Raw genomic sequence first — 72,089 nt, 5'->3', positions numbered from 1 at the left:
CCGAAATGGCCAACACCACTAAATCGAACACCAATCATGTACTGAATAAAACGTGATAAACATTCAATCAGTAAGAAAAATATTTCAGCATGCACAAAGACTCAACTGAATACATTAACAATCAAGTGAATCAAAATGAGCAACTCCACTTAACCGAGCAAAATGTTGGTATTGTTGGTGATGATTATAACGAAAGAAGAAGAAGAGTGCGTAAAGAAAAAGAAGCAGAAGAAGAACCTACGTGCGCGAATTTGAAAGAAGAAGGAGGAGGAGGAAGAAGAGGAGAAATACTATTCTTATTTATTGAAAGTTGATCACCATTTATTCACCACATGAACATTGTTCGATTCGGTGGCCTTTGTGATTTTGATTCACCAAATAAATGTTGTTCGGTTCGGTGGCCTCCTTTTACTTTGTTCAGGTTTTAAGATTATTGTGATAGCATGCAGTAATCATTTCCTAACTGTCTCAATGTAATAACCTCATTCAACTGATCTGAAGTTGAATCATTCATTGTTTCCATTCAGAAGTGTAGATCGAAGAAAATGAAGAAAAAGAAGAACGACGGAGCTTATTACATTGAATTTAATGCAAATCAATAATGAAGAATGCGAGCAGAGAAGAAAAATGCAAACAGAGGAGAACGACAAATTTTATTAGGTTGAAGAAGAAGAAGAAGAAGAAGAAGAAGAAGAAGAAGAAGAACGAAAATGCGAGAAGAGAACAAGGTTTACGTTATATGAGGCCCGTGTATAACAAACGCGTAAATGGGTTGGGGAGGCGCGTCTGATTGAAGTTACTTGGATAGTGTTACGGCCTAGCCCAAACAGATTGCGGGCCGACCCGACCCTTAGACCAACCCGACCCGAACGATCGGGTGCGAGCCACTCAACCACCGACCCGGACACGTGTCCTTGGCAGCTCATCACTACAACTGTATGAGGAAGCTTCGAGGAAGGTGGGTCTGCTCTTGTGGGACCCACCTCTGATACAGTATATATGGGGAGGGTCCTACCCCCTCCCCCAAGGTACAACACACATCACATTATCCCTTTTTCGCCCGCACACTCAACTGACTAGAGCGTCGGAGTGTCTTTGCAGGTGGCACCCCCTCCACACGAAAATCTCGGGACGTCGGCTACTCCTAATTCACCACTTGCGACTCGGAACTAGGCCACACCCCACCTATCAACCCGAGGATTCTTTCCGAACCGTCCGGTACCCGACATACCGAACATTGGCGCCGTCTGTGGGGACTTGGCTAAATAGACATCGTATAAGGTCCAGGGGATCATGGCCGCAGAGTGGACCCTGGGGGGCAGCCTCTGTCGCTTCTCCCCGGGAGCAGACGAGGTCCCCCCACGACGTACCGAGCCGGCTACACGATCCCAAGAGAGACACCCCTTCGGGGGCACAGGCAACAACAGCGCCAGGATGATACAGGAATTGCACCATAGGATGCAAAACCTAAAGCGCCAGCTGGCAGATCAAGAACGCCGTCAACGAACGCCTGAACCAATCGATTCCCACGGTGACACGGGGAAGAAATCCCCAGAGAAGTCATTTCCGACGTACACGTAGCCCACGATCTGAATCCGAGAGCGCCTGGGAGGAAGAGGAGCGCCCAAGAAGACGTCGGGACCCCGTGATATACACCCGACCTAAAAGGAGCGCTACAGAGCGAGACCGGGAAGACGGAAGAGAAAGGCCAAGGAGAACACGTCGGCCCGTAATAATGGGTGCAACCCCCTTTCATCGTTCCATCCTCAAAGTCCGGCTACCAAAGCACTTTGATAAGCCGACGGACATGAGGTACGACGGAACCCAAGACCCGCAGGAACACCTCACGGCCTTCGAGGCCAGGATGAACCTAGAAGGAGTTGGAGACGAGGTGAGGTGCCGCGCTTTCCCGGTCATCTTGGCGGGACCTGCGATACGGTGGTTCAACAGCCTCCCGCAGGGCTCGGTGGCCAGGTTTTTGGACATCAGCCGCGCTTTCCTGGCCCAATTTACAACCAGAATCGCAAAGGCAAAACACCCGATCAATTTGCTCAGGGTGACTCAGAGGTCTAGCGAGTCGACCAGAAAATATCTAGACTGGTTTAACGATGAGTGCTTAGAGATCGACGGGCTAACTGACTCGGTAGCTAGTCTGTGTTTGACGAACGGACTCCAGAACGAGGACTTCAGAAAGCACCTCACCACGAAGCCAGTGTGGACAATGCATGAGATCCAAACTGTAGCTAGGGAATACATTAATGATGAAGAAGTCAGTCAAGTCGTGGCTGCCAACAAGCGGCAGCCCTCCTACAATCAACCCCGACAGCACGGTAGCAGACAAAGGCAGAAGGAACATGCCAGAGACGGCGGTCCGAGCAAGACACCCAGGCCATTTCCTCGAGTCGAAAAGTTCACCAATTACACTCCCCTCACTGTCCCCATCATAGAAGTTTATAAACAGATAGCCGAGAAGGGAATCTTGTCGAAGCCCCGACCTCTAAAGGACCGAACCGGGGGGAACAAGAGCCTCTATTGTGATTATCATAAGGGCTATGGACATAAAACACAGGACTGCTTCGACCTAAAAGACGCGCTGGAACAAGCAATCCGGGACGGAAAACTAGACAAATTCTCCCACCTCATCAGGGAGCCGAGGAGACGAGATCATGACCGCGAGGGAGAGGACAAGACCCGCTCAGTAAAGCGACGTCAAGAGCCAGAGGACAATGACCACGACCTTACCATAGTAAACGTGGTAACAGCAAGGAATGCGGCTCCGAGGTCGAAGTCGGCACACAAGAAAGACACCAAAGTTCTGGCAGTTTCTTCGTCTTCCGTGCGAAGCTCCAAAAAGCTTCCATCCATTTCGTTCAGTCCGGAGGACCAATGGTTCGATGAGGTCGCGGAAAACCCTCCCATGGTCATCACGGCCAGAGTGGGAACCGGCCTCATCAAGCAGATCCTTGTAGATACTGGGGCGGACTCGAATATTATGTTCCGCAACGTGTTCGATGCCTTGGGTCTACGGGATGCCGACTTAAAGACTCACAGCACGGTGTTGTAAGACTAGGCGACTACTTCATCAAGCCAGACGGGATAATCTCCCTGCCGGTATCCATAGGACCAAGACAGGGGCGAAGATCGGTAATGGCCGAGTTCGTGGTTTTGCGAGACTCCACGGCCTAAAACGTCATCCTAGGGAGGAAAACCATTAACGATCTCGGGGCAGTGATCAGCACAAAGATGTTGGTAATGAAGTTCGTCGCTGATGACGGATCCGTGGGATCCATAAAAGGAGACTTGGAAATGGCAGTCGCTTGCGACAATGCCAGTCTCTCCCTAAGAAAGAAATCTAAAGAAGCATCAGGAGTGTTCCTCGCCGACCTGGACGCTAGAGTTACCGACAAGCCCAGACCCGAACCGGAGGGGAACCTGGAAAAGTTCAGGGTCGGCGACGCGGAGGAGAAGTTCACCTTCATGAACAGAAACCTCCCACATGAATTGAAAGAACCTCTAGTGGAAATGATCAGGGCCAATGGCGATTTGTTTGCTTGGACACCAGCCGACATGCTAGGGATAGACCCCCAACTCATGTCACATCATTTGGTCGTCAAGCCGGAAGCCAGACCGGTGGCTCAAAGGAGAAGGAAGATGTCACGAGAAAGAGCGGAGGAGGTGGCCAAGCAAACGGCCGGCCTCCTCGAAGCGGGGTTTATTTGAGAACTTGATTACTCGACCTGGTTGTCGAATGTAGTTCTAGTAAGAAAGCACAATGGAAAATGGAGGATGTGTGTGGACTACTCCGATCTCAACAAAGCATACCCCAAGGACTGCTACCCCTTACCCAACATTGATGCGCTCGTCGACGCGACGGCGGGATATCGGTATCTGAGCTTTATGGATGCTTATTCCGGCTACAATCAGATACTGATGCACCGGCCAGACGAAGAGAAAACAACATTTATAACGCCGGGAGGAATATATTGCTACAAGGTAATGCCGTTTGGCCTGAAGAACGATGGGGCCACATACCAAAGGTTAATGAACAAGATATTCAGCGACTTCATAGGTAAGACGGTGGAAGTGTACGTGGATGATATACTTGCGAAGACCACCCGGCCTGAGGACCTCCTAAGCGACCTAGGAAATGTATTCGCTTCCCTCTGACAACACGGTATGAGGCTCAACCCACTCAAGTGTGCCTTTGCCATGGAGGCTGGAAAGTTCCTAGGATTTATAATAACCCAAAGAGGGGTGAAGGCCAACCCTGAAAAGTGTCAAGCGGTACTCCAAATGAAGAGCCCGGGCCATGTCAAAGACGTTCAGAGGCTGGCAGGAAGGCTCACCGCACTATCCCGCTTCCTCGGGGCATCGGCAGCGAAGGCCCTGCCTTTCTTCAACTTGATGAGAAAGGGGATAGTGTTTGAATGGACCCCGGCGTGCGAAGAAGCATTCAATCATTTCAATGAGATCCTTGCGACACCACCTGTACTCGGGAAGCCCAAGGTCGGAGAACCGCTCTACCTGTACCTGGCCATAACGGAGGAAGCGCTGGCAGCGGTTTTGGTACGGGAAGAAAGGAAGGTTCAACAACCAATTTACTTTGTGAGTAGAGCGATGCAAGGAGCAGAACTGAGATACAACAAATTAGAGAAGCTAGCACTGGCACTCCTAACCTCTTCCCGCAGACTACGGCAATACTTCCAAGGTCACCAAGTGGTCGTGAGAACGGACCAGGAAATCCGCCAGGTGCTCCAAAAACCCGACTTAGCGGAAAGGAGATGACTTGGGCCATCGAACTATCTCAGTATGATTTGCGATATGAGCCCCGACATGCAATTAAGGCGCAAGCGATGGCAGACTTCTTGGTAGAAGTAACGGGGGACCCAACCAAAGAAACAGGCATACGGTGGAGGCTCCATGTGGACGGGGCCTCCAACCAAACGTCTGGAGGTGCTGGGATCATCTTGGAAAGCCCTGCAGGGGTCATATACGAACAATCCATCAAGTTTGAGTTCTCCATATCGAACAACCAAGTGGAGTACGAGGCCCTCTTGGGCGGCTTAATCCTAGCTCGGGAAGTCGGGGCTACGAGGCTGGAAGTGTGCAGTGACTCACAAGTCGTTACCTCGCAAGTGAATGGAAGCTACCAAGCCCGAGACTCGCTGTTGCAGAAGTACCTGGAGAAGGTCAAAGAGTTGAGCAAACAATTCGAGGAGGTCACGATCCAGCACGTTCCGAGGGAAAGGAACACACGGGCATACCTCCTATCCAAGCTAGCAAGCACGAAACCGGAAGTCGGCAACCGGTCTCTCATTCAGGGCATGATAAAAGAACCAGCAGTTGCCCTTCACCTGACAAAGATAGCCTCTCCTAGATGGACCCCATCACTGACTTCCTAGAAAACGGCAAACTCCCTGACGACGAGAAGGCAGCTAAAGCGTTGAGAAGGGAGGCGGCCAAATATGCAATCATACAAGGTCAACTGTTTAAAAAGGGACTCAGCCAGCCCTTATTGAAGTGCCTGCATCCCGACAAAACGGACTACGTGCTCAGAGAGGTCCACGAGGGGTGCTATGGTCACCACATCGGGGGCAAAGCCCTAGCATGAAAGCTCATCCGAGCTGGATATTACTGGCCATCGATGATGATGGACTCCAAAGAATTCGTGAGGAAATGCGTCAAGTGCCAAGAGAACGCCAACTTCCACAAAGCGCCGACAACTGAACTAAACCTATTGATGTCCTCCCGACCTTTCGCACAGTGGGGAGTCGACCTCTTGGGACCTTTCCCAGTTGGTCCGGGGCAAGTCAAATATCTCATAGTCACCATCGACTACTACACCAAATGGATAGAAGCTGAACCACTGGCCAGTATATCCTCATCTAATTGTCGAAAGTTTATGTGGAGGCAGGTGATAACTCGATTCAGCATACCAGAAGTCGTTATCAATGATAACGGGACGCAGTTCACTGATAAGAAGTTCGTGGAGTTCCTCACCGATCTGGGCATAAAGCAGAAGTTCTCCTCTGTAGAGCATCCCCAGATGAATGGCCAAGTTGAGGCCGCAAACAAGGTCGTCTTGCTGGGCCTCAAGAAGCGGCTAGATAATAAAAAAGGTGCATGGGTCGACGAACTCGCCTCAGTTCTCTGGTCTTACCGAACAACCAAGCAGTCGTCCACAGGAGAAACCCTCTTCCGCCTGATGTACGGGGTAGATGCAATGATACCCGTAGAGATCAGTGAGCCGAGCCCACGATTACTTCTGAAGGGGGTAGAGGAAGCTGTAGAAAAGGACCTAGTAGATGAGGCTAGGGAGGTGGACCATTTGTCGGAAGTAGCACTAAAGCAAAGAACGGCCCTGCGCTACAACACCAAAGTGCTCAGGAGAGAATTTGAGCAAAATGACCTCGTCCTGCGGCGCAACGACATCGGGCTCCTTACTCAAGGGGAGGTAAACTAGCGACAAACTGGGAAGACCCCTACAGGGTCAAAGAGGTAATTGGCAAGGGCGCCTACAAATTGGAGAAGCTCGATGGCAAAGAAGTTCCGAGAACCTGGAATGCAGGTAACTTGAGAAGATTTTATCCTTAGCTCAAACATGCCGATTAGGCAATCTGACGAGCTTAGTGATTTACTTTTGTTAAGTGTTTATCATGGAAATAGACTTGTTTAACTATCATTAATGTTTACTTGTCAAAATTACTTTCCCATTTACTTTTCTCCATTTAAATGGGACAACAATACGGTGCCTCGGGACTGATCACCTCGAGAGCCAACTAAGTTAACGCCATAACAAACGGCTACAATAATAGTAAAGCCACAACTTGGCTTTGCCAAACTACCAACACAACGGTAAACAAACACGAACGACAAGCCAATACCAACAAAACAGTAACAAAACAGAACAAAAACGTACTACCAGTTAAGCAGAGAAAGATGATAATCACAAGACAACCAAGCGGCTACTAAAGTATATCAAAAAGTTAGTTCCACATGTTCTACAATAAAATCATAAACTCCATACAAAGGTACAAGAGATCATTTCTTGGGGATATCGACAATCTTGCATTCCTTGATTGTCTTAAAGACCCCAATTGCCGATGTGTCGAAGTCAAGGGCCACGACCCTCACCTGGGCCTTAAGAGCCTCTTCAGTCATTATTATGGTGCTTTTTCTCTGCTTTACGGTCTCTCTGTACTTCTTCTTAAACTCCTCCACCTCGGCCTGAGCAGTCTTAGCAGACGACGCGGCCGCATCACGTTCTTTTTCCAAAGCAGCCACCCGACCTTGTGCCGCATTGAGCTGGCTCTCCAAAGCCATCTCCCGTTCGGTCAACCGGGAGACAATGGCATCAGAGGTCTTCAATTTTTCCTCGACAGACGTGGCCTTCTTCTCGGTAGCCTTAAGTTTCTCCTCAGTCTTGGACAGCTGCTCCCGAAGTGTTTCCACTTCAACCTTAAACTTATTATTGGCCTGAACGGAAGCCTCGAGCTTCCTCTGCACTGACTGCATCCCTGATAACTCAAACTCGGCCTTCCGAGCTATGGCGGCGCCGCGGAGGAGAGTACGGTGCATCCACCTCGCCTGTCCCGGAAGGTCGGAACCGTGGAAATACTCCTCCGTGCCGGGAAGCAACTGGGAGTCTATGAAGTTCCCGGCATCGAAGTTCCTCTCCATCACGGTGAGGGCTCCTTTAGGACTGGAGGATGACTTCTGCCTCTTGGGGTTGTGGATAACCTTCAAGTCATCATCCTTGACATGTGGATTGGAAGTCGAATCCCTAGTACCGGCCACCTCCTCACGGATAGGAGAGACATGCGCCCCATCAGCATCTTTTTCCGACATCTCAGTGTCATGGGGTGGAGGCACCGCCTGGTTCTTCTTATTCTCGGGAGGGGTCTCCGGCTTCCCGTCGGTCTTCTCCTCATCACTGTCACCAGCCAGAAAAGTATTGTACAAACTTTCAAGACCTGTCACCTCGGCAGACATTCCCACTACAACAAAAAAGTAAAACAGGTTAGTCCGGAAATCGGCATAACAGCATGACAAATCAAAGCAACAATAACGCGAGAAATGCAAGTCCAAGCTACTCACAAATATAGTTCCGGGCGACCTCCCGTTCGCCCATAAGGAGGTGAGAATTTACGTGGTTCCTCCCAAAGACGGCTAACAACACGTCGGCAATCTTTCTATCCACAGCGGACATCCCCTTGTAGGTCACCTTGATAAAGGTATTGGACCCCACTCCGAAACTCCAATACGTCGGGATGAGACGTTGCCCTTCTAACGACAACCAGAAGGGGTGGCGACCTTTGACTGGGCGCACTTTAAAGTACTTGTCCTTGAACCCGTGGTAAGAGTCCTCGAACAAGCCAAAAATCCTCCGACCTTGGGCAGATCAGAAGGACATGAACCCCTTCTTCGCTTTCCCTTCTTTTGATGGATTAGTGAGGTTGAAAAGATAAAGGAAAACATCGACGGACACCGGCAGCTCCAAGTACTCGCACACCATCTCGAAGCAGCGGATGGAAGCCTAACTATTCGGATGCAACTGCGACGGCGCCACGGAGATCCGGTTTAACAACACCATTTGAAAAGAAGAAAAAGGAATGCGAACGCCTACCTGGGTAAACATTGCCTTATAGAACCAGATCCAGTTGGCAATTCGGGGGGAGTGAAGGTTGATCTCGTACAACTGCTCGTTGGGAGCGGGAACGAAAACGTCGTAGTTAGCCTCCTCGTCAGTTCCGCCGCACAAGTACTCGGCTTGATGGAACTCGGTAAGTTCCTCCTCACCCATCTGGTTTGGAGAATCCTTCATGTCAGAGGTCACCCAAGCGTACCGGTCGTAACCCACGCCCGAGGTGGAAGCTCGTGAGACGATACGAGCCATACCTACAGTGGGGGCACCACTCAGTTAGTCTATGAGGTCGAGAACTCGGGAAAAGCTCAGAAGCTACGTTTAGCCTATTCAGTAACTGAAATTAAGTATGGCTGAAGCAAATCCAAAACAAAGCCTAAAACTAATGCCCTAGAATGGTAACCCCCCTAATACGCCTATTTAACACCATCATTCAACGCACAAATCCAACCAGAAGAGCAGCATGCACGCAAGAACAGGGGCAATGAAAATAAAATGAAGATAAAACAGAAAGCGAGGGATAAATGCTTACCAGGATTGATTGTGGTGATTCGAAAAGGAATGAAAAAGTATTCTTCACATGAACGCACACAGACGCAGGAATGGCAGTAGGAAATTTGGAGAGAAGAAGATAGAGATGAGAAGAACAAGGGAGTGAAGTGGGAGCAAAATGGAAAACTGATATGGGATTAAGAAACTAACTCAAAAGGCGCAAAAAGTAAAGGCAAAATAGTCTTTGCATGCAGGGTTTCAAAATAACCCATTATGAGCATTTAATGCTCAGCGCAAAGAACGAGGCGACGAACAGTTATCCCCAGCAACGAACAGACACACGCGCAAGAGGCAAGTTGATAAACCATTATTTTATGATTTATATTCTGTTTAATTGAGTGGTTTTATCAAGTCTTTACTCACTTATTCATATGATTAGCATGTATTTACAATTCCTTCCCAAAATTGTTCCATGGTTGAAAACTTGCTTCCTAGAGATCTTTTAATTATGTATTTTAATTCTCCATTATACCAATCGATACCGTGATCCATGTGTTAAGTGTTTCAGGCTTCATAGGGCAGGAATGGCTTAGAGAATGGAGAGGAAGCTTGCAAAAATGGAAGAAACACAAGAAACTAAGGAGATGACCAGCGAACACTGACACGAGCGCATGGCTCATGCGAGCGCGCGAAATGAAGAAATCACAGCGACGCGAACGCGTGCTTGACGCAAATGCGTGGATTGGAGTCTGCACGAATGACGCAAACGCGTGGACGACACGAACGCGTGACAAGGAAAATCACTGAATGACGCGAACGCGTGGACGACGCGTACGCGTGACCTGGGCGATCTACAGAAATTACAGAATACGCTGAAGACAATTTTGGGCCGCATTTTAACCCAGTTTTTTTCCCAGAAACACAGATTAAAGTTAGGGAACATGCAGAGACTCAACACGCATCCACACACATTGAGATACAGTCACATACATTGATATTAGGATTACTTTTAAGTTTTAGATCTGAATCTAGATTAGCCTTACATTCATAGTTTATGCTTTTGCTTTGGATTTTGGAGATTGAAGAGTCATTACCTCCGTTGAAGACACTACTTTAGTTTGTTTTCTTATTCCCTTACTCTTAATTAGTTTCTCATTGGCCCTGTTCAGATAATTATGTTGCATTTTGAATTTATCAATATATAGAGTTACTTTTACTTTTAATTAATTTTAATTCTCTGTATTATTTTATTTCATTTAATTATGTCATCTTATATTTTTATGAGCGTTATATTCATGTCAATGGAGTAGAAATTCCACTTGACATGGGGTTGATTAAGAGGAGACACTTGAGTTGGAATGCTCAAGTGCTTAGTTAAATTGGACGTTATTGGCTAATGTTGTACCTACTAACGCTAGACCTTCCCAAGGAAGAGGACTAGGATTTGCGGGTAAGAGTTAGCTCAATCACTTGACTTTCCTTTATTTAGTAAGAGTTAACTAAGTGAAAACAACAACCTCTTTACACTATATTTGAGAAGATTCCAACAAGGATAGGACTTCCAATTAATTATTCTCCTAGTCAAGACCTTTTAATATTAATAATAATTCTTAGTTAATTGCTTTAATTTATAATTATTTTAATTATTCATTATCCAACTCAAACTTTCTGGAAAATTTCTGATTAATAAATTAGCACTCTTTCCTACAACTCATTTGGAGACGACCTGAGACTCATACTCCCAGTATTTTTATTTCTAAAATTTGTGACACCCTTTTTAAATTGGTAAGGCGGATCTTAGCTGGTTAAGAGCTATACGTGCAACGCTATTCTCTTATTAAAAATCTCTTAATTGGCCTAACTTCTGCCCCGCATCAATTTTTGGCGCCGTTGCCGGGGAGTTGCAATAGTGTGCTAGATTATTAATTAGTGTATATATTTTTATTTTTATTTGCATATTTTATTTTTATTTCTATTACCATGAGCTACATGTCTTTCTCATTGAATGACACGTTCATTGACTGATCCGAGCTTAGTTGCTTTCGATCCTGAAATTGAGAGAACACTTTCACGTATTAGGCGAGCTCGACGTCGGTTAGCCTCTGAGGGTGGTGAAGTGATTGTTATCAATTCACCAGTCTCATCTGAGGGCAAATCTGAACCGCCATCTGAGAGCGAGACAAGCTCCTTTACTACTGATTCAGTTGATTCACGTGCAGGTAACATGGCAGCACCTAGGAGGATTCCTCTCCAGGAGGCAGGAGCCCCATATTTCACCCTGCAACCGTATCAAGTGCGTCATCCAAATCTGGCTGCAAATTTTGAACTGAAGACTGCACTAATCAACTTGATGCCCAAATTTCATGGCTTACCTGCTCAAGAGCCTATCAAGCACCTTAGGGATTTTCAGACAGCCTGTTCTACTGTTAGGCGTCATGGTGCAGATGAAACCTCTATTCTGTTAACCGCCTTCCCGTTTTCTCTTGAAGGAAAGGCGAGGGAATGGTACTACACTCAACCTGATTAGAAGAGAATTCTTGGAAAAATACTTTCCAGCTGAAGTTACTGATAGATTGAGGAAAGAGATTTCAATGATTATTCAAGGTGAATCTGAGACTCTCTACGAATATTAGGAACGCTTCAACAATCTCCTGGACGCATGCCCCCACCACATGATTGACAAGCTAGTGTTGATCAGCTACTTCACACAAGGCATGAAGCCTCAGGATAAGACTACACTGGATGGTGCGAGTAATGGTTCCCTGAAAAAGTACAAGACTACAGATGAAGCATGGCAACTGATCGCCGACCTGGATGAATCTGCTCGGAATCACAAGCATAGGAACAACCATCCCAAAGCTATTGCCGAAGTTTCTTCTAGAATTGAGACTACCGCTCTCACACAGAGTATATGTGAAATGACCAACCTACTGAAACAGATGCAGTTAAATCAACAACAAGCACAACAAGCTCAGCCTCTCCCACCACAACAAAGCCAACAGTTGGTTCCACAAAGAGTATGTGGGATTTGTGCTGATTATAGTCATTATACTGATGAATATCCACAGCTTCAACAGGAAGACAACACTATGGCAGCCACTCACAACTTCTATGACCGCCCAAATCAAGGATACAATCAACAAGGTGGCAACTATAACCATGAATGGCAGGACAACTCCAACCAAGGTTGGAGAGATAATTCTAACCATGACTGGAGGGATAACTATAACAGAGGAGACAGAGACAACAATGGAAACCAGAGGTGGAATAACAATAACAACAACAGACAGTAGAATCAGAACCAACCTTACAGAGCACCTCACCTAAGACAGTCCCAAGGATCCCAGCACAACCAACAACAGGTTCCTCGGATCACTTATTCTAATTCCTCATCAAATGACGAGATGCTTCGCTCTCTTACACAAGGGCAACAAGACATGCAGACGCAGCTGAACTCTACTTTAAATAGTTTGACTGCTACTTTACAAGCTCTCGTCTCCCGGTTAGATTCATCACCTAATTCCACTAATCGACCTTCAAGCTCCAATGAAATTCCTTCTCAACCCCTACCTAATCCCAAAGGTGGCATCAATGCCATCACTTTGAGGTCCGAAACCACATTGCAGGAGAGGAACCATGAGGAGCCATGCCCACCAGAACACGTCCCAGCTGAAGATCTGGTGGAAGTGGAAGATGCTGAAGAGGAAGAGGACGTACAAGACAAGGTAGAAGAAGAAGAGGTTCAACCTCAGAATGAAGCACCAAAGGATGCAGAAGCTACAAGTAACGTCCTTCCTATCCCATTTTCACAACTTGCAAGGAAGCCCAGAAAGCAGATGGAACTTGATCCCAAAATGGTAGAAATATTCAAAAAGGTTGAGGTAATTGTTCCCCTTTTTGATGTTATTCAACAGGTACCTAAATACGCAAAGTTTCTAAAGGATTTGTGCATACATAAAGATAAAATTAATGAATTAAAAACTATTCCTTTAGGTAGTTCTATATCTGTTTTAATGGGAGGTATACCTAAAAAATGTAGTGATCCAGGTCCATGTATGGTTAACTGTACCATTGGAGGTGTGATATTTTCTGACTGTATGTGTGATTTAGGAGCGTGTGTTAGTATAGTACCTTTGTCTATATATGATACTTTGAGGATCCCTCCCTTAAAAAGGTTGGCAGCTCGTTTTGTGTTAGCATATAAAAGCATTATCACAGTAGTTGGAATTGCTGAAGATGTATTAGTGAGCATTAAGGGGCTCACATTTCCCATTGACTTCTATATCCTGGAAATGCCCCCTAATGACTCAGGAAGACCATCATCAATCCTGCTTGGAAGACCATTCCTTAAGACTTCGAAGTTCAAGCTGGATGCATTCTCAGGAACTTACTCCTTTGAGATAGATGGCAGAGCAGTGAAATTCAGTTTGAATGAAGCTATGAAGCATCCTCTGGAAGATCATTCTATCTTCCAGTGCGACATTATTGATGAAACTGTAAATGAAGTTCACCAGGAAGAATTAGAAGAGAAGTACATGGAGCAAGGTCCAAGTGTGGGGACACTTTCTGAAAACAATGAGAACACTTTGCCATTATCACCAGCCCCGGATGATTCAGAGCCTAGCTATGAGCAGAAATTAGAATTAAAGCCCCTTCCTCCACACGTCAAGTATGCTTACCTTGAGGACAAGCAGAAGTTCCCAGTTATCATTGCAAAGGAACTCACTTCCCAACAAGAAGAACAACTTCTTAATGTGCTGAGAAAACATAAGAAAGCAATTGGAGGGAGCTTGGTGGATATAGTAGGCATCAGCCCTCAAGTTTGTGAGCACAGAATATTCTTAGAAGAGGGAGAAAAGCCTGTCCGTCAACCTCAAAGAATATTGAATCCCACCATCTTAGAAGTTGTCAAGAAAGAAGTGACCAGGCTACTTGAAGCAGATATCATTTACCCCATCTCGGATAGTGAATGGGTCAGTCTAGTACAAGTGATGCCCAAGAAGTCTGGAGGCATAACAGTAAGAAATGAGCATGGAGAGCTCCTGACAACTAGAGTGCAGAATTCATGGAGAGTTTGCATTGACTATAGGCGTCTCAACCAAGCCACTCGCAAGGATCATTACCCCTTGCCATTCATTGATCAGATGCTTGATCGCCTATCAGGTAAATCCCATTACTGTTTTTTAGATGGTTACACAGGCTAATTTCAAATTCATATAGCTCCTGAAGATCAGGAAAAGACTACTTTTACATGTCCTTTTGGGACTTATGCTTATAAGAGAATGCCCTTTGGCTTATGCAATGCACCAGCTACTTTCCAAAGGTGTATGATGAGTCTTTTCTCTGATCTCATTGAGAACTGTATGGAGATTTTTATGGATGATTTTAGCGTATATGGTGATTCATTTAGCCTTTGCTTGGATAGTTTATCTAGAGTACTAGACAGGTGTGTTAATACAAACCTTGTATTAAATTTTGAAAAATGTCACTTTATAGTAAAACAAGGAATTGTACTAGGACATGTTGTGTCTAATATTGGCATTTCTGTAGATCCAGCAAAGGTGGATGTTATTTCTAGTTTACCTTACCCCTCCTCCGTGAGGGAAGTCTGTTCATTCCTTGGCCACGCAGGTTTTTACAGGAGATTTATTAAGGACTTCAGTAAGGTAGCATTGCCTTTATCCAGATTGCTGCAGAAAGATATTGAGTTCGAGGTCAGTGAGGATTGTATGCAAGCGTTTGATAAGCTAAAGATCGCCCTGACTCAAGCTTCAATTGTGAGAGGACCAGACTGGAGCCAGCCATTTGAAATTATGTGTGATGCTTCCAACCATGCAGTAGGAGCGGCGCTGGCTCAGCGCAAAGGTAAGGATCCTTTTGTAATTACTTATGCATCTAAAACTTTAGATACTGCTCAATCTAATTATACTACTACTGGAAAAGAGCTTCTAGCTATTGTTTTTGCTCTGGATAAATTCTGAGCCTATTTACTTGGTACTAAGGTAGTAGTGTACTCAGACTATGCAGCTCTAAAATATTTGTTAGCTAAAAAGGAGTCCAAACCAAGGCTAATACGTTAGATACTGCTGCTGCAAGAATTTGATTTAGAAATTAAAGATAGGAGTGGTAACCAGAATTTAGTAACAGACCACTTGAGTCGCCTTGAGCACATTAAGGATGACTCCACTCCTATAAATGATAATTTCCCATTTGATAGCTTACAAGCAGTATCTGAAGTAGTTCCTTGGTATGCACCTGTAGATAATTATCTAGTTAGCCACACTTTTCCTCCAAATTTCACTAAGCATCAAAGAGACAAGCTAAAAAGCGAGTCCAAATATTATATATGGGATGATCCATATTTATAGAGGTATGGTGCTGACCAGGTAATTAGACGGTGTGTGCCTCAATCAGAATTTCAGTCCATTTTAGAGGCCTGCCACTCATCTGAGAATGGAGGACATTTTTGCCCTCAAAGAACAGCTAGAAAAATTCTAGACTGTGGATTCTGGTGGCCTACTCTTTTTAAAGACGCTGCTGAATTTTGTAAATCTTGTTCCCCATGCCAAAGGTTTGGTAATATATCCAAGAGGGATGAAATGCCTCAACAGATTATGCTTTTCTGTGAAATTTTTTATGTTTGGGGTATTGACTTCATGGGTCCATTTCCAAATTCTAATGGTTACCTTTATATATTGTTAGCTGTAGATTATGTTTCCAAATGGGTGGAAGCAATTCCTACCCATACTGATGACGCTAACACTGTTATTTTCTTTGTTAGAAACCATATTATTTGCCGCTTTGGATCACCACGAGCAATCGTGAGCGATCAAGGCACCCACTTTTGTAACAGGAGACTAACAGGATTACTGAGGAAGCATGGGATAATTCACAAAGTAGCAACAGCTTACCATCCCCAGACCAATGGGCAAGTAAAAGTCTCTAACAGAGAGATTAAACATATTCTAGAGAAGATAGTAAAGCCTCATAGGAAGGACTGGAGTGCCAGGCTACAAGATGCACTCTGAGCATATAGAACAGCGTACAAGACACCCTTTGGGATGAGCCCCTTCCGCCTAGTATACGGAAAGGCTTGCCACCTTCCAGTAGAGGTAGAACACAAGGCTTTCTGGGCTGTGAGGGAGTGCAACATGAATTTTGAAGAAGCTAGTGCTGAAAGAAAGCTGCAACTAGCAGAATTGGAGAATCTTCGCCTAGAAGCATATGAAAACTCAAGGCGATACAAAGAAAAGATGAAGGCTGTCCATGACAAGCATATAAAAAGGAGAGAATTCAAACCAGGGGAGTTAGTTCTTCTTTATAACTCCAGACTGAGGCTTATGCCAGGCAAACTGAGATCAAGATGGGAAGGTCCATACAGAGTAAAAAAAGCAGAGTCATACGGAGTTTTTCACCTGCGTCATCCTTCTAGCTCCAAATTTCTAAAGGTCAATGGACATCGCCTGAACCTTTATCATGGTAAGAAGATGAAGGATCACAAAGAACTAGAAGTCTTCCTCTTGGAAGACCCACCAACAGAAGCAGAATGAGCCTAAAGAGCGTCCAACTTAAGGACATAAAAGCAAAGTGCTAGGTGCGAGACACCCCACCATGGTATGATCGTTCCGTTTCAGTCTTAGATTTATTTTACTTTATTTTATTTTTATGGTGTTAATGACTCTTCTTATAATTTCTGCATATAGTCTGCATTCACATTTGTATTCGCACTCTGCATAAAAAATAAATAAATAAATAAATCCAAAAATATTCAATAAATATTTAAATAAATAAGGGGACAAAATTACCCCAATGCTAAGTTAAGTTAATGAAAAATCAATGCATATGTGATACAAGTTAAGAGAAAAAGTTAATACATGAGTATGGAATGTGAAAGTGGGAATTATGGGTAGCTAGGCTTGAATTTAAAGCATATAAGAGTATGTATGTTAGGTAAGAGTTTAGACTAGTCAAAGATTCAATTCATAGCTCACTTAGCCATATATATATCCTCACATTTACCTTAGCCTCATTACAACCTTGAAAAGACCTCATGATGTTTGCATTGGTACATTAAATACTTGTTGATTGGTTAGGTGAAGAACAAAATTTAGAAAGCATGATTAGAGAAGAGTAGAGTAATTATCCTATACACTTGGGAGACTAGAGTGCACATACACCATCAGTGAGGGTTCAATGCTTAATTCTATATTCCCTACTTTCATGAGCTATCTTCTTACATTTCTATATGTTCTCACTGTATAAATTGAATTCGTGGGATTTGATTTATGTTTATCTTGAAGAACTTATTTTCTTTTAACCAAGTAGACAAGAATCATATAGTTGTATTCATATATATAGGTTGCATTGCATTGCATTGCATGAGTTTTACATTTTCCTACTCATTTACTTTATCTCCTTAAACTAAGCATGAGGACATGCTAATGTTTAAGTGTGGGGATATTGATAAACCATTATTTTATGATTTATATTGTGTTTAATTGAGTGGTTTTATCAAGTCTTTACCCACTTATTCATATGATTAGTATGTATTTACAATTCCTTCCCAAAATTGTTCCATGGTTAAAAACTTGCTTCCTAGAGATCTTTTAATTATGTATTTTAATTCTCCTTTATACCAATCGATGCCGTGATCCGTGTGTTAAGTGTTTCAGGCTTCATAGGGCAGGAATGGCTTAGAGAATGGAGAGGAAGCTTGCAAAAATGGAAGGAACACAAGAAACTAAGGAGATGACCAGCGAACACTGACACGAGCGCATGGCTCCCGCGAGTGCGCAAAATGAAGAAATCACAGCGACGTGAACGCGTGCCTGACGCAAACGCGTGGATTGGAGTCTGCACGAATGACGCGAACGCGTGGACGACGCGAACGCGTGACAAGAAAAATCGCGGAATGACGCGAACGCGTGGACGACGCGAACGCGTGGACGACGCGAACGCGTGGACGCGAACGCGTGGACGACGCGTACGAGGGACCTGCGCGATCTACAAAAATTACAGAATACGCTGGAGACGATTTCGGGCCGCGTTTTAACCCAGTTTTCGGCCCAGAAACACAGATTAAAGCTAGGGAACATACAGAGACTCAACACGAATCCACACACATTGAGATACAGTCACATACATGGATATTAGGATTACTTTTAAGTTTTAGATCTGAATCTAGATTAGCCTTACATTCATAGTTTATGCTTTTGCTTGAATTTTGGATGTTGAAGAGTCATTACCTCCGTTGAAGTCACTATTTTAGTTTGTTTCCTCATTCCTTTACTCTTTTCAGTTGTTCATTGATCCTATTCAGATAATTATATTGCATTTTGAATTTATTAATATATAGAGTTACTTTTATTTTTAATTAATTTTAAATCTCTATTTTATTTCATTTAATCATGTCTTCTTATATTTTTATGAGCGTTATATTCATGTCAATGGAGTAGAAATTCCACTTGACATTGGGGTTGATTAAGAGGAGACACTTGAGTTAGAATGCTCAAGTGCTTAGTTAAATTGGATGTTGTTGGCTAATTCTGTACCTACTAACGCTAGACCTTCCCAAGGGAGAGGACTAGGATTTGCGGGTAAGAGTTAGCTCAATCACTTGACTTTTCTTTATTTAGTAAGGGTTAACTAAGTAAAAACAACAACCTCTTTACACTATACTTGAGAAGATTCCAACAAGGATAGGACTTTCAACTAATTATTCCCCCAGTCAAGACCTTTTAATATTAATAATAATTCTTAGTTAATTGCTTTAATTTACAATTATTTTGATTATTCATTATCCAACTCAAACTTTCTGGAAAATTCCTGATTAATAAATTAGCACTCTTTCCTGCAACTCGTTGGGAGACGACCTGGGACTCATACTCCCAGTATTTTTATTTCTAAAATTTGTGACACTCTTTTTAAATTGGTGAGACGGATCTTAGCTGGTTAAGAGCTATACGTGCAACGCTATTCTCTTATTAAAAATCTCTTAATTGGCCTAACTTCTGCCCCGCATCACATGTCCTCTCCACGAACGGCCGACCTAGCGACAACGCACGAGAAAGGGCATAACACGCCACCAATGGCTCTCACGATCATTGCTAGCGCGTTGGGGGCACTATTACGGCCTGACCCAAACAGATTGTGGGCCGACCCGACCCATAGACCACCCGACCCGAACGGTCGGGTGCGAGCCGCTCAACCACCGACCCGGACACGCGTCCTTGGCAGCTCATCACTACAGCTGTATGAGGAAGCTTCGAGGAAGGTGGGTCTGCTCTTGCGGGACCCACCTCTGACACAGTATATATGGGGAGGGTCCTACCTCTCCCCCAAGGTACGACACACATCACATTATCTCTTTTTCGCCTGCACACTCAACTGACTAGAGCGCCGGAGTGTCTTTGCAGGTGGCACCCCTCCACACGAAAAGCTCGGGATGTCGGCTACTCCTGATTCACCCCTTGCGACTCGGAACCAGGCCATACCCCACCTATCAACCCAAGGATTCTTTCCGAACCGTCCGGTACCCGACATACGGAACAAATAGCTTGGATGAAAAAATTACATAGATGTAGAGCTTTTCCCTTTTTTTTATGGTTATGCTTTACAAACAAATATTTTTTTTAATATTATTATTAATACTCTTTGTTAAGTTTTAATTTTTATCAATTTTTTATTTATTTTTCTTGTTAATAGTATGAATATTTTTTAAGAGTTTTTTTTTATGTTCACTTATATATATCATTGTATTTTTTAATAGAATTTTTAGTATTTATTGTTCATATAAATTTTTTTAATCATTTTTATTAATACGTATTTTTTTATAGAACTTTATTTTTTTTATTTGACTTTGTATATTTTTTATTATATGTTCTTAAATTAGTATATATTTTATTTATTATTGTTAATTTTTATAATATAAATTTCATTAGAAAGATATAATTAAATACAAAAAGAGTACTAACAAATTATAATCAGAAGAGTACTAAATTTCAACAGATAAATTTAAATTCTTTTCAAAAGAAATTATAGTCAAAGAGTATTAAAATAATATAGTTTTGAATGATATAAATTTATGTCTTTTTAAGTAATTTTTGTCTAAACGCAATTTTGAATGATGTAATCCAAACAACATTCATTTTATTATAATCCATTTTGATACAAAATTACCAAACATAAATAACGTTAACACCAACTCACTCTTTATCAAAATTAAGTTTGTAAAATTAATTTTATACAAACTATCGTTTACAAACTCTAATCCAAACACACACTTAGTAGTTTGATCGATTCGATTAATAGTTTGATTTTAATAACTATATAGTGACAACTTACATACCATATGGGACTTTTTTTTTTTTTAACAATCTTCTAGCCAGTAGATAAAGAAGAATTATTCAAGTGACATATTCAGAAATTAAAACACAGATTAGGTGCTTTATTATCGTTTCAACAATTTATGATATGGATCCAATTAAAATCAATAATCATTTTTTTAATAAATCCTAAATATATATATATTTCTATTCAGTGGTGACTGAATTTTTGTATGTATATAACAAAATTGTTATCCAATTAAAATTATCTTTTTTTGTTCAAAATGGATCAAAGGTCGGTGTTCGTGATATGAGAAAGGTAATCAATTATTAGAATTTTTCATAAAATTAAGCTAAAATAATATCTAATTAATTAACAATGTCTTTTTCCGAATACAAATATTATTTACATGTCTTTTTTCTTAAAATAGAAAATCGCAATGAAAATTTTTTTTTTAACTGAAAAACAGGTAAATTGCACCAAGAAATTCTGATTTAACTCTAGAAACTAAAGAAATTGCACTAGGGAATAAGAAGTTTAAAAACGTATCAGAATCTACCCGATAAGTGCGCTTTATAACAAAATTTGAATTCAACAAACACCTCGCAGTACACTTTTTAGCATTAGTCATAAATCGCAACCATCTACTGCAATTTATGCATTTTGGATTAAAAAAAACGAACGAGTCCTTGCAATGAGTCATAAATGGCAAGTTGTTTGTGACATAAATTACAGGGTTTTCATCCTCTGATGCATTTATCTGGATGAATCAAGTGTTAGCTATTTGCAAACTATATTCTTGAACTATATACATTTGAACCTAAGGATACATTTGTTGAAAATGTCAAAGTTTCTCTCTTCCTTGCCAAAGAGATAAGCAACATTTGCATCAGGTAAAACGATAAATAAAGGGCCTTTTGCATTGTAAGAAAAATGCTTCTAGTTGTTTTTATTGTTCTGCACTGTTTATTAAAATATAACTCAATGCCAATAACCAGTAGAATGCAAAAGTAATTGGTGGCCTGAAATTCACAATGATAAAATGATCACTTCTTTGGAAAAGTAAAAATCATATGAATGCTTTTAAAAAAAAAACTAAATATGATATAAGAACATGAAAAAATATTTTTTACTTACCAAATTCATTTCCATAAAAGCAGTAGTCAGTTAACCTTCGGTAGTAAGAGCTGCTATAGTCATGACTCATGAATCATGATAGTTAAATTTTGCTTGAAAAAAGTGCCGCGAGTTCAATGAATTCAACATTATCAGACAATTAGTGAGGGAATCAAAGCACATCCAACTTTCTTCCCCCAACTTGGAACTCTTACTATGTTTATCCGTCTTAGTATTATTTGGATATCAACATCTCTTGTTTTTAGACATGAATTTCTACCAGTTATACAAGCAAAGGACACATGTTATGTGTTAATAAGCAGCACATATTACAGATATATTACAATGCAATCTACACCCTAATTTGTTTGTGAGGCAGCACGCTTACGATTTAATCGGTTCTTCCTGTATCGCCACGCCATCTGAATCCGTGTTGCAGCAAGGGATCTCCAATAAGGTGATTCATACCTAAAATATCACAAATTACCAAAAAATTATTCAGACATGTACATCGAAAAAATGAAAGAAAATAAAATACTTTTATAGTGAAAACCACAAATATGCTTATTCTTACTAGTTCCATGCACATAATGACATTTTTTCACTTCCGGAGGTGAAAACATATTTTGATTTTACTCCCTGTTCTAAAGGGTTAGAATTGTATCAGATCACAAATATTCGTTTTTCATTTTTAACTAAGAAATACCATACTAATATCGATGATCTATTTATGTAAGCAATGTAGACAAATAAATGTAGGTGAAGAACTTCCACACAAAACCTTCATTAAACTCTGGACTCAGTGAGCCATTCATGAGAATAGTGTATGTAGAATTATAATTTTTGATTAACTAACATACTTTTAAGTCATAAGGAAGATGATTATGCTGAACTGAAAATCAAGATATAATGAGAGAAAGGGAACAACTGACCTTAGGGCTGCTTGAACACGTGGACTTCGAAAGAATCTTGAGAAACGAATTATTACTTCTTCAAGGTCATCAGCTCGGAGTGAAAACACCTCCACATTTGTTAAGGCCCTTACTGTCCTTTCACTAAGTAAGACTTTTTCTGGAAATCTTATTTTTCTGCTTGCTACAGTAGAAATCATATTGTAAATCATGTTGATGAATGATAGAAAATATTTAAGAGGCACATCATCACATCATTTAAGATTGTTGTACCTGTGTAGAGTAATGAATTCTCCAAACACCACTGCAAGAGTTCTTCACCACAAGCATCCCCTTGGGTTAAGCTCATTCTAATTCCATCTTCTCCTTCGATGCTCTCCAATTTCCCATGCATAACAAAGACCATCTTCTCCACTAGACCACCATTATACAAGATATTGCTTCCTTTGATGTATATCTTGTGTCTTAACTTCTCACAAATGGCATCTAAAATAGGCTCGTCCATCATAGCAAAAATTCAAACCTGCATGAATGGTAGATCCTCAGACTCACCATTATCGAGAATTTTCAAGGTTGTTCAGCATATGTCGGCTTCTTATTAAACATTTGTTTGATTCCATTTCCATCATGTTATGAATAGAGAACCTTAGGCAAACAGAAATTCATATGAAACATAGTGGCTGACATTGTGTAGTTCATCTAATATGTAAACCACATAATTATGATCCACTCAAAGTGTAAACAAGATGAGTTGGCATAAACATAACTAGCAAGATACCACAGATATTCAAGATTTTTGGTGCCTACTTTCTTAATGAATCTGAAGAGATGACGCCTTATGTCTCTTTGGAGATCTTCTGGCATATTCTCCATAAGCATTTCTGCATTCACCCCTATTGTTGCAGCCCAATTATACCGTTCAACATGTCTTATTTTCCTGCATGATAGAAATCCTATCTCACTTGTGTTTATGTTATCCACAATTTAATTCAACATACAGCCTAAACAAAATTAAAAAAATACGAGGCATACTATATTTATTGCATTCAAAGCACATACATGCTCGTAAGAAGTAGCTGCTTATATATTTACAGTTTCAGCATCAATTCAATTATGGCCGAAAGGAATTGATCCATGTGAATATGATGATTGTAAGCCAGATGAACAATAAATATTGTAGACATTTAGAAAGTTATCATATAAAGAGTAGTAAATGATTATTAAACCTTTTCAAAAAATAAATTAAAATAACGGGAAGAAGAAGATTATTAAACCAAAAACCAGTTATGCAACACAAAGCATTTACACTGACAAACTAAGAAAATTATTACAAACATGAAACTTCTCATGTTCATCAAGACTGCCTTTGTTTACAAGCATGGGACACTGAGACATGGACATACAAATACAAAAACGTGTTTGGCAGATGAGACATGGACAGAAACATTGTGTCCAGAGATACTAAATTAGTGTATTTAGTGTCCATCATAACAGGAAGGACATAGAAACACTAACAAGAAACACAACTTTTTTTTTTTTCATTATTCTGGTTAATTTTTCATAATTATATTTTTTATTATTTTATTTTTCTTCCCAAATTTTTCGAATGAGAAAAAATAGGAATGGATTAGATTTTTATAATTAGTTCTAATTTATTACCAAACAAAAAATAAGAATACTAATTTTTGTGTCTCTGTCCTTTGTATCTTGTTCCCAGTATCTTTTCTTGTCCTGTTCTCGTAACCAAACCGCAGCCTAAGTTAATAACCAATGAATCACATCAACCAATTGGAAAATACGCATGATCCAACGTGGAAGCGATTCATCAAGAGAATAAAAGCATTTCAGACCTTCTAAGATATTCTGGTAAGTGAAACTGGCTCATCCATTGCTCAACATCACGGCCTCTAAGTTGCATTTCTAGTGTCCTGTAAGCAATATGGAAGAAAATACACTGACCAAACTGTAACCCGTAACACAGTAGAACTTCATTATTAAATCTCAATTAAGATTGGCAATGTTAGAAAAGTTAAACCGACCAATGAGAATAAAATAATGCAATGACAAACTACAATATTTATAGCAGACTTCTTCATTATCTATTCAAAATATCTCAATGAAAAAATGGCAAAAATGTGAGCTACATATCAGCTACAGTCAAACTTACAGGAATATTGATGTGGTGATAGAATTTAGAGTGAAGACATTGTCACAGAAAAGTTTAGGATGGACACAGCATGAAAGAAAACAAAGTTCTACCTCTGACCGAGAGCTTGAAGATAGTTTTGTATGTTTCCGATCAAAAGTGCAAAAAGCAAGAGTCCTATTCCTGTGATTGCCATTAAGAAAAGGACTTCGAACTCAAAATCACTAGGGGTTTGATTACCAGCAAGAGTACTGATTTGCTGTATTCAAGATAAGAAAGGATATATAATAGCCAAGGTTAGTATTATTGGTTTACTATTAGAGTATCCATGAGCATGCGCTAATAAATTCAAGCATTGTCTTCCACATTCATATCATTAAATAATATTTCTAACTCAAGATAAAATAGGAAAGTGCTTAGTCTACACTTGAAACCTAAAGGAGCGACCAATGATCCATTTTGGAGAAAGATCAACCATAAAATTGACAATAGGAAAGAAAAAGGATTGGTTTACAAACAAGACTATTTTTTTCCTCCAATGGAAGAAAAATGAGATCTGCAATTAGTAAAATGTAAAAAAAAATTTACAAAATAAACAGAAGGGAAGAATGAAACGCATACTTGGAAGCCCCAATACAGTGCATACACATACTTCTTGACTATTTTAGGATGCGTAGTAAGTTGTACAACATTGGCGTATATCCCATAATCAAAAGCACCAGAAGAGGAATTCAAACAAGCAGTTGCATTTGCATTGTTTCTCCACATTTCTGAATCTGATGATGTATAGTGTGAGAAACGGTCATACCCACAATCAATAATCTTCATGCATTGAGTAACAACTGAATTATGGCAGGCATCTCGCAAACATTGATTAACCCTCTAGAAGAAGGATGGGGAAGAAAAGAGTAACGTTAATAGTTGAATATTATTTAATCTTCATTTGCATAATCAAATTGCTTGTGTCTAAAGTTATCCGAAATTTGTAGTATAGTTTTATGATCAATGATAATAAAAGAGACGCACTAAGATACAATTAATGGGGGAAAAAGGGTGCAATAAATTTCCATGCAAAAGCGCACACATATTGACAAAGCACTTTATTTTGTAAATATTTTAGACTGCATTACCGTATTACAGACAATTATATGAAGATTCGAGGAACTCAATCGAACCAAGTAATACCAAAGAGGTATCAACAAGAACGTTTTTCACTCACCTGCAAACCAAAGAGGTACCAACAAGAGCCAACGACATGTCCAGATAGTATAAAAATGAGGATATTTATAACAAAATTTGTCCATGCTGACTCAAATATGAATCCTTCTGGAGACTGGACAATTAGCAGAGGCAAAAATCGGAATAACCTGGGGATATACTGCACAAGGATCACTCCACATAAAAGACTCTCAGCATGACTCGCACCGAAGTATCTTGGCAGCACAAACAATACTATTATCTGCACATTTGGCAGCAGAAACAATACTGTGATCCGCACATAATGTACACTATTTATATAACTGAAAAGGAGTTTGATGAGTAATTGAGTATTATTCTATAAAAAACATCGAAGTTGTTAGATATAAAATCATTTCTAGCATATAACTAGGTTGATTTTTTAGGCTACTTGGTTTCAGACAAGTTACAAGGAGCATCTATTGCTAAAATAAGAATTAGTAAATTTTTCAGAGATTGTCTATAGAGAGTAACAAGTAATAGAAAAATAAGAGAGGAACACTCATTTTGTGTGTTTTATTCTAATTATAGAGCTCCATAATTCCATATACACAGCTGAATTCATCAACAGTACCAACTTCTCACAATAAATACATCAGTTACTTAGAGTAATAACTCTACAACAAAATTTAAAAAATATATATTGATGTTTTCGTATGTTCAACACTTCCCCTCAAAGAATCATATAAAATTATAAATCATATGCAAAAAGTGTGCTACAATTTCAACTTACTCGGGGTTCCTAATAGACTTTGTGATATCTACTAATTGATCAATGGAATTCACAAAGTGAGTCACAATGAATCCAGATTGAACCTTTGCTCTAATGACATGATAATCTACTTTTTATGCTTGATTCTCACATGGAATGTTGGATTTGAGGCAACGTGCAAGGATGCTTGATTGTCACATATGAGCTGCATCTAATTAATATCTCCAAATTAAACTTTAGCCTTTGTAGAAAATGCTTCACCCATATTAGTGATAAGTTGCTAGGCTATTGCTTGATATTCTGCTTTAGTCCTTGATCTAGCCACAACACTTTGTTCTCACATTTCCAAGATATCAAGTTAACTCCAATCTTGCATAATAACCTGACAGGATTATCTATTTAAAGGTGAAGAAACCCACTGTAATTTCCCTAGTAAGTATCCAATATTGGTTGCAATATAATAAGGGCTCCCTTATCATGGAAACAACATAAAATTTGGATCCCTTGGAGTATCCAAAGGTCAACTATATGACAGACCAATCTTTTCTAAGATATCAAGGTCACACTTCCCTGAGAAATGACAATCCAAGTAGAAGATTGAGCTACTTCAATTCCAAGAAAATACTTGAGGCACACTAAATCCTTGGTTTGAAAATGTTTATGTTCTTTAAGCTTACAAATATCATTATCCTCATCACCAATGTGGCAATATCTTCCACACACACTAAAAGATAAATACTTAGATTTGACAAAGAAGGAAGATAAAATACCGAGTAATCTATCTAACTGCAAATCATGACCAATTGTTGAAATACAAGGTTGACGGTTCAAAACACGCCAATGGAGATAGTTTTAAACCATAAAGTAAGTTTGGAAGTCTACAAATAAATCCAAACTCTGTTTGAACAATAAAGAATCTTAGTTGATAGTGTAGAAAGAGGGAATTTGTGAATGATTTTCTCATAATGACAAATAAAGGATGATTGCAATATTTAGTGGATATGATGGATAGGTTCATTTCACTTGGACTAGACTCTTTGGCTAGCTGCACAAGCTAGCATGTAATTTTAACCATGAAGCACAAATTTTACTGAAGATTTGATTTCTAGGAAATGGAGAGAAAATGAAATGACCATTCATGTTCAATAGCTTTTATATCTCGTTTTCACATAAAAATAAAAAAATAAAATGGGTGATATAGTCAAAATACTTAAGTGGATATCTTCTTTTTTTTTTTAATAGAGAAAAAAGCATGCCATCATGAAAAAGAAAGTGAGATTGTAAGACATTTACCTGTGGTAGAGGAAGTGCAATAAACAAATCAAGAAAGAAATAACTAGTCAGGTAATGTCGAGCAATTTTCTTTGGATCGTCAATTAAATCAGTACCCCTTAACCTTGACCCCGCAGAAACATAAGCCAACCTAAACTGCAAAGATGAAACTACAGAGTTATACAAGCTGGAGCTATGCTTATTAATCTTTATCCATGAGATCACAATGCTATTTCATTTCATGTTTTCAATCATCTCAAGAAATTTTCTAGATAATCATATTGTTACCAGCTACATGTTCTTTGCACTATCCATTTATTAAAAGTTTCAATTTCCAGTGTTTAAACACCTTTTTGAATGGCCAACCACTCTTATGTATTAGGTTTTTATTTACTAATACATAAAAGTTGAGCAACATGTATTTATCATTCCTTAGGTTATTTTATGATCTAATAATCTTCTAGTAGACAGTTATGTTTGATGTAAAAGTTTCTATACCCTGGTCCTCCTTTGGTGCCAAGAAACTTTTACTGAAATACATTCATTAGAGTATTTCTAAAAGGTTGTAACTTGGAGATTACCTGGAGAAGCATGTTCATGAAATATACTAAATCATTTATGCTTCTAAGTAAAACAAGTGGTCTCGTCATTGTCCGACTGATAACAATGCAATTCAAATGCTGCACAATGAATATGAAAAATGCAAATAAAATGTTCAGATGGTATCAGGAAAATATTTGTAACTATAACATGAAAGATAATTCAACTAAGTAAAGGGAAGAACAATGAATTTGAGTTCTCTGATGATCAAAATAAAATGATATTTTTATGTTTACATTATTTTTCTATTGATTTAATTGTTCTAGACAAACAATAAGTACAAATATTAAATAATCAATGGTGGGGTTATAAATAGGACAAAGTCTTGTAACATACCTTTTCAACATACAATAAGAAGAAAAATAATGGATCCAAAAATATTGCCGCCAAGCTTAAAATAGCTATAATCTTGTTCCATTGTTTTACACTGTCAGGATGTATAACTCCAGGAACACATGAAGAGCAGAATGAAGGGACTCTCCAAGCAGAACCCTCAAAAATACTATCAAACTGTGAACACTCAACGTTGGAGAAAGAAATAAACTTGGTTACATGAAAGCAATAGCATAATACATAATATTACAATGTTATCAAAATTTCCCCTCAAAGTGGACAATGATAACAAAACTAGCAATGCTAAGTAGTGAAACAATAATTTGAAGAATTAAGAATAATAATCAGATAGTATCCTGTATGGTAACCAGAATAAACAAGGACGTAGATGTAATGCCATATATTTTGCAAGTTAAATTAATTAGAGATTATGTAGTGAATTACATTTGCATTCTCCTTTCTTTTGTTAAAAGAAAAAGTTTTACTATAAAGATCAAATTAAAAATTTAATAAAACTATAAGGATTAAGAGTAATTAAACCTAATTTATTTTTGGAAGAAAAACACCTTGTGACCAAACCTATTTGAATTTCTTAGACTTTGGTTTGGTTTTGTAAATTTTTACTTTTAGAAAATAGTTCATCAACACTAACTTGAAAAATAACTTTTTAAAAGTTAGTAATATTTATGTTTAAAAATTACTTTGAATAAACACAAATAACACGAATTACATATAGTAAAATAATTTTAAAAATTAAAAAAGGGTTACAATATATAAATATTAGAATAAATTTAAATATTTATTAATATATAAAATTATATTAAAATTTTAATTTTAATAAATATAAATTAAAGAACAATGCTACATGACCAATAAATATTATTATTTTTGGCCAGCAATCATTTACACCTATATTCACATAAATTTTGCATATAGAAACATATAATTTACACCTATATTTACTAGAATTTTGCACACATGAATCAATACAATTTGTATTTATATTTTTCAGAATTTATACACATAAATTAATAAAATTTATTTATTAAAAATAATTTAATATTTGTATTAACTAAATAATGACTAAAACTACTAAAAATTGCTGGCTGTTAAAAGTTTCTCTAAATTAAATTTTAAAAAAAATGATATCTTTTAAAATCTACAAACCTATGTTATCATTTTTTCTTTTATCACAAAAACAAAATAAGGACCATGAGTTTTTTAAAGCACAAGTACCTCTGCTCGAAGAGGATTATATTGAAGCCTTCCTGTCATAGCACGATGCCATCTAAGTGGGCCAGACGTGGGTGAATGTTGGCTTGTGCCGCCGCGGCGGGACGAGGAAAGATGTACAGTTTCATGAGTGGCAGTGGAATAGAATGACGATGAACCACTCTTCTTCTGGGGAAAGGTTTTCACACTATCAAGTGTACGAATTGCTTCTCGGTGGGAGACCATGGGAATGTGCATAGACCTGCTTCGGGCCTGAAAATCCGAACCCCGGAGTCCATCAGATCGTTGTGGAGGTGACAGCATTGGCTCCTCTTCTATTTCGAAGTTAGCCATGGTAATCTTCTATTCTTCTACCAAACAAGCAATTAACTCAACAGTTCAAAATTGAACATGGAGAACACAGGGGAACCGATTTCACAACGGTAAATGGACAATTCCATATGATTGGATTCTACTATTTTAATTTATTGACATGCCCTGAGAAGTGAGAACTACGTTGTCCACCTGACCCACCTCTCATGGTCTACTTGCTTTTGTTGGTTTATGCGCGTGGGACAGAAGAGGGTACTGTCTCTGTCTCTCACTCTCTCTTTTCAAATAAGGCGGCCACTCCGATGCGGATAATCATCCTTAGTAAAAGACGAGCCCTCTCCTCCAATCTATATTAGAACTTAGAAGTGTGTTAAATGTCAATAACTAAATCTTTATCTACATATTTTTTAATTTTGACGCTATTGATACGAAAATAACTTAATTATAAAATTAAAAATAAAATAAAATAAAATTTTAATTATAAATTTAATAAAAAATATAAAATTAATAGAATAATTAAATTAATATTTTATTATAACTAAAAATTTTAATTTTATTTATATTAAAAATTATTTTTATAAAATTATTACTAAATTAATCTTAAAGTTTTTTAAAAAAATTGGTTGTAAGGATATTTTTAATTTTTTTTCTAAATTTTAAGAAGAAAATGTATATTTTATAATAAATACTTAAAATTTATTTAACTCGAAAAAATTGTAACACTCTTTATTTATTAGTAAAAATATTTAAGAATGAGTAAAGTAAGTTAACACTCGAAGTTAATTAGTGTTGGACAAAATCTGGTATATATGAAGTTGGGTCAAAATATAAAATTGCTTATGGATTTTTTCATTCTTCTATTTTATTGAAGCTCCAGAACATATAGAGTCTGGAATAGCATTTGGGAGTTGAAATTACCACATAAAATTAAGATTTTTCTATGAAAAAGTCTTCATGAAAAGCTTCCGGTGTTGCAACAAGTTTACAGCCGGTTTGCATCCATTCCTGCCACTTGTCCAAGATGCATGTTGAAGGCTGAATCAATTTCTCATGCTTTGTTACAATGCCCCTGTCTTCAATAATATGGAACCTAAACTTAATAACCTCTGACCTATGGATAAAAGAAGAAGAGACCTTTTTCAATTGGTAGCGACGAGTCTTATCCTGGGCAGCGGTTCAATTCGACGGTAGACAAAAGACCCTCCTCATAGCGGTGCTGTATTGGAGCACTTGAAAAGCGAGGAATCGGTGTGTTTTTGAGAAGGTAATAAGCCTGGCACCAGAGATAATGAAAAAAGCCAGCAATTTAGTGCGTGAACTCGTGAGCCATACCTGATCCATGCTGCTAAGTTTCTTTACTTTTATTTTACTCTTCTTTAAGTTCTTAATCTTTCAATCAAATGGGAATATCTAATTTTTTTTGTACTTTCTTATAGAAATATTTTTATTTATATTAATAAAATAATATTTATCTTTGAAAAAAAAAAGTTTAACATGAAGAACAAATATTTTTGAGGCTGCGTATTATATGTTAGAGTGTTGGTGATTAATATAATATTTTAATTTATTTTAAGTCAATACTTATTAGATTAATTAGGATAAATTTGTTGTTTAAATTTAATTAAATTTTAACTTAAATTCTGCTCACAATCTTAAGGCTCAACTTATTAAAATCTTAACTAATCAAGTTTGAGTTGGTTTAAAGTTGATTTGATTCACTTTCAATTCTATAATTGAATTAAATTTATTATACAACTACGTTAATTTGACAAGAATGTATCTTTATTTATTTTTAATATCTTATTGTATTTAAATTAAATTAAAAAATTTTATTTTAAACTTGCAGTTAATTAAAAGTATCATTTATATCTTTTTCAAAATAAAAGTATTTCATATTTTAATATTAAAAATGTTTGGTAATCAAAGAAAATCAGTTAAAAACAGCTATAATTTACCTTATTTAGTATTCATTAATTATTACAACAATTAATTAATGTTAAATAAAACAAGTTTTGATTGTTTTTTTTTTACCTAGCATTACCTTTTAGTATTTACTGGCCCAAATAATAACATTAAGAAAAATAACCAATTCAATCAACTAAAAGGATTAACTTTCCTTCTATCACTTGAAAGAATGGTTGGTGTAATTCAATTTTTTAATTTTTTATTTTTAATTTTTAAAAAATTGTATCCAAATATTTTTCAGTTATAATAAACTATTTTTATAAAAATACCTTTTATTTTTAAAAAGTTTAATCCAAACAAACACTAAATTATTTGGATATTGCAAAAAAACAAAAAAACACAAATTACACAAATTAAATTGAAAAATCCAGGTCGTTTCTTAGGACTTGCAATAAAGTGTGTAATCATTGATTATGAATCCGAGGGGTGGGAGAGGTTTGATTGTAATTAGGAAAAAATAAATTGACTAGAAATTAAAGAAACGATCAATAATAAAATGGCAAAAAAATAAAATAAAAAAACACGTAAATGATTAATTAAGCAAATAAAGGATAAAAGGGTAATAATTAAAATGATAACTATACTAAGAAACAATTAAATGAAATTAGAAGTAATTAAGATAATAAACTAACGAAAAGAGTGGAAATTCAAGTGTTTAAAAAGGTTTTAGTTAATTCTGATATATACGAAAAGACACAAAGACACATAAAGATACAAAATTTGTGTATAATAAAGAGGGGTAGAACACTAAACTTAAAACATAGACAACTATTTTTAATATTTAATTTTTATAATTACTCTTTAAATTTTTTTCTATCCTTAGTCTCCTTTCATTCATTTTCCCTTCAACTTAATACAGAGAGTTTAACCTCTCATCTTCTCTTCTTATCATTCTGACCCCGCCGCCCCTCCTCCCGTCGTACCACTAGTCTGCTGCCGTCTCTCTTTCTCCTTTCCTTCCACCCAAATCACTGCCGCCTCTCTTCTTCCTTTCTTTCCACTGCTTTCTTCCACCCAGACCACAGCCTCTCCTCCCTTTCTTCCACCCAGACCACCGCTACCACCCCGTCCCTTCCTCCCTTTTCTCCTCCCTCACTTCTTTTTGTTTCTTCACGGTTGTTTCTTTGCCGCTGTCACCTTTTGCAGTTGTTGCCTCTGCTTTACTTCTCGTCAACGATCTGGCCAGATCTGCCCACTGTTCTCCGTTCTTCCGAGCACTATGTTTTTAGATCCGTATTTTGTTACCATGTTCCATAGATTGTTATTGGTAGTTATTTTTTGTTGAGATGGTGACTGATTGTTAATGGTGGTAGTTTGTTTGAGATAGTAGTTGTGTAGTGGTGGTATTGATACCAGTTTGTAATAAGGGTAATATTGAAATTTAACATGATTATGATTTGTGTCTTCTCCTTTGTATTTGTATACCAAACAAGTTTAAAAAATTTGTGTCTTGTTATATCTGTGTCTATGTATTAAAGGATACACAAAACAAATGCAGCCTCATTGTCATTAACCACAAACACAACTATTATTAAGAATTAATCCCACTTCGTCAACCTCTACACATTGAGAAATGTCAAGTAGACATAATTAACCTTAATTCATAAGTCCTAACCAACTTACTAATTGAATTTAGTAAAAGGTTAGCATTAGTAAAAAGAAGGTCAACTAACAATTCTAAATTACCAATCAATATTGAACATTAATAACTTAAATTCACCTAATTTCTCAACCCATAATGTAAGCATTTTGTCAAACACTTAGTGTGCATAAAAGAAAAGCATCATAAATTACAAAAATGAATAAAAACTATAACTAACCAATGCAAGAATTTAACACTAACAACTTAAATAAGTGTAAATAAAACTTAAAATACACTACAAGAAAAACGCTGAGTACCATCGAATTTATCGGCGAATTTATCAAAAAAAATCTGCCGGTAATATGTTTACCGTTAGAACTATCGTCAGAATAAATCCGACGGTATAAACCTCGTCGCTAATTATTTATCGATAGTTTTTTCGCCCGCCACTAATTACTGTCGGAAAATTTTCGCTGGTAATTTTTATCGTCGGATTTTTTTCCCGATAAATCCGACGGTAATATATTATTAATTAATAATTAAATTAATAACTAGTGGTGGATGATGCGGATTTTTGAATACCCACAAACTAACTGGCAAGTGCACCGAGTCGTACCAAGTAATACCTCAAGTGAGTGAGGATCAATCCCACGAGGATTTATGGACTGAGCAACTATGGTCGAATGACTCACTTAATCAGGCAAGCAGAAAGTTGTGTTTTGAGAGTTGTAAAACACATTAAACAGTAAATGTAGAGATTTGGAAAGCAAACAATAAAAGTCGTGGAAATATATGGGAGAAAACAGTTAAGGTTTCGGAGTTATTTATTCTTCCGGATTAAGTTTTCTTACCACTATTTTAATCATGCAAGATTTGTTTCATAGCAAACTATAATTGACTAAACCCTAATGTCTTAGTGATTTATGTCTTGGTCACTTAATTTAGATTAGAGGGTGAAATTCAATTCTAGTTTATGGCCACAGAAACCCTAATTACCCAAAACTAAGCAGATTATTTGTCACGTATCCGGATTAGTTCAAGTAATTAGCAATATAGGAGGAATTTATTTTCAAGTTGTTGCTCAAGCGAGATAACTCTGTCGAGAATCACAAGAACACATGTAGAATAAGGGTTATATTGTCGTTCTACCTAGATTCATAAGATGAAGAACGAAAGCAATCCTTGAAACTGAATCAATACATTAATTAAAATAGAAAAGTAATAGTCTTAATCCATAGAAATAAACAGAACTCCTAACCTTAACCGAGGAGGTTTAGTGGCTCACGACTTACAGAGAAAACAAGAGTTCTGAAAAGTGAAACGTGCGGAAGTCAGAAGATCCCTCTAAAGGGTGAATCTTTCCCTTTTATATCTGACCTAATTTGTTTTGAAAATAAAATAGAATAATAAATTCTAAACCTAAAGATTTTGTTTGTAAATAAAAATTTTAAAAATAAAAGATAAGATAATAATTAAAAAGTTAAATCCACTAAAGATACTCCTTTGAAGAGGTTGGATCTGGATTGATTGGGCGTTTAGAGCCCAAAGGGGGCAAAGACTCTTCTGATTTCGCTGGTTACTAGTGCTAAACGCCAACTTGGCGTTTGGCGCCCAAGGGGTAACTTCATAACTTCTCCTTTTTGCTCAAAATTTTGTCAAATTGATCCAAATTTCACCTGAAATAATAAAAATACTAGAAAAACTCAAAGTAGCATCCAAAGAGGATTTTAACACTAAAATATAACTAAACTCACTAAATTTTAACTAAATTTAACTAGAAAATAAGCCGAAAATGGGTATAAGATGTTCACGCATTACAACACCAAATTTGAACTGTTGCTTGTACTCAAGCAATTAAAACAATATAGGACTGAGAAGAGAAAATGCCTAAGACTTGAGTATTCAATGAAGCTCATATCCAATCACTGAGTGGGGCTAATGATACTGTAATTCTGAATAGGTTTGGGATCTCACTATCCTTTGAAGTTCAGAGATGTTGATATCCTTCAGAATTAGAGCTTGGATGATATTATGGATTCTCTTCTTTAGGCTCTAATTGATCCTTGAACACAGCTTTTTCTTTTCTTTTCTTTTGGTGCTTTGCACCTTGAGCCTAGCCGTGACTCTAAACGTTTAGTCCTCAAGCTTAACTTGATACAATAACACCACAAGCACTTAATTGGGAAACTCTTTTAAGTTCTAATTTTTCTTTTTATTTCTCCCAAATAGTGGTACTCAGAGCCTTTGGCATACTCTGTAATTGCACTTGGTCTCGACTCTTAGTGCTTTGTCTCAAGGGTTACTTGACATATTCACACCACAAGCATATAGTTAGAAAAATAACTCATTTGAACTTTTAATCATTTTAGACCTTCCGAACCATTGATACTCAAAGTTTTGGACCTTGCTTTTCATTTTTCTTTTAGCTGTTTGTTTTGTTTCAAGGACCAATTTCTTACTTACTTTCAGAAAATTTAAAATACTTCTCTAAGTTCCTGTACCTTATGAATCAATATTCTTAACTTCAATTTCAAATATGCACTGTTCAATTCATACATTCAGAACTACAGACAATACCACCACATCAAAGTAATCACAATAACTCATAATATATAACTCAAGTCTCGTGCATTTTACCCCTTCTTTTCTTTTCTTTTGATTTTTCAAATTTAGTGAGTAATACATGAGATAATTATTTCAAAATAACTATAAAATAGCAAAATAAATAACTAAACTAGAAAGCAATAAAATACTACTACTAATCATGCAAATGCTTTCAAACAAAAAACAGAAAATAAGATAAAATAATACTAGAAAACAGAAAATAAAAATAAGAAAAGCGAAAGATAAAAAAACTCAACCACCTCAATCATGGTGGCTGCTGCTCCCTCCCGAGAATCCTCTCTGGCACTTTAGCTAATCCAAGTCGCGCCTCTGCCTCAGCTGCTCCTCCACTAGCTGATGGAGGAGGGTTGAGTGGTCCTAATGCTCAATCCTCAACTGATCAACAAACGATGTCAGCTCTCCAATGGGTGTGGTCAACTGATCCCAATAGTCACGAGGAGAGAAATAGAATCCCTGAGCCATCTTAGACTGCTCCTGCTGATGAGGGAGAACTGGCTCCTATGGCAGTGCATATCCAAGCTCCCTAACATGCTCCATACCCCTCCTAGTGATAGGCCGGTCAACAGCACTGGGGATATCTCCATCAATATTGACTCGGGCATCCCCACACAGATGGCAGATGAGGTGGGAAAAGGCCGATCTAGCAGAGGTGGAGGCCTTATCGACTAGTCTGTATATTTCCTGTGGGATCACCCGATGCACCTCCACCCCCATTGCCGAACATGATGTAGTGAATCATTACAGCTCGGTCGATGGTAACCTTGGACCTGTTACTCGTAGGGATGACGGAGCGTTGAATGAACTCCAACCACCTCCGAGCAACTGGCCTCAAATCGTGCCTGCCCAGCTGGTACAGCTGACCTTTGAAATTCCTCCTCCACTATTCTCTGGGGAAGCAAATATCAGCAAGGACCTGGTCCAGTCTCTGGTCCGTGTTAATCCTCTGAATGTAAAAGTGAGAGTTGTCTCTGGATGGCGGCAGATGAAGTATCTCCCTCACCATCTCTGGACTAAACTCCATGATCGCCCCTCGGACCATAGTGCGCTAGTTCATCGGATCCGAGTTCATGTCTTGTGCATGCTTTAAGTCACTCAAACATTGGCGTAGAATTCTCTGACCATCAGCATGCCCACGTCAGTCACGGGGTTGGTAAGAACTTCCCAACCCCTTTTCAAAATCTATTTCCGGATCTCTGGATACTCCTCCGGTTGAAGATCAAAGCATACTTCGGGGATCACTTTCTTTTTGCTCACTTTCTTATTAAAGTGATCCTCGTGGGTCTTAGAAAAGAACCGTGTAAAATTATAAGGACCGGAGGTGGGAGCTTTCTCTTTTCTCTTTCTTGAAGAAGATTCACCGGTTTTGGGTGTCATGTAGAATATGAGGAAAAAATAAGTGGAGCATCGCATACCAAACTTAGAGTTTTGCTCGTCCCGAGCAAAGAAAACAAAGATAATGGTGAAAAGAAGTAAAAGAGGTGAGGGATAGTGAAAATAAAATGATGAAAAAAAAGATGTAGGAAGGGATGGAAAGGAAAAAGAAAAATATAGAAATTGGAAGTATGTAGAGAAGAGTAACAGTAAGAAGTAAGATATTGAAAGGTAGTGTGGTGAAAGTGAAAAGTGGGTGGGGAATGGAAAAGGTTCGGTTATAGGTGGAGAGGGTGGGGGAATGTATTTGAATGTAGGTAAAATACCGACTAATCTATCTAACTGCAAATCATAACCAATTGTTGAAATACAATGTTGCCGGTTCGAAACACACAAATGGAGATAGTTTTAAACCATAAAGTAAGATTGAAAGTCTACAAATAAATCCAAACTCTGCTTGATCAATAAAGAATCTTAGTTGATAGTGTAGAAAGAGGGAAATTGTGAATGATTTTCTCATAATGGCAAATAAAGGATGATTACAATATTTAATGGATATGATGAAAATGTTCATTTCACTTAAGCTAAACTTTTTGGCTAGCTGCACAAGCTAGCATGTAATTTTATCCATGAAGCACAAATTTTTCTGAGGATTTGATTTCTAGGAAATGGAGAGAAAATGAAATGACCATTCATGTTCAATAGCTTTTATATCTCGTTTTCACATAAAAATAAAAAAATAAAATGGGTGATATAGTCAAATACTTAAGTGGATATCTTCTTTTTTTTTTTTAAATAGAGAAAAAAGCATGCCGTCATGAAAAAGAAAGTGAGATTGTAAAATATTTACCTGTGATAGAGGAAGTGCAATAAACAAATCAAGAAAGAAATAACTAGTCAGGTAATGTCGAGCAATTTTCTTTGGATCATCAATTAAATCAGTACCCCTTAACCTTGACCCAGCAGAAACATAAGCAACCTAAACTGCAAAGATGAAACTACAGAGTTATACAAGCTGGAGCTATGCTTATTAATCTTTATCCATGAGATCACAATGCTATTTCATTTCATGTTTTCAATCATATTGTTACCAGCAACATGTTCTTTGCACTCTCCATTTATTAAAAGTTTCAATTTGCAGTGTTTAAACACCTTTTTGAATGGCCAACCACTCTTATGTATTAGGTTTTTATTTACTAATACATAAAAGTTGAGCAACATGTATTTATCATTCCTTAGGTTATTTTATGATCTAATAATCTACTAGTAGACAGTTAGGTTTGATGTAAAAGTTTCTATATCCTAGTCCTCCTTTAGTGCCAAAAAACTTTTACTAAAATACATTCATTATAGTATTTCTAAAAGGTTGTAACTTGGAAATTACCTGAAGAAGCATGTTCATGAAATATACTAAATCATTTATGCTTCTAAGTAAAATAAATGGTCTCGTCATTGTCCAACTGATAACAATGTAATTCAAATGCTGCACAATGAATATGAAAAATGCAAATAAAATGTTCAGATGGTATCAGAAAAATATTTGTAACAATAACATGAACGATAATTCAACTAAGTAAAGGGAAGAACAATGAGTTTGAGTTCTCTGATGATCAAAATAAAATGATCTTTTTATGTTTACATTATTTTTCTATTGATTTAATTGTTCCAGACAAACAATAAGTACAAATAATGATGGAGCTATAAATAGGACAAAGTCTTGTAACATACCTTTTCAACATACAATAAGAAGAAAAATAATAGATCCAAAAATATTGCCACCAAGCTTAAAATAGCTATAATCTTGTTCCATTGTTTTACACTGTCTGGATGTATAACTCCAAAACACATGAAGAACAGAATGAAGGGACTCTCCAAGCAAAACCCTCATCACTACCAAACTGTGAATACTTGATAAACCACTATTTTATGGTTTATCTTATGCTCAATTGAGTGGTTTTTATTAATTCTTTACCCACTTATTCATAATATTTACATGGTTTTATATTTCCTTCCTAATTATGTGCTTTGACTGAAAATATGCTTCTTTGGCCTTAAAGTTCCCTATGTTTAAATCCTCTCTTATTACCATTAGATGCCTTGATATGTGTATTAAGTGATTTCAGAGATTACAGGGCAGGAATGGCTTAAAGGATAGAAAGGAAGCATGCAAAAGTGGAAGGAATACAAGAAGTTGGAGAAATTGCTAAGCTGTCCAGCCTGACCTTTTCGCACTCAAACGGCTATAACTTTAGCTACAGAGGTCCAAACGACGCGGTTTCAGTTGCGTTGAAAAGCTAACATCTGGAGCTTCGATTTGATATATAATATGTCATAGTTTTCCTGACGCTAGGTGACGCGACCGCGTGCCTCCATGCGGCCGCGTCGCAGTAACGGAAATCAGCGTGTTTGAATTCTTCTCCAGCGATTTCTGGGCTGTTTTCGACCCAGTTCTCGGCCCAGAAAACACATATTAGAGGCTATAAAGTGGAGGAATGCATCCATTCATGAGGAAGCTTTCACATTCACAATTTTAGGAGTAGATGTAGTTTTTAGAGAGAGAGGTTCTCTCCTCTCTCTTAGGATTAGGATTTAGGACTTCTCTTAGTTTTAGGAGTGACTCTCAATCACAGGTTCAATGTTCTTTTACTTTATATTTATCTCTTACTTTCAGATACTTTAATGCTTATATTAGTTATGTTGTCTATTTGGCTTATGCTACATTCATATTATGATTTTCTTAATTAATATTATTTGAGGTATTTCAGATTTATGATTGCTTTCTTTTATTTATATAAATAATTTAGATTTTTTCCTTTTGGTCTTGATTAAGAAATCAGTAACTCAACATTATCAAACTCAGCATAATTGATAATCGCTATCTTACTAATTGAACTGAACTTCAATAATCCCAACTTTTTCTTAGGAAATAAATAAGATTCGAAGGCCAAACTAATTAGTCTCTTGACTTTCCTTTGATTTAAAGGTTAACAAAGAGGAATTAAGATTCAACTTTCATTATTGTTGAGAGAGATAACCAAGTTGGACTTCCAATTTCTCATACCTTGCCAAAAGTTTATTTTTCAGTTATTTATTTATTTTTATTGCTTTGAAAATATTCCTGTGCCCATTGCCCAAACTCCAAATTTCCCCAATTTACAAACTCATAACCAATAATAAGAACATACCTCCCTGCAATTCCTTGAGAAGACGACCCGAGGTTTAAATACTCGGTTATCAATTTTAAAGGGGTTTGTTACTTGTGACAACCAAAACGTTTGTACGAAGGGATTTCTGTCGGTTTAGAGACTATATCTACAACGCGACTGTTTTTATGAACTTCTTTACTGGCAAAAATCCTAACGTCAAAATGGCGCCGTTGCCGGGGAATTGCAAACGTGTGCCTTATTATTGGTTATTGTAAATATTTTCTTTTTACTTGTTTATTTGTTTTTATTTTATTTTTATTTTTGCTTTTGCGTAAATTAAGAGGTTATTAGTTTTTTATTTTGTTATTAAAATTTTTTTAAAAAATTTATTCTTAGTGTTCATCTTGATCTTTGAGTTGTTCTTCGTGTTCATTTTGACCTTCAAGTTGTTCTTAGTTGTTTTTTACGTTTTGATCTAAAAATTTTTCAGTTTGGTGTCATTTTATTGTTTTTCTCTTTCCTCGTTAAATTCAAAAATTCAAAATTTAAAACTCAAATTTCAAATCTCAATTTTCAAAATTTAAAATTTCAAAATTTAAATTTCAAAAATTAAATCTTTTTTCAAAAAAATCATATCTTTTTCAAAATCCTCTCTTATCTTATTTCAAAAATCAAATTTCAATATTTAAAATTTGAATTTAAAATTTCAAATTTCAAAATTCAAATTTCAAAAATTTAAAATTCAAAATTTCAAATTTCAGATTTCAAAATTTAATTTTCAAATTTTAAAATTTAATTTTCAAGTTTAAAAATTTAAATTTCAATAACCTTTTAATTTTAATTTGTTTTTATTTTCGTTTTTAAATTTTTATTTACTATCATGAGTTCTCACCCCATTGCTATGAGTCTAGTTACAATTATGTTGCAGGAAGAAGAAATTACAATGAGAACAGGCATCAAGGTTGGAACAATCAAAGATGGGAGGAGCCACAAGAGCTTGATCAACCCTCATGGCAACAACCACCTCCAATAGACTATCAACAACCAGCATCATATGCCTATGAACCTCCTCAACACAACTTGGGACCACCATACTCACAAGCCCTTTTCCACCATTCACCTCCATATGACCCTAACCCTCATCCACCATACCAACCACCTTATGAACCAAATGAACCCTCCTATCTACCCCAAACCTCCATGGAGAAAGCACTTGCCGATCTAAACTCTACTATACAAGCTCTCTTCACCCAAATCAGACCACCAAATACCTTCAACAATCAACCCTCAAGCTCTATTGCACTTCCTTGTCAACCACAGAATAATCTCTCCATCCCATCACCACCATCCATGGAAGAGTACCCACATCCATCAATCCAAGAGTAAGATGATCCCAATTATGCTATTGATATGGAATAGGAAAGAAGGAATCATCTTCGCGAATCCATACTTCATAAAGAGCTAGAGGAGGCCCTACGGGTAAGGGTAGGAGAGACCCTTGAAGATGAAAGAATAGTTGAAAGGAGTTGTCATAGAAAAAAAAATATCGAGGATGAGTACGATTTTATACTTAAACAACTGGACAAAGCAGCAATTATTAAAAAGAAAAAAGTGGTTGCAGACTTAAGAGATGCTGTACCTCCATTGGAAAGTCCAGTCACAAAGCCTCCTTCCACGGTGTTTGATGTTGATGTTGAGAAGAGCGTACAACCTCCAAGGCAGATCATGGTTGAAGATTTTGTAGAGGTTGATCAAGAGGTAGAAGATGTCAAAGAAGAGTACAAGGGAGTGGAGCTTGAAATTACCTTGCCAAAGTTGTTGGAAACCCCTCCCCCTAAGTTGCCATCATCCTTCACAACATTCAATTGGGTAAAATTCATATCCCATAGCTTTCTAATCCCACTTGAATATGGGCTACTGGAGACGGATGGTCAACTTAGAGCTCTTTGTGGCATTAAGAGTAAGAGGAAGATGGCCAGTGATAAGAATTATCAAGCAAGGTTCATTATGGTTGAAAGCTTTAAGTTTAAAAATGTTGGTATAAAACTCAACTGAATGGGTCTAGGAAGCTGTTTAGATGTCTCAGTGAGAATTCCGACTGTTCACCACCCAAGTGGAAAAATGATGATCAACAAGAAGATGGGTGCAAAGACAAGGTCTGGGACTCCGAAATTCATCCCAGAAATCAACACTCTTGGGGCCTTGTCACTTGCTTTAACTTGCTTGAAGGCTTTCTGCGCCTAGTTTGGGATCCCGGAGGCCATTGGAATCACAAACATTGGTGGAGATTCCTGGATGAGTTCAAGCACAAGCCTCCATAACAAAGGACTCCCCAAATGTCCAACTTAAGGACTTTAACTAAAAGTGCTAGGTGGGAGACAACCCACCATGGTATGATTGTTCCTTTTTTATTTTTTATTTAGTTTTATTTGTTTTCTAGTTTTATTTTATTTTATTATATTGAACCTGGAGTTTTGCATCACCTTCATATTAACACTACATTCTTTATTTTTCAGATTAAAAAAAAATGCCACGCGACGCGACCGCATCAGCGACGCGTCCGCGTCGCAAGGAGAGGGGAGAAAAATAAAAACGAACAGAGAGTCACGCTGGAGCGTGGCTAGAGGCGTGCCAATGGCACAATTCTACCCACGCAGACGCATGCCCCACGCGTCCGCGTCATCTGGGAATAATGGCCTCCCACGCGACTGCGTCACCCACGTGGCCGCGTGACCTGAAAATCGACGTCAACCGGGTGCATGGCCGAAAGTTGAGCTGGAGTTGGGCTGGACTCGTGCTGTAAGCCCAAGCCTCACCACGCAAACGCGTGCCCCACGCGTCCGTGCCATATCCCATGATGGCCACTCACGCGATCGCGTCAACCACGCGACCGCGTCACCCAGATTTTTGGCAAAAAGAGTTTCAAACAGAGAGTTGCGCGACCGCGAGGCTGCACTCGTGCCAATCGCACAAAACAGGCCACGCGATCGCATGACCCATGCGTTCGCGTCATCTGATCTTATCGCGAACCACGCGACCGCGTCACTCGCGCGTCCGCGTCACAAGCGGCGCACAGAATCTCCAGATCAGCCAATTTTCTTATCTTTTCTTCTCTAATCGTTATTTTTCTTATTTTTTCTTATTTCTTTCTTCTTCCTTTCTTATTTTCTTTCACCTCCATTTTATTTTACTTAATTTATTTGCATATTTCAATACTCAAAAAGAGAAAGAAATAAACTTGGTTACATGAAAGCAACAACATAAATGCATAATACATAATATTGACAACATTATCAAAATTTTCCCATTGACAAGATTATCAAAATTTTCCCTCAAAGTGGACAATGATAACAAAACTAGCAATTGCTAAGTAGTGAAACAATAATTTGAAGAATTAAGAATAATAAATCAAATAGTATCCTGTATGGTAACCAGAATAAACAAGGACATAGATGTAATGCCATATATTTTGCAAGTTAAATTAATTAGAGATTATATAGTGAATTACATTTGCAATCTCCTTTCTTTTGTTAAAAGAAAAAGTTTTACTATAAGGATCAAATTAAAAAATTAATAAAACTATAAGGATCAAAGGTAATTAAACCTAGTTTATTTTTTGGAAGAGAAATACCTTGTGACCAAACCTATTTGAATTTCCTAGACTTTAGTTTGCTTTTGTAAATTTTTACTTTTAGAAAATAGCTCATCAACACTAACTTAAAAAATAACTTTTTAAAAATTTGTAACATTTATGTTTAATAAAATAAAGGATAAAGTACTAAATTGATCTCTAATATTTAGGCGTAATCCTGTTTTGATCTTTAAGGTTTAAAGTGTCCTATTTGAATCCAAAAAAAATTTATTTAGCTTCAATGTAGTCTCACCCTAAGGTCAAAGTTAAATAATTAACGGAATATCCTAGGTGACAGCAGTGCAAGAACAAGGTCGATAATTTAGAGAACAAGTACAAGCTCCAGAGGTACAAAATCAAAATGGATGCATCAATACATTTATTTATCATTCTTCTTAGTTCTATAGAAAATATTTCATTTAAACTATAAGGACCGGAGAATGATAAATAAATATATAAAAGCATTCACGGTTAATTTTGTGCTTCTGGAGCTTGTACTTGTTCTCCAGATTATCGACCTTGTTCTTGTACTGCGCTATTATGTAGGACATTCTGTTAATTATTTAACTTTGACTTTACGGTGGGACTACATTGAAACTAAATGAAAGTTTTTTGGATTCGAATAGGATACTTTAAACTTTAAGAACCAAAATACGATTATGCCTAAACGTAGGGGATCAATTTAGTATTTGTTAGCTTTGCTTTCTTGTCATTTAATTTCTCGTATATTTGTATATCATCTTTAAACTCCTGATTTTCAGAACCGATGACACGTATATCTCATTGCAATTTCTTTGAGAGACGACTCGAGATCTAATACTTTCGATATTTTTATTTGCATTCGTGATAAACAAAATTAAACTTTGATAAAAAATTAATTGTTAATTTAGAACTATATTATTAACACAATTCTTTTGTGAAATTCTGAACTGACATTAATTCTACCATCAATCTATCTATTATTTACAATTGAATAAGTGTAATAACTAGTGTCATACACGTGATAAGATTGAAATTATAATTTTAAGTTGTTTTGTTAAAATTAATTTGAATTATAATAATTTGATTAATAAAAAATATGTTATGTATTGTTTGTTTTTTCTTAATCTAGTGTTAATTGTATTAATTTTAAGATAGTTATTAACCGATTTTAGTAATCTACTTTCTTCAATAAATCAGACATATATATTCAATGTGACCATAAATAATCTAGTAATACTTAAATCCACCAACAAATTTTTTTATGTTGGTTTACTGTGAAGTAAGAATACATCAAAATCAGCTCAAAATGAACTACAAATTATTAGAGAATTCTAATGCAAAAAATTCTCCAATAAACGATCAATAATTTAAATCCACTGAATAACAACTCAACACTATCCTTTTATGCGTGTAAAATATATACATAAAACAACACTATCTCAATATTAGTATACAAAATTATATGATTAATGTAATTATAAAATTGTTTATCAAAAAAATAAAATAATAAGAATTTTTATGATAATTTTAATATTCTCAAGCTATTAATGTACAATAAGAATGCATTATCCATTAGCACCTAGAGTTTGCCAATTTTTTTAATTGATAGTAAAAAATTTTAATAAATTAATAAATTTAATTAAGAGATTTCATTATTACCTTTTCATTATAAGCTCTCAAAAACTTCTCTATATACCACATTTATCGTGTAGTTATCTTCCAAGTATCCGTGATCTTACAATAGCATTTGCAGACCATCTTTACTTGTTACTCTTGATATATAATGCAACATACAATTGACCATGGGTGAAATTAAAGCAAAAATTAAGAGAAATATAAGTAGTAATATACAATAAAAAATAAAAGATTTTGCATATGAATAGATAATTATTACAAAATAAATTCTAATTGTGAAATTTTAAAATTTCATATACTGCAAATCATGAAGATCAATCACAATGTAATGGCCATTTTTCTCTGCTTTTGACCATGATATAAGTTCTCCTTTTCTGGTCGAAAGTCCAATAACATCTAATTAAAAAAGAAAAACCGAATTAAAAGCATGAAATTAAGGATAAATAAATGAATAACATAATAATAATACAAATTAACTACGTAACAAATAAGTTAGATTTTTATTTTGTTTGTCTCAATATATTAATATGAGCAAGAAAATTAAAATTGTTGTCAAGAATTTTTACGATCATCGACCGTATTTACTATACGTGACTCCTTCTTAAAAGTTATTCTACACACGTGTGCAGTCAGAAGATAAATTCCGCTTGATTTCTCAATCAGAAAATTTGAGAAGACATAAATCTTTCTTTCGATAAGATCATTCTCAAACATCTTTGCCAAATAATTCTTGATTGAATAATGAATTTTCTCACACTGTAAATCAAATTAAATATAAAGGCTATTAGCACTTATAACTCTATTGAATCGCACTATCTTTGATTCATGATGCAAAAGTTTACTTATCAAATAAACTTAAAATATGAACAAAAAATATTTATAAACTGGACCTAGTATCACTTGAAAAAAAATCATAAAAAATAATCAACTTACCTTATCATCCATGCGAACCATTCTAGGTAAGTCGTCTTGCTCTTGTCAAATTTGGATGGGATTTTCTATAACCTTATAATTCTTGCTTTTATTTTTCAAATTTTTTCATTACATAATCTACCATAGGTAATACTGTTGATAGAATCGTAGCTAGTAGCCATTAAGTATAAAAAATAATAAATAGAAAAAGAACTATGTCTGAGGTATGAATTTTCTAGATGATAAATAATTGTAACAATTCATTATTACTCCTTATATATACACACACACACACTAATTATTCACGGTAATAATTAGTCAATATTTTTAATAAAATACTTCCTACAATTAGATAAAAATTATGTCATTATATTTTATTAACATCTAAGATTAATTTAACGGAGATACTTGCTCAGTATATATGTTATCTACATTAATTATACGCCAATATTTTTATAAAAGACCTAAAAGAGGAGATATATAAATATATATAATATTATTGCTATATATAAAGTAGATATAAATTACTACGTTCTTTTTTATTATATTATACAACTTAATATTATAGTATCATGTTACTATTAATTATAGATACTTGTTATAATTATATCAAATTTAATTATAATTATAAATAAATAAAATAGATAACAAACAATATTATTTTTTTTTATATTCAATATTTACTATAACTATAAAAAATAAAATAACTAATGAATAAAAATATGAGTAGAAAATAAAATATAATAATTAAAATTTAATTTGTTAACTAATTAATCTTGTATTCATACAATAATATTATTATTATTATTATTATTATTATTATTATTATTATTATCTACTTATTAAAGCAAAGAAAAAGAACCCTCTTAATTTACGGACTATTATTAGAATGAATGAGAATTAGAACATGAATTATTGTGGATACAACTATCTGGTAATAAAATTGTTGATACAAATCATACAATTAATTATTGTGGATACAACTATCTACTAATAAAATTATTGTATATGAATGAGAATTAGAACTATATCAATTAATATAATTAGAATGAATAAAAAATTGATAATTGATAATTAGTTTAATAATGCATTAAGTATTGATTTGATATAATTATAAGGAAGATATTTTCTTAAAATAATATAATCATACATTATTCATGAGCTAATTGTAATATAATTAGAATAAATTCATTTGGGAGAAAAAAAAGAGTTCATGTATAATCTTCATAAATTACAACAGTTTCTTTATTTATGTATACATTTTTATTAATTTTATTAAATAATTCTAAATATTTACTTATTTATACTGTTGAATTTGGAAAACTTGGATTATTATGATGATCAAACATTATTAATATTAATTAGAAAATTATTATTTCAATATTTGATTCCAATTGTTTATATGATGATTTTGTTAAAGTGCAGGTTTTGATTATTGGGCCAAAGTCACATAAGCCCAATGTGATGAGAATAATTAGCCCTTGTGCAAAAATGTTCCAAACTATGTGGCTGAATTATTTAATTGGATAACAAAAGATAATTGGGCCAAGATATCTGTGAATAGCCCAAAATAATTTTCTTCCTAGACCAACAAAACCTTTGGTCCGAAATTGAAGGATGAGAGATGTAAACCCCGCTAAAATCGGTAAATGATTAGTCAATAAATTAAATTTTAATTACAAAAATTAAAAATACAAAACTAATATCAAAATAGAATAGAGCTCGTTAAAACGAGAATTTCGACACTAATTTCAAAGAATTTGGCCTAAGATTGGGCCGAACGGGCCAAACCGATCGAACCGGACCCGAACCGAGCCCATCAGCCCAACCGTTCCATTTAAATGAAATGAGCTCAGCTCATTCTTCTTCTTCTTCTTCAAAGAAGAATCGAGCAGCATGCAAGAAAAGGGGGAAGAGGGTTCCAAACCCTTAGCATAGCTTCAGTCCTCCGTAACTTTCAATCTGGAGCTTCGATTGACGAGCCGTTTGTGGCCACGCGTTCGTCTCAGAGTCCTCTTCAATTCTATCTAAACAAAAAGGTATGTCTCTCTCTAATTCATGCCCAGAATTCTATTTTCCCTTTATGTGCGAAATTGGCTGGAGCTTTGAGTGATTTTGATGATTTTGGTAGTTTAGGTGCAATCTAACATTGAATAATTATTGAACTATACTCTAATCATCAATAGATAAGGTGAGGAAACCATAGATCTATCTAATTTCTGAATTTGGGTAAAAGATATTGAGTTGGGTATACATATATGTTGTATATTTGTATTAGGTGGTGTGTTTGTAAGTGGAATTTGATGTTGTGGACATTGGAGGCCTTGAATTGGTGTCAAGTCTTGGTGATCTTATGAATTGTGGAGCTGTGAGTATGGCTTAAGGGTTTCTTTGGACAATAAATAAAAGCGGCCAATGTATGGTTTAGGTTTCGCGCGTTTAATATATAAGGTTGTGTGAAAACTTAGGCTAGAGTATTATAGGATAGGTTGAAAAGCTTTGTTATATTAAATAGTTAGTGTTCGTAATGTTGATGAATAAATTGATATGATATGATGTTGAGTAATTAATAATGGGAATTAAATGTATGTATATGTATATGCTTGTGTGATGGTGATGATTATGGCAAGGTAATGGTGTGGTTGAGATAGTAAATGGTATAATTTGGACGTGTTGGTATTGACTTGATAAATTAGTGTTGTAGTGAGGATTGAATGATTGTATGAAAATGGTAAGAATTAGTATGTGTAGCACTATGTGGTTTGTGGCTAAATTGGTAAAGTGGAAGGAATATGATGTTATTGAGCTAGGTTGTTAGAATTGTTGTGTTATGGGTAAGGGTGGATTATGTTGATGGTTGTGGTATGCTAAATTGGGTGGAGATGAGGTTTGAAAGGAAAATGTGGTTTTGGCAAAAATGAGGTTTGGGTGTGATTTGATGAAAGTGAATTTTTATAAACTTTAGAAGTCCATAACTTGCTCCTCAAATTTTAGATGGAACTATGGTTTGTTTCAAATGAAAGATGGTTTTACAAGCTTTTGAATGATATCAATTTTATGAAAAATAGAATTTTGTAGAGAAAGTTATGGACGACGGAAGTTTGGGGTATAAAACTGTGTTGCAGGGTACCAAAAAAAACTGGTTTGTAGCAGCTTTCTAGGCATTCTGCCAAATTTGGGAAAACGTCCATCCACGCGTACGCGTGGCGTGGCATTTTAACGACGCATGCGTGAGTAGCCATGCGTGCGCGTGAGCGCATGATCACGCGTACGCAGCGCCCACGCGCACGCGTGGCCTCTGCTTGCTGCAAAACTGGAATTTTATGTTTAAAACCAGATTTTCACTTATGAACCTCCATTTTCCTCCTTTTAAACATAAAGTATAGTACTAAGTACAGTATCTAGCTGAAGTTAGAAAATTAAGGTAACTTGAGGGTGACATAAGGGTTAAAATGATGGATTATGAATAAGAAGGGTGAAAATGTTATGAAAATGATGAACATTTGTGATAGTGATATGTTCATGGATGATTGAACTCATTTGAAATAAATGAATGTATCCTTGAGATGCCTGGGTAGTAGCAATGATGGTGGTTTGTCTCGCTTGCTCCAAGTTGAGCTTTTAAACACCCGCCTGGGTAGTAGCCGCAGTAGTGGTTACTCCACTGGCTCTGGGTTAAGCGGGTAGTAGCAAGGGGGTTGTAGCTCAAACCCACTTGCTCTGCATGGGTGTTTCAGTCCATGGTTAGCTACCAGGACGTGTCGGGTTGGCTATATAACCGACATATGATATCATTAGCCATAGGACAGGCATGCATTATGTGCATTTGTTTGCTTTGACTGCTATGCATTATCTGAGATTGCCTAATTGAAAATATATATATTCTGCTACTTGCTATTTGCACTATCTGCTTCTTACTTATGCGCGAACTTGTTTGGTTGCTTGTCTCTGCATGATTTATGGATGTCGGAGGAATAGAGGAAGGGTGAAAAAGGGTTGGTGGTTATGTTAGGCTTGAATTTGAGTAAGTATAGGAATAGCTTAGGTTACCTACCCCTACTTATGGCTTTTCTTAGAAACTAAGTTTTATAATTGTATGACGGAGTTCTAGGATTGCCTCTGGCATTCCCAGGACCTTATTTATTATACGCGTGACACCTTTACCATGCTGAGAACCTCCGGTTCTCATCCCATACTGTGTTGTTGTTTTCAGATGCAGGTCGAGAGGCTCCTCGCTAGGCGTTTGGATCTTTGAAGCGAAGTAGTTCCTGGGTGTATTTTGGGTTTCTGTTTGTATAGATGTATATATGTATTTAGCTTGCTCTCCAAGAAACTTGTTTATTTTGCTCTTCTTAGAGGCTACGGGAGAGTTAGGGTTTCATTTCTGTACTTTGGTTTTTTGGGATATTTGTATATGTATGTATATATATTCTTCGGCCAGCCTTGGCATCGCAGGTTGAGTCAGGAGCTAGTTATGCTGTATTCCTGGCCCTCTTTTCTCTCTCTTGCTTATTTATATCTTGAACTTTTAGGTTTCTTAGCACGCAGGTAACTCTGTTCTCTGAATGTTGCGCTTTTTATTTTACGAATTTTGTTTTACCCATTTTTTAAGGCTCCTAGTTTATTATATTCTTTCTATTATTATATATAGGTATTTTATTTTTAGAGGTCGTAGCACCTCGCCACCTCTGCTTTACATCCTAGGTGTAAAGCTCTGTGTGGTAGGGTGTTATAAGAGAAAAACTCCATACAAGCCACGGTTACCCACTTTCTTATGATGGTAGAATTTAAATGTTAATTAAATTGAATGCATGCATTGGTTACTGGAACTCAAATTCCAATTTGATTAAATGCTCACATAGGTAACCGAAACTCACATTTCAATTTAATTTAATTTTACATTGAATCTTCTCTCTCTCTTGCTTTCGGTTGTCACTTCACTCAGGAAAGAAGAAGATCAAGTTATCAGAGAAAAACAATGAAGCTATGAAGAAGAAAAAGGCTAGGTTGATGATGGCCTTTGCAAAAAGAATATCCGAAGCATGGTGTGGCTAGATCTTTGTCATTGAAGGCAAGATTTTCAAGAGGAGCTTTGGTGCACAAAATTGTGATCTCCAGGCTCGAACAAATCCTGGTAATGGCTCCAAAGCTTGGTGCTCTGATCTTAATTCATAATTGTCACAACTTCGATACAACTAACCAGCAAGTGCACTGGGTCGTCCAAGTAATACCTTACGTGAGTAAGGGTCGAATCCCACGGAGATTGTTGGTATGAAGCAAGCTATGGTCACCTTGTAAATCTCAGTCAGGCAGATATAAAGTGATAATGGTGTTTTCGAATATTATATAGTAAAATAGGGATAGAGATACTTATGTAATTCATTGGTAGGAATTTCAGATAAGCGAATGGAGATGCTTTTCGTTCCTCTGAACCTCTGCTTTCCTGCTATCTTCATCCAATCAGTCTTACTCCTTTCCATGGCTGGCTTTATGTGATACATCACCACTGTCAATGGCTACTTTCGGTCATCTCTCGGGAAAATGATCCAATGCCCTGTCACGGCACGGCTAATCGTCTGGAGGCATCACCCTTGTCAATGGCTTCATCTTATCCTCTCAGTGAATAATATGCTCACGCACCCTGTCACGGCACGGCTATTCATCTGTCGGTTCTCGATCATGCTGGAATAGGATTTACTATCCTTTTGCGTCTGTCACTAACGCCCTGCAATCGCGAGTTAGGAGCTCGTCATAGTCATTCAATCATTGAATCCTACTCGGAATACCACAGACAAGGTTTAGACCTTCCGGACTCTCTTGAATGCCGCCATCATTCTAGCTTACGCCACGAAGATTCTGGTTAGGAGATCTAAGAGATATTCCTTCTAGCTTAATTCATGTAGAACAGAAGTGTTTGTCAGGCACGCGTTCATAAGGGAGAAGGATGATGAGCGTCACACATAATCATCACCTTCATCACGTTCTTGGGTACGAATGGATATCTTAGAAGCGAAATAAGAAGAATTGAATAGAAAACAGTGGTACTTTGCATTAATCTTTGAGGAACAGCAGAGCTCCACACCTTAATCTATGGAGTGTAGAAACTCTACCGTTAAAAATACAGAAGTGAAGGTCCAGGCATGGCCGAGATGGCCAGCCCCCTAAAACGTGATCAAAGGATCATAAGGTAATCCAAAGATGCCTAATACAATAGTAAGAGGTCCTATTTATAAAAAAACTAGCTACTAGGGTTTACATGAGTAAGTATTTGATGTATAAATCCACTTCCGGGGCCCACTTGGTGTGTGTTTGGGCTGAGCTTAAGTGTTGCACGTGCAGAGGCCATTTGTGGAGTTGAACGCCAGTTTTTGTGCCAGTTTGGGCGTTCAACTCTGGTTTTGGATCCTTTTCTGGCGCTGGACGCCAGATTTGGGTAGAAAGCTGGCGTTGAACGCCAGTTTATGTCGTCTATTCTTGGCCAAAGTATGAACTATTATATATTGCTGGAAAGCCCTGGATGTCTACTTTCCAACGCAATTGGAAGCGCACCATTTCGAGTTCTGTAGCTCCAGAAAATCCACTTTGAGTGCAGGGAGGTCAGAATCCAACAGCATCAGCAGTCCTTTTTCAACCTCTGAATCTGATTTTTGCTCAAGTCCCTCAATTTCAGCCAGAAAATACCTGAAATCACAGAAAAACACACAAACTCATAGTAAAGTCCAGAAATGTGAATTTAACACAAAATCTATTAAAAACATCCCTAAAAGTAACTAGATCCTACTAAAAACATACTAAAAACAATGTCAAAAAGCGTATAAATTATCCGCTCATCACAACACCAAACTTAAATTGTTGCTTGTTCCCAAGCAACAGAAAATCAAAATAGGATAAAAAGAATAGAATATACTATAAATTCCAAACTATCAATGAAACAGAGCTTCAATCATATGAGCGGGACTTATAGCTTTTTGCCTCTTGAATAGTTTTGGCATCTCACTTTATCCATTGAGGTTCAGAATGATTGGCATCTATAGGAACTCAGAGTTCAGATAGTGTTATTGATTCTCCTAGTTCAGTATGATGATTCTTGAACACAGCTATTTTATGAGTCTTGGCCGTGGCCCTAAGCACTTTGTTTTCCAGTATTACCACCGGATACATAAATGCCACAGACACATAATTGGGTGAACCTTTTCAGATTGTGACTCAGCTTTGCTAAAGTCCCCAATTAGAGGTGTCCAGGGTTCTTAAGCACACTCTTTTTTTTGATTTGGACCTTGACTTTAACCGCTCAGTCTCAAGTTTTTACTTGACACCTACACGCCACAAGCACATGGTTAGGGACAGCTTGGTTTAGCCGCTTAGACCAGGATTTTATTCCTTTAGGCCCTCCTATCCACTGATGCTCAAAGCCTTGGGATCCTTTTTATTTCCCTTGCCTTTTGGTTTTAAGGGTTATTGGCTTTTTGCTCTTGCCTCTTGGTTTTAAGAGCTTTGGCTTTTTCTGCTTGCTTTTTCTTTTTCTTTCTATTTTTTTCGCCTATTTTTTTTTCTGCAAGCTTTGTTCTTTGCTGCTTTTTCTTGCTTCAAGAATCATTTTTATGATTTTTCAGATTATCAAATAACATGTCTCCTAGTCATCATTCTTTCAAGAGCCAACATATTTAACATTCTTAAACAACAACTTCAAAAGACATATGCACTGTTCAAGCATACATTCAGAAAACAAGAAGCATTGTCACCACATCAATATAATTAAACTAAGTTCAAGGATAAATTCAAAACTTATGTACTTCTTGTTCTTTTGAATTAAAACAATTTTTTTTAAGAGAGGTGATGGATTCATAGGACATTTATAACTTTAAGACATAGTTACTACTACTAATGATCATGTAATGAAGACACAAACATAGATAAGCACATAACATAGAAAATGAAAAACAGAGAAAGTAAGAACAAGGAATGAGTCCACCTTAGTGATGTCCTTGAGCTCTTCTATGTCTCTTCCTTGTCTTTGCTGCTCCTCCTTCATTGCTTTTAGATCTTCTCTGATTTCATGAAGGATGATGGAGTGCTCTTGATGTACCACCCTTAGTTGCTTCCAATAATTGTGTGGAAGAAAATGTATCCCCTGAGGTATCTCAGGGATCTCTTGATTTGCAGTCAAATATTCTACCACTGAGCTATAGACCCTTGATGGAAGCTTTTGTCTTCCCTTTCCTCTTTCTAGAGGCTACTCTGGCCTTAGGTGCCATCAATGGTTATGGAAAAAAACAAAAAAGCTATGCTTTTACCACACCAAACTTAGAATGTTGCTCGCCCTCGAGCAAAAGAAGAAAGAATAGAAGAAGAAGAGGATATGGAGGAGATGGAGGGAGATGTGTATTCGGCCATATGGGTGGGATTGGGTGGGAAAGAGATGTTGAATTTTGAAGGAAAGTGGGTGTTTGGATGTGAGTGGTAAAGAGTTAATAGGGAAGAGTGTTTATTGGGAATAGAGGATGATTGAGAAGAGAGAAGAGAGTGAGTGGAGGTAGGTGGGGATCCTGTGGGGTCCACAGATCCTGAGGTGATCCTGTGAGGTCCACAGATCTTGAGGTGTCAAGGCATTTACATCCCTGCACCAATTTAGGCATGCAAAATGCCCTTGCACACAACCCTGGGCGTTCAGCGCCAGGTTGGTGCCCATTTTGGGCGTTCAACGCCCATTTGCTGCCATTTCTGGCGTTGAACGCCAGAACCATGCTTGTTCTGGGCGTTCAGCGCCAGGATGCTCCCATTCTGGGCGTTCAGCGCCAGAACTATGCTCTGTTCTGGCGTTTGAACGCCAGACAGATGCTCCTCCAGGGTGTGATTTTTCTTCTGCTGTTTTTGATTTCGTTTTTGAATTTTTTGTTTATTTTGTGACTCCACATGATCATGAACCTAAGAAAACATGAAAAACAAAAAAATAAGAATTAGATAAACATTGGGTTGCCTCCCAACAAGCGCTTCTTTAATGTCAATAGCTTGACAGTGGGCTCTCATGGAGCCTCACAGATGTGCAGAGCTTTGTTGAGACTCTCCAACACCAAACTTAGAGTTTGGATATGGGAGTTCAACACCAAACTTAGAGTTTGGTTGTGGCCTCCCAATACCAAACTTAGAGTTTGACTGTGGGGGCTCTGGTTGACTCTGCTTGGAGAGAAGCTTTTTCTGCTTCCTCCCCATGGTTGCAGAGGGAGATCCTTGAGTTTTAAACACAAGGGAGTTCTCATTCCATTGAAGGAATATTTCACCTCTGTCAACATCAATCACAGCTCTTGCTTTGGCCAGGAAAGGTCTTCCTAGGATGATGGATTCATCCTCTTCCTTTCCAGTATCCAGGACTATGAAATCAGTAGGTATGTAAAGGCCCTCAACCTTTACTAATACATCTTCTACTTGTCCATAAGCCTGTTTTCTTGAGCTGTCTGCCATCTCTAGTGAGATTTTAGCAGCTTGCACCCCATAGATTCCCAGTTTCTCTATTACAGAGAGGGGCATGAGGTTTATTCCTGAACCAAGGTCACACAGAGCCTTAAAGATCATGGTGCCTATGGTACAGGGTATTATGAACTTTCCAGGATCCTATCTCTTCTGAGGCAATGTCAGTTGATCCAGATCACTTAGTTCATTGATGAACAAGGGAGGTTCAACTTCCCTAGCATCAATGCCAAACAATTTGGCATTCAGCTTCATGATTGCACCAAGAAACTTGGCAGTTTGCTCTTCAGTAACATCCTCATTCTCTTCAGAAGAGGAATACTCATCAGAACTCATGAAGGGCATAAGGAGGTTCAATGGAATCTCTATGGTCTCTAGATGAGCCTTAGAGTCCTTTGGTTCCTCAGAGGGAAGCTCCTTATTGGTCACTGGACGTCCCAGGAGGTCTTCCTCCTTGGGATTCACGTCCTCTCCTCTCCTCACAGGTTCGGCCATGGCGCTTATGTCAATGGCCTTGCACTCTCCTTTTGGATTCTCTTCTGTATTGCTTGGGAGAGTACTAGGAGGGATTTCAGTGATCCTTTTACTCAGCTGACCCACTTGTGCTTCCAGATTTCTAATGGAAGACCTTGTTTCATTCATGAAACTTACAGTGGCTTTAGATAGATCAGAGACTAGATTTGCTAAATTAGAAGCATTTTGTTCAGAGTTCTCTGTCTGTTGCTGAGTTGATGATGGAAAAGGCTTGCTGTTGTTAAACCTGTTTCTTCCACCATTATTAAAGCCTTGTTGGGGCTTTTGATCCTTCCATGAGAAATTTGGATGATTTCTCCATGTTGAGTTATAGGTGTTTTCATAAGGTTCACCTAAGTAATTTACCTCTGCTAATGCAGGGTTCTCAGGATCATAGGCTTCTTCTTCAGAGGATGCCTCTTGAGTACTGTTGGATGCAGCTTGCATTCCATGCAGACTCTGAGAGATCATATTGACTTGCTGAGTCAATATTTTATTCTGAGCCAATATGGCATTCAGAGTATCAACCTCAAGAACTCCCTTCTTCGTAGGCGTCCCATTATTCACAGGATTCCTTTCAGAAGTGTACATGAACTGGTTATTAGCAACCATGTCAATGAGTTCTTGAGCTTCTGCAGGCGTTTTCTTTAGGTGAATGGATCCACCTGCAGAAGTTTCCAGTGACATCTTTGATAGCTCAGATAAACCATCATAGAATATATCCAGGATGGTCCATTCTGAAAGCATGTCAGAAGGACACTTTTTGGTCAACTGTTTGTATCTTTCCCAAGCTTCATAGAGGGATTCACCTTCTTTCTGTCTGAAGGTTTGAACATCAGCTCTAAGCTTGCTCAGCTTTTAAAGAAGAAAGTACTTGGCTAAGAAAGCCGTGACCAGCTTATCCCAAGAGTTCAGGCTGTCTTTGGGTTGAGAATCCAACCATAATCTAGCTCTGTCTCTTACAGCAAAAGGGAAAAGCATGAGCCTGTTGACTTCAGGATCTACTCCATTAGTCTTAACAGTATCACATATCTGCAAGAATTCAGTTAAGAACTGAAATGGATCTTCAGATGGAAGTCCATGAAACTTGCAGTTCTGCTGCATCAGAGAAACTAATTGAGGTTTCAGCTCAAAGTTGTTTGCTCCAATGGCAGGAATGGAGATGCTTCTTCCATGTAAATTGGAATTAGGTGCAGTGAAGTCACCAAGCATCTTCCTTATATTATTATTATTTTCGGCTGCCATCTCCTTTTCCTGTTTGAAAATTTCTGAAAGGTTATTTTTGGATTGTTGTATTTTAGCTTCTCTTAATTTTTCCTTCAGAGTCCTTTTAGGTTCTGGATCTGCTTTAACAAGAATGTTCTTGTCCTTGCTCCTGCTCATATGACAAAGAAGATGGCACAGAAAAAATAGTAATAATAATATGGATCCTTTATACCACAGTATAGGGATCCTTGTGTTAGTAGAAGAAAAGAAGGGAAGAAAATCTGAACTCAGAGAGAGGGGGTTCGGATTTTTGGAGAGTTGAAGGAAAGATGTTAGTATTTTTTTTTCGAAAATTTTTTTTTATATAAAAAATAAAAATAATTAGTTAATAAAAAAGAAATTTTTGAAAAAGAGGGAAGATATTTTCGAAAATTAGAGAGAGAGAGTTAGTTAGGTAGTTTTGAAAAAGTTAAGAAACAAACAAAAAGTTAGTTAGTTAGTTGAAACAAATTTGAAAAGATAAGAAGTTGGGAAGTTAGAGAAGATATTTTGAAATCAAATTTTGAAAAAGATAAGATAAGAAGATATTTTTTGAAAAGATATGATAGAAATTAGTTTTGAAAAAGATTTGATTTTTAAATTCTCAATTAATGACTTGATTCACAAGAAATCACAAGATATGATTCTAGAACTTAAAGTTTGAATCTTTCTTAACAAGCAAGTAACAAACTTCAAATTTTTGAATCAAAACATTAATTGATTATGTTATTTTCGAAAATTTGATATAAAAATAAGAAAAAGATTTTTGAAAAAGATTTTTGGAATTTTCGAAAATAACTAAGGATTTTGAAAAAGATTTGATTTTTGAAAAAGATTTTGAAAAAGATAAGATTTTCAAATTGAAAATTTGATTTGACTCATAAGAAACAATTTGATTTTAAAAACTTTTGAAAAAGTCAACTCAAATTTTCGAATTTGATGAGAGAAAAAGGGAAAGATATTTTTTTGATTTTTGAAATTTTTATGAAAACATGAAAATTATGCAATGCATGAAATTTTTAGATCAAAACAATGAATGCATGCAAGAATGCTATGAATGTCAAGATGAACACCAAGAACACCATGAATGTCAAGATGAACATCATAGACACAATTTTTGAAAAAAATTTTAATGCAAAGAAAACATGCAAGACACCAAACTTAGAATTCTTTAATGCTTACGCACTAAGAATTCAAGAATGCATATGATAAACATGAAAAGACACAAAACAAAAAATCATCAAGATCAAACAAGAAGACTTACCAAGAACAACTTGAAGATCATGAAGAACACCATGAATGCATGAAATTTTCGAAAAATGCAAGATGCACATGCAATTGACACCAAACTTATGATATGACTCAAGACTCAAACAAGAAACATGAAATATTTTTGATTTTTGTGATTTTCTAATTTTTTTGGATTTTTATTTTATATTTTTCGAAAAATTATTTTGAAAAAGAAAAATAAGGATTCCAAAATTTTTAATATGAATTCCAGGAATCTTATGCTCTAAAGCTCCAATCAAAGGGTCAGGCATGGCTTAATAGCCAGCCAAGCTTTAGCATGTAACTCAGACATGACAAGTCTGACATTCCTTACATTCAACAGCCAATTGGCTAAGAAAGATAAAGAAGCTCTTCTCTTGGGTATAAGGATTGAGACATGGCTTTACAGCTAGCCAGGCTTCAACATGCTTCATGAAACGCTAGAATTCATTCTTAAAAATTCTGAAGCCATAGAATAATTTATTTTTGAAAACAATTTTTTTTTCGAAAACAGATGAGAAAATTTTAGAAATATTTTTGAAAAAATTTTTTGAAAATAAAATAAAAAGAAAATTACCTAATCTGAGCAACAAGATGAACCGTTAGTTGTCCAAACTCAAACAATCCCCGGCAACGGCGCCAAAAACTTGGTGCACGAAATTGTGATCTCCAGGCTCGAACAAATCCTGGTAATGGCTCCAAAGCTTGGTGCTCTGATCTTAATTCATAATTGTCACAACTTCGATACAACTAACCAGCAAGTGCACTGGGTCGTCCAAATAATACCTTACGTGAGTAAGGGTCGAATCCCACGGAGATTGTTGGTATGAAGCAAGCTATGGTCACCTTGTAAATCTCAGTCAGGCAGATATAAAGTGATAATGGTGTTTTCGAATATTATATAGTAAAATAGGGATAGAGATACTTATGTAATTCATTGGTAGGAATTTCAGATAAGCGAATGGAGATGCTTTTCGTTCCTCTGAACCTCTGCTTTCCTGCTATCTTCATCCAATCAGTCTTACTCCTTTCCATGGCTGGCTTTATGTGATACATCACCACTGTCAATGGCTACTTTCGGTCATCTCTCGGGAAAATGATCCAATGCCCTGTCACGGCACGGCTAATCGTCTGGAGGCATCACCCTTGTCAATGGCTTCATCTTATCCTCTCAGTGAATAATATGCTCACGCACCCTGTCACGGCACGGCTATTCATCTGTCGGTTCTCGATCATGCTGGAATAGGATTTACTATCCTTTTGCGTCTGTCACTAACGCCCTGCAATCGCGAGTTAGGAGCTCGTCACAGTCATTCAATCATTGAATCCTACTCGGAATACCACAGACAAGGTTTAGACCTTCCGGATTCTCTTGAATGCCGCCATCATTCTAGCTTACGCCACGAAGATTCTGGTTAGGAGATCTAAGAGATATTCCTTCTAGCTTAATTCATGTAGAACAGAAGTGTTTGTCAGGCACGCTTTCATAAGGGAGAAGGATGATGAGCGTCACACATAATCATCACCTTCATCACGTTCTTGGGTGCGAATGGATATCTTAGAAGCGAAATAAGAAGAATTAAATAGAAAACAGTGGTACTTTGCATTAATCTTTGAGGAACAGCAGAGCTCCACACCTTAATCTATGGAGTGTAGAAACTCTACCGTTAAAAATACAGAAGTGAAGGTCCAGGCATGGCCGAGATGGCCAGCCCCCTAAAACGTGATCAAAGGATCATAAGGTAATCCAAAGATGCCTAATACAATAGTAAGAGGTCCTATTTATAAAAAAACTAGCTACTAGGGTTTACATGAGTAAGTATTTGATGTATAAATCCACTTCCGGGGCCCACTTGGTGTGTGTTTGGGCTGAGCTTAAGTGTTGCACGTGCAGAGGCCATTTGTGGAGTTGAACGCCAGTTTTTGTGCCAGTTTGGGCGTTCAACTCTGGTTTTGGATCCTTTTTTGGCGCTGGACGCCAGATTTGGGTAGAAAGCTGGTGTTGAACGCCAGTTTATGTCGTCTATTCTTGGCCAAAGTATGAACTATTATATATTGCTGGAAAGCCCTGGATGTCTACTTTCCAACGCAATTGGAAGCGCGCCATTTCGAGTTCTGTAGCTCCAGAAAATCCACTTTGAGTGCAGGGAGGTCAGAATCCAACAGCATCAGCAGTCCTTTTTCAACCTCTGAATCTGATTTTTGCTCAAGTCCCTCAATTTCAGCCAGAAAATACCTGAAATCACAGAAAAATACACAAACTCATAGTAAAGTCCAGAAATGTGAATTTAACACAAAATCTATTAAAAATATCCCTAAAAGTAACTAGATCCTACTAAAAACATACTAAAAACAATGTCAAAAAGCGTATAAATTATCCGCTCATCAAGCTTCAAGATCTTCCATACCAAAGATAGGAAAGATCCATCTCGGTTAGAGAAAAAGATCTTAGTGGGTAAAGCTCATTTTCATTTTTGTTATTCCAAGAGAGAAGATAGCTATTGGAGCTACGAAAAGGAAGAAGCAAAAATAGAAAGGAAGGAGCTGTCAAGGACCATAGGTTCATCAAGGGTCAGAATTCTTTCTTGGAGCCAAAGTCAAAATCAAGGGCTCAGAGTGAAGGAACTTGATGAAAAGGGTTGAGAGAGGTACATGCATGTTGATTTGATTTCGGTTTTTCCTCTCTCTTCTCTCTATCTGAACCGCTGCTGTTTGTTGGAGAAGATGTTGCTGGCTTGGTTGAACCGGTTTCAACCTTGGAAGCTTCCCCTTCTATAATAAGGGTGAATGGACAAGGGTTGAGATCAAGGAGAGAAAGCACAGAGTTTTCATAGCTATCCTAAGCTAACAGAGTTCTTCTCCTTCAATGAGTTTCATTTTGTTTTCTCTTCTTTAGTTTTGTCTGTCTGAGTCTCATGGTAAAAGGCAAACAGAGTGAGGTTTGTAACAAAAAGCCAGTGAGAGGAAAAAGGCAGAGAGAGCAAAATTAAAGAAAAAAGCCATAGATGTCTAAGAGTTTCTTTGTACATCTGTATGTTGTGTTTTATGATCCTGTGGAGATTCTCTTGCAAGTTGGGTTAGCACTTTGCGGTTGAAAGCTTGATAGGTGTCCAAGTCAAGTTCAGATTTGGGGATAGAATCTGGATTTATCCCAGATAGGAATTGGTAGTTTCTAGGGAAGAATTGGTGTATGTAATCTGATGATTATAGTAAAATTCTATCACAGTTGTGATGGAGACTGGATGTAGGCTGCATTGCACTTAGCAGCTGAACCATGTTACTTCTGGGTGTGATTCTCTCTTTCTCTTCTACTCCTATTCTGTTTCTGTTGCGTAGGAGACAAAAATGAAAAATATCTCCTAACCGGTTACGAGACAAAAAGAAAATGTCTCTTGACTAGTTATGAGACAAAAACAGAAATATCTCCTAAAATTTCTTTGAAAAAGCAGCAATTAATACTCAGCAAAGAGGGGCTAAGATTCAACCCCCCTTCTCTTAGCCACTGATTACCATCAATTGGTATCAGAGCTTGGTCTCAAAGAGATCAAGCTTTGCAGCTTGGAAAAAAGATCTTGATGGCGGACAACAGTGGCTCAAATCTGGTGTCCTATACTCTGACAGAAGGGCAGTCAAGCAACAGACCTCCATTCTTTAATGGAAAGAACTACAGTTACTGGAAAGAAAGAATGAAGATATTTGTTCAATCTGTAGATTACAGACTTTAGAAGATAATCTTGGAAGGTCCACAATTTCCAACCACTACAGGAGCTGATGGTGTGGTTACTCTCAAAGGTGAAGCTGATTGGAATTATGATGACAGAAAGAAAGTAGAGCTCAATGCCAAAGCAGTCAACTTGCTAAACTGTGCGGTCAGCTTTGAGGAATACCAATGGGTATCAAGATGCACAACAACAAAGAAAATCTGAGACAAACTTCAAGTTACTCATAAAGTCATAACCCAAGTCAAAAGATCCAGAATAGACATGCTAAACAGAGAATATGAAATGTTCTTAATGAAGGAAGGAGAGATGATTGTTGAAATGTTTGAAAGATTCAACGTTATCATCACTGGCATAGATGCTATGGAGATCACATATTCTGAATCTGTGCTTGTAAGGAGAATATTGAGATGTCTCACAAAAGAGTGAAAAACCAAAGCAATAGTGATAGCTGAGAGTAGTAACATTGATTCTATGACTTATGATGATTTGAGAGGAAATTTACTTGCTTTTGAAAATATATATTTAAAAAGAGATACAAAAAAGAAAGGAATTGCTCTCAAACCTATTACTAAACCTCTGGATGATGAATCCAGTGATAACTCATCTGAAAATGAATTTGTTTTGTTTGCTAAGAAATTCAGGAAAATAGTGAAGCTGAAGGAACGAAACAAAGGAGGCAGCTCAAGGAAGCAAAAGAGGGATCTCAGTAAAGTGATCTGTTATAACTGTAAAGAAGCTGGGCACTTCAAGTCTGATTGTCCAAAACTGAAGAAGGAAGACAAGCCGAAAAGAGGAAAGAAAAAAGGTCTCATGGCATCTTGGGAAGACTTGGAAAATGACTCTGATGAGGATGAAGAATCTGAAACCAAATCTCAAACCTGTCTCATGGCTGATCATGTAGAGCAGGTAGTATATCTTGATCCTTCAACTGAAGACCTTCATCTTATGATTGATCATCTTTCAGAAAAGATTAAATGTTTCTTAAATGAAAACCAAGATCTTGAGTCTCAAATAGAAATACTAAAAGCTTAAAATAGTTTTCTTAAAGATAAATTAAGGGAAGCCAAAATTACAGTAGATCTTGTTGAGAAAAACAAGCGGTTAAAAGCTGAACTTAAAAGTTGTGAATATCATCATTCTGTGACGGCAAATCTGAATTACTTTGAAGAAAATGAGTGGCTGCATAAAGAGATAAAAAGACTTAAAGAGGACTAAGCTAGTTTTGCTCAAAGTTCTGAAAATTTAAATCAACTCTTGGCTAGCCAAAAATCTCTTTATGATAAAGCTGGTTTGGGTTTTCACAAATCTGAAAAATTCATTGAAAAATCCTCTTTTACCAACATGGCATCCACTTCGGATGACATAAGATTTCAAAACCCAACAAGCTTTAGAAAAATAGCGACTCATAAATTTTGTAGATTATGCAATCGAGATGGACACTTTCCTATTCAGTGTTTCATAAGAGAAAAGATGATTGGAGATAAAGTTTACAAAATTGTGTGTGATTATAATGGCTTGAGACAAAGAAGATGGTTTGACATCAAAGGATCCAAAAAGATTTGGATACCTAAGGTCACTTAAGCTTGTTTTATAGGTTTGCCTAGCATCCAAGAGAAAAGACAACATGTGGTATATGGATAGTGGGTGCTCTAGGCATATGACCGGAAAGTCAGAATTCTTCATCAAGCTTGATGAGTATGATGGAGGCTTTGTTACTTTTGGTGACAATGAAAAAGGAAAAATAGTGGCCATAGGTAAAGTGGGTAAGAATTTCTCTTCTTTCATTAATGATGTTTTGCTTGTTGATGGATTAAAGCACAATCTACTAAGCATTAGCCAATTGTGTGATCTTGGTTATAAGGTTATTTTTAGAAAATTGGATTGCTTGGTTATTTGTGAAAAATTCGGTGAAATTTTGTTTGAAGCAAAAAGATATAATAATGTGTATGAATTAACTATAGAGGATTTAAAAGATCAAAAATTAACATGTTTTACTTCTATTGAATATGAAAAATGGCTTTGGCATAAGAAATTGGGTCATGCAAGCATGTACCAAATTTCTAAGCTTGTTAAGAAAAACTTGGTTAGAGGAATTCCTAATATTAAATTTGATAAGGATATTACTTGTGATGCTTGTCAACTAGGCAAACAAGTAAGATCTTCTTTTAAACCAAAAGATGGAATTTGCACTAAGAGACTATTAGAAATGTTGCATATTGATCTTTTTAATCCAACTAGAACTCAAAGTTTGGGTGGTAAACATTATGGTTTGGTGGTTGTGGATGATTACTCTAGATTCGATTGGGTTCTTTTCCTAGCTCACAAAAATGATGCATTTCATGCCTTTTCTTCTCTTTGTAAAAAGATCCAAAATGAAAAAGATTTAAAAATTGCCCACTTGAGAAGTGATCATGGGAAGGAGTTTGAAAATCAAGATTTTAAAAAATTTTGTGATGATTTTGGTATTGCTCATAACTTTTCATATCCTAGAACTCCTCAACAAAATGGGGTAGTTGAAAGAAGGAATAGAAGCCTTCAAGAAATGACTAGGGCAATGCTTTGTGAAAATGATGTACCAAAATATTTGTGGGCAGAAGCTGTAAACACAGCTTGCTATATTCTTAATAGAACCATGCATCATTAGAAAAGGTTTAAAGAAAACTCCATATGAGCTTTGGAAAGTAACCCCACCTAATCTTAAGTATTTCCATATTTTTGGATGCAAATATTTTGTATTTAACAATAAAGAAAATCTTGGAAAATTTGATCCAAAATCCTATGAAGGAATGTTTGTTGGATACTCCACCACTAGCAAAGCATTTAGGATTTACATCAAAGAACATAGAACAATAGAGAAATCCATACATGTGTCCTTTTGTGATTCTAACTCTATTCTAAGTGCTGTGTTAGAAGATGATGCAGGTTATGAAACTGATGTGAACCAAGAAGCCAGTCAAGATAATTCCAAGTCTGTCCCAACTGTTGAACCTGTCTGTCCAAAAATGTCTCGTCAGAATAAAGAAGACATTTCTATTTTGTCTCCTGAACAAGCCAAAGAATCCAAAACAGAGTTGTCTACTAAAACTCAGCAAGGCAGAACCTTTCCTCAAAGGCCACGAGAATAGAAGTTTTTGAAGGGTTACCCTCATGACTTCATCATTAGTGATCCTTCCCAAGGCATAACCACTAGATCCTCAAGCAAGAGACAAGTGGAACCAAGCAATGTTGCCTTCTTGTCCCAATTGGAACCTCACAATGTGAATCAAGCTCTTGAAGATCCCTCATGGGTTAAAGCCATGGAGGAAGAGCTAGCTCAATTTGAAAAGAATGAGGTTTGGACTCTTGTGCCAAATCCAAATTGTAAAAAGGTAACCGGTACAATATGGATTTTCAAAAATAAATTGGGTGAGGATGGTGGTGTTGTTCATAGCAAGGCTAGATTAGTGGCCCAAGGTTACGATCAAGAGGAAGGTATTGATTTTGATGAGTCTTTTGCTCTGGTAGCAAGAATGGAAGCAATTAGGTTGCTTTTTGCCTATGCTGCCCACAAGGGTTTTAAAATATTTTAAATGGATGTCAAATGTGCTTTTCTTAATGGTTTTATAGATAGGAAAGTATTTGTGGCTCAACCCCCTGGTTTTAAAAGTAGAGAGTTTCCAAATCATGTTTTTAAACTATCAAAGGCTCTTTATGACCTTAGGCAAGCTCCAAGAGCTTGGTATGAAAGGCTTAGTGCCTTCTTGTTAGAAAACAATTTTCAAAGGGGAACCACCGATACTACTTTGTTTATAAAAGAATCTAATCATGATATCTTGCTTGTTCAATTTTATGTGGATGACATTGTGTTTGTTTTGGCCAATGAAGCCTTGTGTGAAGAGTTTGGAAAACTTATAACTAGTGAGTTTGAAATGAGTTTAATTGGTGAATTGACCTTCGTTCTTGATCTTCAAATTAAAAAAAACTCCTAGTGGTATTTTTATTCACCAAGGTAAATATGCCAAAGAGTTAATCAAGAAATTTGGTCTTGAAAATTTCAAACCAATGGGAACTCCCATGCATCCTAACACAAAACTTGACAAGGATGAAAATGGGAAAGATGTGGATGAAACAAAGTATAGAGGAATGATAGGATCCCTCATGTATCTTACATCCTCTAGGCCGGATATTATTCAAAGTATAGGTGTGTGCTCAAGGTTTTAATCTTACCCAAAAGAATTCCATCTTTCGGCCGTTAAAAGAACCATTAGATACATTAAGGGCACATGTTATCTTGGCTTGTGGTATCCAAAATCTAATGAATTTTGTACAGTAGGTTTTTGTGATGCAGATTATGTGGGAGACCGAGTGGATAGAAGAAACACTTCCGGAATGTGTTGTTTCCTTGGAAGTTCACTAAACATGTGGTCAAGCAAGAAGCAAGCCACAGTTACTCTGTCCACGGCTGAAGCTGAATATATATCAGTCGCTGCATGTTGCTCTTAATTAATTTGGTTAAAAACTCAATTGGAAGATTACAAATTGAAAATCAATAGTATACCTCTGTTTTGTGATAACATGAGTGCAATAAACATTTCAAAAAATCCTGTACTGTACTTTAGAACCAAGCACATTGAGGTTCGATATCACTTTATTAAGGAACATGTGCAAAAGGGTACTATTGATATCCAATTTGTAAAATCTGAAGAGCAACTTGCTGACATCTTCACTAAACCACTATATGAAGATAGATTCTATTCATTAAGAAATAGTTTGGGAATGATGGATTTGAGTTTTGTTGAAAAAAATATGATTTTTATGCCTCTGTTGGTTTTTGTCTCGTAGGCAGCAGAAAGACAAATCTGGGCACATGACGAACAAGTCTTTAAGCAGGGGGAGACTGAACATTGGGGCTTTAAATGAGATTTTCTCCACTAAGCATTTATTGTGGTCTAACCTCTTTCCACCTTCCACACTATTCGGCCTCTCTTCAACATCTCCCTCTCCACTTCACTTCCCTCATCATGAGAAAGAAGCTTGCCACTCACAGAAGCAGCCAAACCCCCATTATAAAAAATCCTCCATCTTCCAAGGATCCTCAATCACACACACACATTCACATTCACTCCCACTCATCCCCTTCACCCTCTTCTCACTCAACAGATTCCATGGCACATAAGGGAACCCATGCAAGGGCGACATCAAGGCAGGAAGCTGCTTCATCTAAAAGGAATACTAAGGGAAAGAATCAAGTCCCTGAAGAGGAAGAAGAATCACCGCTTCTATCTCCACAACAGTCACCACCACCTCGGCGTTCCACCCCTCATCCCTCAAGTCGGTTTCAACGTTCAAAAAGGCCAGTTCTTCATGACACCAGAGAACCCTCAAACTTGGACTCATTGGATTTCAAAAACAAATATGGTAAAAGCCACTCCCACTTTGATCTTGCCTGTTTCATATCTTGCGCTGCTTTTGAATTTCACTCTCAAGTTTTGGTGAATCGTCACCTTTGTGCTTCTTATGTGGTAAATCTGAAAAATCTTTGTGAAAAATGAATTGATTTCACCGCATTTTTTGATGATCTCAAATGGGCTCCTCTTTCCAAAATTCAAAAACCAGTTTATCTGAACTTGGTTCGAGAATTTTATGCAAATATAATGTTTCATGATGGTGCATTACATTCATATGTTAAAAAGGTTCACCTCACTTTGAATCGTGATACTGTAAGTGTGGCTTTGGGGTACCAAGATGAAAGAGCTAGGGCTTACATGTCTGGTAAATGGGATAACCATGTTGGGGTTTTCCTCCAAGTGGCTCTGACTAGGGTATGCGAAAACTTTTCTGCCCTTGAAGGCACAAATCTCACCCATAAAGCCTTCGGCCCTGTGAGAGCCTTGCTTCACCGTATTATCAATCATGTTTTAATGCCTCAAAGAGGTTCTTACCAAAGAGTTACGATTTGTGACACTCTTGTGCTATTTGCTATTCTAAATTCTGCATCCATTTCATTTGCATATCTTATGGTGAAACACATGTGGGACTGTGTCCGTAGTGACAAGAAAGCCAATCTCCCATATGGAATATTTCTGACTTGCATCTTTGAGTATTTTAATGTGGATTTGAGCAATGAGCCAGTTGAGAAGAGGGTTTTCACAATTAAAAGAGGAGGGATTCCCGATTCTGTTAAAAGTAAAAAGGGCAACAGTTCAACGGCATCAATGTTTTCTGATAGTGAAAGTGAAAATCTTCCTCCTGAATCTGCTCGGATTTTTGAAACTATTAAAGATGTTCTGAATGAGTTCTCCAACATGTCTAGCATGATGGTCAGGTCTTATAAAGAGGCTTAAAAGCAAGCCTGTGAAAATGAGAAGGCCTGGACCAAGTGCCATGAAAGGGTTATTTGCTGATTAAGAGCTTGGAGAAGGAGATGGCTCATTCTGAAGGAGAAGACGCTCATCTTGATTCTGATATCAGTCTTTCTGATGCTTAAAGATTTGCTCACTGCTGCTTGTAATATTGGACAATATTTCTTTTATTGTTTTTTTTTTGGACTATGTTTCACTTGAATTGTTTTATGTTAGGATGACTGTACTCAATAACTTTGATACTCTGTTTATGTTTTAATATCAATATCATGCATTTGGTGCATGAAATTGTGATTCACACTTTTCACAACTCCGATGCAACTAACCAGCAAGTGCACTAGGTCGTCCAAGTAATACCTTACGTGAGTAAGGGTTGATCCCACGGAGATTGTTGGCTTGAAGCAAGCTATGGTCATCCTTGTAAATCTTAGTCAGGAGGATTCAAATGGTTATGAAGTTTTGATAATTAAAATATAAATAAAACATAAAATAAGATAGAGTTACTTATGTAATTCAGTGGTGGAAATTTTAGATAAGCGTCTGGAGATGCTTTGTTGCTCCCGAACCTCTGCTTTTTTATTGCCTTCTTCCAACCATGCGTTACCTCCTTCCATGGCAAGCTGTAAGATCCTCTCAGTGAAAAATACCAGGTATGATCTCTGCACGGCTAATCAAATGTCGAATTTCTTGTCTCGGATGAAAAATACCACATACAGCTACCGCACGGCTAATCATCTGTCGGTTCCTGCTAGCGTCGGAATAAGATCCATTGATCCTTTTGCACACTGTCACTGTGCCCAACATTCACAGGTTTGAAGCTCTTCACAGTCATCCCTTCCCAGATCCTACTCAGAATACCACAGACAAGGTTTAGACTTTCTGGATCCCAGGAATGCTGCCCATAATTCTAGCCTATACCACGAAGATATTAATCTCACAGACTCGGTCCGTGTATTAGATATCCAAGAGAATATACTCCAGCTGTCGTCCAATGACTACGTTGAACATCATGTAGACCGCTTGTGGTTGTCAGGCACGCGGATCTTGGCTAAGCGAGTAACGAAGATTGGGTGATTGTCACGGGTCACCCCTTCATTCTGACTTAACTGAATTAAGTACAAAAGTATATCTTGGAGAAGAAGTAGGCATGAATTGAAAGAAAAACAATAGTACTTGTATTAATTCATGAAGAACAGTAGAGCTCCACACCTTAATCTATGGGGTGTAGAAACTCCACCGTAGAAAATACGTAAGTGAAAAAGGTCTAAGCATGGCCGTGAGGCCAGCTTCCAAACGTGTACAATTGTGAAAAGACTTAAATTTGATCCAAAGATGATAAAATAAATCTCTAAAAGTAGTTTTTTTATACTAAACTAGTAACCTAGGGTTACAGAAAATGAGTAACTAAGTGCAGATAGTGTAGAAATCTATTTCCGGGGCCCACTTGGTGTGTGCTTGGGATGAGCATTGAAGCTTTTTCGTCCTTAGGCTGTTCTTGGAGTTGAACACCAGCTTTGGTTCCAGTTTGGGCGTTTTACGCTAGAATGTTTTAGGCTGAATTTGAACGCCAGTTTGGGCTATCAAATCTCGGACAAAGTATGGACTATTATATATTGATGGAAAGCCCAGGATGTCTACTTTCCAACGCAATTGAGAGCGTGCCAATTAGTCACTTTGAGTGCAAGAAGGTCAGAATCCAACAGCATCTGCAGTCCTTCTTCAGCCTTTGAATCAGATTTTTGCTCAAGTCCCTCAATTTCAGCCAGAAAATACCTGAAATCACAGAAAAATACACAAACTCATAGTAAAGTCCAGAAATGTGATTTTTGAATAAAAACTAATAAAAATATAATAAAAAGTGACTAAAACATACTAAAAACTATGTAAAAATAATGCCAAAAAGGGTATAAATTATCCGCTCATCACAACACCAAACTTAAATTGTTGCTTGTCCCCAAGCAACTAAAAACAAAATAGGATAAAAATAAGAGAATATACAATAAATTCCAAACTTATCAATGAAAATTAGTTTCAATTAGATGAGCGGGACTTGTAGCCTTTTTGCTTCTGAACAGTTTTAGCATCTTACTTTATCCTTTGAAGTTCAGAATGATTGGCATCCATAGGAACTCAGAATTCAGATAGTGTCATTGATTCTCCTAGTTCAGTATGTTGATTCTTGAACACAGCTACTTTATGAGTCTTGGCCGTGACCCAAAGTATTTTGTTTTTCAGTATTACCACCGGATACATAAATGCCACAGACACATAACTGGGTGAACCTTTTCAGATTGTGACTCAGCTTTGCTAGAGTCCCCAGTTAGAGGTGTCCAAAGCTCTTAAGCACACTCTT

General features: G+C 37.2%; 3 protein-coding genes and 1 non-coding gene across 7 annotated transcripts; 2 read left to right on the top strand and 2 right to left on the bottom strand.

The window, feature by feature from the left end:
* Positions 1 to 1,735: 1,735 nt before the first annotated feature.
* On the top strand, positions 1,736 to 3,064 carry LOC112748968 (uncharacterized). Its single transcript, XM_025797229.1, has one exon. It carries the CDS (start codon positions 1,736 to 1,738, stop codon positions 3,062 to 3,064), a length of 1,329 nt encoding a protein of 442 aa, XP_025653014.1.
* An 18,596-nt stretch (positions 3,065 to 21,660) lies between these two features.
* LOC112750785 (probable cyclic nucleotide-gated ion channel 20, chloroplastic) lies at positions 21,661 to 30,652 on the bottom strand. Of its 4 annotated transcripts, XM_072216830.1 has the most exons (14): positions 30,024 to 30,652; positions 28,791 to 28,964; positions 28,436 to 28,534; positions 27,876 to 28,010; positions 26,734 to 26,793; positions 25,854 to 26,093; positions 25,256 to 25,516; positions 24,748 to 24,893; positions 24,339 to 24,416; positions 24,148 to 24,243; positions 23,296 to 23,425; positions 22,762 to 23,011; positions 22,510 to 22,672; positions 21,661 to 22,045 (listed from the first exon to the last, which is right to left on the bottom strand). In XM_072216830.1, exons 1-12 carry the CDS (start codon positions 30,351 to 30,353, stop codon positions 23,006 to 23,008), a joined length of 1,755 nt encoding a protein of 584 aa, XP_072072931.1. In that variant the 5' UTR covers positions 30,354 to 30,652; the 3' UTR covers positions 21,661 to 22,045; positions 22,510 to 22,672; positions 22,762 to 23,005. The 4 variants fall into 4 exon arrangements, with proteins under 4 accessions (XP_072072931.1, XP_072072932.1, XP_025655422.1 ...); XM_072216831.1 differs by lacking the exon at positions 24,148 to 24,243; XM_025799637.3 differs by lacking the exon at positions 26,734 to 26,793.
* Positions 21,937 to 22,993, bottom strand: LOC112748967 (probable cyclic nucleotide-gated ion channel 20, chloroplastic). The gene is made up of 3 exons (XM_025797228.1): positions 22,762 to 22,993; positions 22,510 to 22,672; positions 21,937 to 22,045 (listed from the first exon to the last, which is right to left on the bottom strand). Exons 1-3 carry the CDS (start codon positions 22,991 to 22,993, stop codon positions 21,937 to 21,939), a joined length of 504 nt encoding a protein of 167 aa, XP_025653013.1.
* A 27,248-nt stretch (positions 30,653 to 57,900) lies between the features above and the next one.
* On the top strand, positions 57,901 to 58,008 carry LOC112752547 (small nucleolar RNA R71). Its single transcript, XR_003176979.1, has one exon. It is a non-coding gene; the product is annotated as a small nucleolar RNA R71 (small nucleolar RNA).
* Positions 58,009 to 72,089: the final 14,081 nt, after the last annotated feature.

This window comes from Arachis hypogaea, chromosome 15, assembly GCF_003086295.3.
Source record: "Arachis hypogaea cultivar Tifrunner chromosome 15, arahy.Tifrunner.gnm2.J5K5, whole genome shotgun sequence".
Classification (NCBI taxonomy): Eukaryota; Viridiplantae; Streptophyta; class Magnoliopsida; order Fabales; family Fabaceae; genus Arachis; species Arachis hypogaea.
This window is presented reverse-complemented; position numbering and strand designations above follow the sequence as displayed.

Coding starts and splice junctions, on each gene's coding strand:
- LOC112748968 (XM_025797229.1), top strand. CDS start 1,736: ATGGGTGCAACCCCCTTTCATCGTTCCATCCTCAAAGTCCGGCTACCA.
- LOC112748967 (XM_025797228.1), bottom strand. CDS start 22,993: ATGGACGAGCCTATTTTAGATGCCATTTGTGAGAAGTTAAGACACAAG. Junction 22,673..22,761: donor GAATTCATTACTCTACACAG/GTACAACAATCT, acceptor TTTCTACTGTAG/CAAGCAGAAAAATAAGATTT. Junction 22,046..22,509: donor CGTGTTCAAGCAGCCCTAAG/GTCAGTTGTTCC, acceptor GTGATATTTTAG/GTATGAATCACCTTATTGGA.
- LOC112750785 (XM_072216830.1), bottom strand. CDS start 30,353: ATGGCTAACTTCGAAATAGAAGAGGAGCCAATGCTGTCACCTCCACAA. Junction 26,094..26,733: donor CCTCAAATCCAACATTCCAT/GTGAGAATCAAG, acceptor CCAAATGTGCAG/ATAATAGTATTGTTTGTGCT. Junction 23,426..24,147: donor GTATTCTTATTTTTTGTTTG/GTAATAAATTAG, acceptor TCTATCATGCAG/GAAAATAAGACATGTTGAAC.